General features: G+C 48.3%; 3 protein-coding genes across 11 annotated transcripts in view; 2 read left to right on the forward strand and 1 right to left on the reverse strand.

Moving 5' to 3' along the window:
* Positions 1-5,823: 5,823 nt before the first annotated feature.
* VPS37C (VPS37C subunit of ESCRT-I) lies at positions 5,824-35,433 on the reverse strand. 9 transcript variants are annotated; one of them, XM_042238251.1, is made up of 6 exons: positions 32,595-35,433; positions 16,064-16,211; positions 13,387-13,484; positions 9,895-10,066; positions 9,106-9,188; positions 5,824-8,132 (listed from the first exon to the last, which is right to left on the reverse strand). In XM_042238251.1, the coding sequence occupies exons 3-6, from the start codon at positions 13,477-13,479 to the stop codon at positions 7,425-7,427; spliced, it is 1,056 nt and encodes a 351-aa protein (XP_042094185.1). In that variant the 5' UTR covers positions 13,480-13,484; positions 16,064-16,211; positions 32,595-35,433; the 3' UTR covers positions 5,824-7,424. The 9 variants fall into 9 exon arrangements, with proteins under 9 accessions (XP_042094185.1, XP_060260268.1, XP_014958610.2 ...); XM_060404285.1 differs by lacking the exon at positions 16,064-16,211 and adding an exon at positions 30,573-32,294; XM_015103124.3 differs by lacking the exon at positions 16,064-16,211 and having other exon boundaries at positions 35,362-35,433.
* Positions 35,434-59,826: 24,393 nt separating this feature from the next.
* Positions 59,827-61,233, forward strand: LOC114110083 (pepsin A-like). The gene is made up of 3 exons (XM_060403860.1): positions 59,827-59,953; positions 60,051-60,165; positions 61,123-61,233. The coding sequence occupies exons 1-3, from the start codon at positions 59,835-59,837 to the stop codon at positions 61,231-61,233; spliced, it is 345 nt and encodes a 114-aa protein (XP_060259843.1). The 5' UTR covers positions 59,827-59,834.
* Positions 61,234-61,977: 744 nt separating this feature from the next.
* LOC101122563 (pregnancy-associated glycoprotein 2-like) overlaps positions 61,978-70,364 on the forward strand; it is a 9,219-nt gene continuing 832 nt past the window's right edge. Inside the window, exons 1-8 of the mRNA XM_027959744.3 lie at positions 61,978-62,098; positions 63,172-63,322; positions 64,151-64,268; positions 64,362-64,480; positions 66,074-66,273; positions 67,052-67,168; positions 68,713-68,857; positions 68,945-69,043. Of these exons, the coding sequence (XP_027815545.2) occupies positions 61,998-62,098; positions 63,172-63,322; positions 64,151-64,268; positions 64,362-64,480; positions 66,074-66,273; positions 67,052-67,168; positions 68,713-68,857; positions 68,945-69,043 (1,050 nt within the window). The 5' untranslated portion in view covers positions 61,978-61,997. The remainder of the gene's footprint in view (positions 62,099-63,171; positions 63,323-64,150; positions 64,269-64,361; positions 64,481-66,073; positions 66,274-67,051; positions 67,169-68,712; positions 68,858-68,944; positions 69,044-70,364) is intronic.

A 70,364-nucleotide genomic window follows, 5' to 3' on the forward strand; every position in this document is an offset into this window, starting at 1 on the left:
CACTAGGCTTCCCTGTCCTTCACTATCTCCCAGAGCTTGCTGAAACTCATGACCATTGGGTCGATGATGCCTTCCAACCATCTCATCCCCTGTAGTCCCTTCTCCTCCTGCCTTCAATTTTTCCCAGCATCAGGGTCTTTTCCAGTGAGTCGGCTCTTTGCATCAGGTGGCCAAAGTACTGGAGCTTCAGCTTCAGCATCAGTCCTTCCAATGAATATTCAGGGTTGATTTCCTTTAGGATATGACTGGTTTGATCTCCTTGAAGTCCAAGGGACTCTCAAGAGTCTTCTCCAGCAGCATAATTTGAAAGCATCAATTCTTCGGTGCTCAGCCTTCTTAATGATCCAGCTCTCACATCTGAACATGACTATTGGAAAAACCATAGCTTTGACTATGTGGGCCCAGAGAGGCTAGACATATTTAACCCTGCAGTGCCCAGGTTTTCTTAATGATGCACCAGAGGAGAATATCTGACCTGGAACTTAAGGGTCTGCTGAAGGGAGAGGCTGGCTCAGGTCTCATTGCCCCCTGGGTATCAGACAGTGACCTGAGAAGAGATTTGGGGGCTGGGGCCTTTTTCCACATGATTTGGCCCTGTGTCCACTGGGAGCAACAGATATCAATGGTCCAATTCACAAAAGCCAACTCTGGAAGAGCAAAAGGAAATTTCTAGAAGGACATGGCAGGGGTGAGGGGTGTGCTCACATAATGAGGGAGCTGGAGGGGCACGAGCATGCCAGAGAGCCAGGCCAGCCCCGTCCCCACCAACACCCTCCAGCCAGACCTCCCACCCGCCCCTTACTGAGGACTCCATCATGGGAGAGGCCAGGGTATGGCCCTACCCCGACCATGCCAGGAATCCAGAAACAGGGACACCCAGTCACCTGGGGGCTAGGAGTCACCCGGCAGACTCCTGTCCTGGGGACCCTCCTCAGAGGGAGGATCCTCCAAAGGGAACTGGGGTGCAAAGGGCCTGGGGCACCAAATGTCTCTTATCAGCCCCTTTTCTGAGCAAAAGCTCTTACATCTATAGCTTGGCCACCATTCAGTGGCCTCATAGCTATCTCGGCCTACTTTAAAAACACACTTCCCCCCCAAAAAACTGCCTTTGACCAGAAAGGGGGTCGGGTGATACATCTCCAGGAGGAACATTTGGTTAAGCAACAGAGTGGGAGCTACCCGAACCTCGGAGGTGCCTCTGTCCGCTCCCAGCCGTGGTGGGCAGACACAGCCCACAGGCTGCTGGTCAGTGCTGCTCCTGTGATGAGAAGCTCATGGGATCTCCCTCAGACTTGGAGGATGCTCCGCTGCGACCTGGGCCCACCCTGGGTCCACACTGCAGCCCCACTCCCTATCCTTCAGCCCTCTACGTAAGCCAGAGGGTGGCATCCCCCTGTGTAACCCCCCTACCCGGCCCACTCCCCTGAAGCATGTCATCCACCTGACTCTCATGGGCAACCAGATTCTCCTCATTCTCCTAGCACATTCTCCTCATGTTATGTCTAGGACACTGCTACTGCTACTGCTAAGTCACTTCAGTCGTGTCCGACTCTGTGTGACCCCATAGATGGCAGCCCACTAGGCTCCCCCGTCCCTGGGATGCTCCAGGCAAGAACACTGGAGTGGGTTGCCATTTCCTCCAATGCATGAAAGTGAAAAGTGAAAAGGAAGTTGCTCAGTCGTGTCCGACTCTTCGCGACCCCATAGACTGCAGCCTACCAGGCTCCTCCGTCCATGGGAATTTCCAGGCAAGAGTACTGGAGTGGGCTGCCATGACGCTGGGGACCCTATAAAAAAGCTCACTCTGATAACCAAGAACCAAGCCTAGCTCCAAACCTGTCATGCCTCTAGGGTCTGGGAGTGCTGAATGGGACTACCCTAAAAGGACATTTCAGATGGCCTCATGGCAGCTAACAGAGCTAAGCCTTCTTCTCACCGAGCGAGAAATCTGTGAGGCTCTGAACTTGACACTTAGGTTCTGGCCCCAAGCAGCCCACACACAGTGAGAGGCCCACTGCGGTCTGGCAGAGGACACCCAGTGATTTCATGTGGCGGATGCAGGGCGGGGGTGGACGCGGGGGGAGGGCCTGAGAGCCAGAGTGAAGAGCAGCGGGGGCAGCCAGCCCCAAGTGACCAGCCTCAGTCTCCATCAAGCCACTTAGAAAGTGGTGCTTGCTCTCTCTAGTCCCTGGGTGCCCCTGGCTACCACTTTGGGAGCAACCCAAAGCTCTGACTTGATTGTGCCTCCCACCACCCTGTGAGATGCTCAGCTTCCTACACAGCTCAGGGGTCTCCTAGCTCTCCCTGGTGCTCTGACATCCCCAGCCCCCAACACACTTGCAAGGCAAGGTCAGAGTTCGGGAGGGGCGAAGGGACCGTAACGCTCTGACCGGAGCGTATGTGGATTTGCAGCTTAGGTTCCCCAAGCTTTTCTCAGGACTGTGGTGTCTCGAGGAGGCCTGATGACTTCTGGAATCACAAAGGTATCTCAGCAGCCAGATCAGAGCTGGGTGCAAGTCTCATCCTGACGCCCCCAGGTGAGTGACTTGGTCACTGAACCACCCACCCTGCATTCTCCTCCCTCTGTTTAAACTTGGGGGCCAAAGGGCTGCTGAGAGGTGCCCATGAGATAATGCACAGCCAAGGTTAATACAAGGTGAGGCCCTATTGAGTACTCAAGACTGGTGATTCTCAGCATCTCTGGGCATCACTCACAGGCAGCCTGTCCTGATGAGGACACCTTGCAAGGAAGGAAAAGCAGAAGGGACGATTCAAGGGTCCCTCAGAAGCCTGGTCTCCTGACTCCACCAAAGCTGCTCTTCGGCTGAAAGGCAGAAGATGCCTTTCCAGGGCTCACGATGACCAGGCTGAGTTCAGGGGGAGCTGGAGAGGGAGGCAGGCTGGGTGGTGGCAGAAGACAGCTTGGCTCCACAGCCAGTTTAGCAGCCTGCTGCCCCTCGGTCTCCGTTTAGAAATGGAATGCGAAGACTCGGACCCCTCTGGAGATCCTGGACAGGCGGACAGGCTGACTGTCCCGGTCAGCCCAGCAGGTGGCAGTAATGGGGCCCCTCCTGGGCGCCGATGAGACTCGCGCGCCACCTAGTGGGCATCTGTGGCCTTGCACCGCCCAAGCTCTGCACCCAGAACACCGCAAGCGAGCCGGTTCCATCTGAAAATGTTTCAGATGGAAAGAAAGCCAGAGAGCAAAAGCTGGAAAGGGAAATACTGTAAAAGCCAAGCCCCCCGGGGGTGAAGGAATAGAGGCGACAATATGCAGAAAGATGGGGCTCTGTGAACGTGAATCAAACAGGCCTTTCAGCAGAGCATGACCCTGAAGGCTGTGGAAGAAATAGCAAAACAAAGAACACTGCCCAGTTCTACGCGGATTAAGTCATTAGCCAGTGCGCCCTGGAAGGCATTTAGGATGAAAAAGAGGATACGGTACTCCATACTTTGGAAAAACAGGCTGAGGATCTTTTCTTTTCAAATCATAGCTTTGTTTGTCCTTTCATTTTTGGCCGCACTGGGTCTTCGTTGTGGCACACGGGCTCTTCATCGCTGGTGCAGGCTTTCTCTGTTTCTGGCGAGTGGGGGCTCCTCTTTGGTTGCAGTATCCATGCTTTTCACTGCAGTGGCCTCTCTTGTGCAGCTCCGACTCCAGCGTGTGAGGGCTCGGTAGTTGCGGTAAGTGGGCTTAGTTGCCCTGAGGCATGTGGGATCTTAATTCCTGGACCGGGGATCTAACCTGTGTCCCCAGCATTGGCAGGCAGACTGTTAACCACTGGGCCACCAGGGAAGTCCCAGAAAAATTTTTAATGAACCCATCTTGCACCTTAGCTCAGTTGGTAAAGAATCTGCCTACAATGCAGAAGACCCCAGTGTGATTCCTGGGTCAGGAAGATTCTGCTGGAGAAGGGAAAGGCTACCCACTCCAGTATTCTTGGGCTTCCCTGGTGGCTCAGCTGGTAAAGAATCCCCCTGCAAGATGTCCATCAGCAGACGAATGGATAAGAAAGCTGTGGTACATATACACAATGGAATATTACTCAGCCATTAAAAAGAATACATTTGAATCAGTTCTAATGAGGTGGATGAAACTGAAGCCTATTATACAGAGTGAAGTAAGCCAGAAAGAAAAACACCAATACAGTATACTAACACATATATATGGAATTTAGAAAGATGGTAATGATAACCCTACATGTGAGACAGCAAAAGAGACACAGATGTATACAACAGTCTTTTGGACTCTGTGGGAGAAGGCGAGGGTGGGATGATTTGAGAGAATAGCATTGAAACATGTATATTATCATATGTGAAACAGATAGCCAGTCCGGGTTTGATGCATGAGACAGGGTGCTCAGGGCTGGTGCACTGGGATGACCCAGAGGGATGGGATGGGGAGGGAGGTGGGAGGGGGTTCAGGATGGGGAACATGTACACCCATGGCTGATTCATGTCAATGTATGACAAAACCACTATAATATTATAAAGTAACTAGCCTCCAATTAAAATAAATAAATTAAAAAAGAATCCCCCTGCAATGCAGGAGACCTGGGTTTGATCCCTGAGTTGGCAAGATCTCCTGGAGAAGGGAAAGACTACACCCACCTCAGTATTCTGGCCTGGAGAATTCCATGGACGGTACAGTCCATGAGGTTGCAAAAAGTCGGACACGACTGAGCGACTTTCACTTTCAGTTTTTGTGCGTAGAAAACACTAAAATCATTAACTGACCTATCTGATCATCACAACTAACAGTCACATTTTTTCTTTTTAACCAAGATATGTGCCTGACTGCCAAAACAGTTTCTATACTGGCTTCTCTGAGCTACTGAGAAGCTGTTTCCTGAGTAACAGTCCTACAGTAGGGTCCCTCAATAAAACAAACCCACAGCTCTTACACTGTGCATTTTTCTTTCAGTTGACAGTTTGGGTGACCACAAAGAGACCCACAGCAGACTTGTCTCCTTCACCTGATATTCTCCAAGGATCTGGAGCCCTGGTACCAACAAGGGCCCCTTGAGCCTGTCTGCCTTCTCACTAGTCCAGAATACTGGGTGACTCTCTCCTGAGCCTCAGAGCTCTCATCTTGTCTGACAATCCTGAGTTCAATTTGGTAGCAGATAAAAAGGTACCTGATTTCTCAGTTGAAAGATACAAAGAAAGGGCTCAGCTGAAAGATACTGAGAAAATTGTCCAGTTGAGAGACACTGAGGTTTGGACAGGGTCATTAGGTAGGCAGTTGGCCTGACATCTTTCACAAAATTGGCAGTTTAGTGGGGTTTGTCAGGACAAAAGTGAAGATACCATACAAGGCCTTTAAGCTCCAAAGATAAGGGACACAGCTCTCACCAGCTATTCATGATTTTCTCAGGCAACTGAGAAATGAAAAGAACTGGTGAAAGGTGAATCCTCACGATATCCAGCAGCCCTGCAGGGAAATCCACTTGTTACTTTTAAAAACTACCTAGTCCAGGGACCCTCACATGAAGACTGGCCATCCAGGGACCTGCATGCCCACAGTGGTTTTAGACTGCTAAAGGGAGAAACGGAGACGCATGAAAGAGCACAGCGGAGAACAACCGTAGGGTGACACCTAGAGGTGCTTGCTAGCACCTATTCCCTAGTCAAAATATATACACTGGCTTCTCCCCCTACCTCTCTGGAGCATCTTTTCAGAGGTACTGAGGGTTTGCTCCTCAGGCTATAACCTGCCGTAAGATCTCCAAGTAAAACTGAAATCCACAAGTCTTACGTTTTCCTTTCAGTTGACAAAATCCATGTCCCACACAGGCAGCCACTTCTCAAATTCACTGCAGCTTCATGGACAGAAGAGCCGTAACTCATCAAAGTTTATTATGGCAATTAATTATACAAACATACCAGCAATCGCTCATCCAGTACAGAAGTACTCGAACCAGTAGAGTCCATTAGTGATTTCTCTGTATAAATAACTTATGAGAAGCAAGCACGACTGGTCAGGGACCGACAGGGCTGACTGAGCATCTCATCGCACGCACCCACTGATGGCACGCAGGCCGGGCAGGGCGGGGCGGGAGGGGCAGGCACCAGAAAGTTGAGTTTCCTCTTTGGCCCCCAGCACCCCAGGCCCACCAGGTGCTGGGTACTAGGGTAATGGACAATTCAAGGCACATATGACTTCCTAACAGATAGCAGCTCCAGAGTCTGCCCTTGAGACCTGGTTCACATCTGGTAACCACCAAGGTAATGCTTCATTCATCACAACCCCCTTTGGTCTATTGTCATTTTTATTACTGAACTGCGTGCTGAAAGCCCCCAGCGTGGTGGGGCCTGTGTGTGGCTCAGAGTCATTGTCCCTGCCCTTTACATTCTGAAGATAAGAGAGATGCAAAGAAATGACTCCGACATAGGGATGGTGTTTTACAAAGCACCACAGGAGAAGTAACTGTTAGGGCATCTTTTGATGTCTGTCTTAGGAGGGCTTTAGGGGGTCATGAAGAGTTACAGGAGAGAGTCAAAGGAAGGGAGGGGGCTGCCGTGGATGAGATTCAAGGCACTAAAGGAGTGGACAGGATGGGGCTGAGCCACAGAAGTCAACCAGAAGCAGGGAGATCCAGACAGGGAGGTGGCTGGGGAGGCAACCCAGCCTTCTCCTAAATGAGCCCCTGATATGACCATGGTCTCCTGGACAAGAACTGCCAGCTCTCCTGCAGCCAGAGGGTCCAAGGCAGTCCCTGGATTCTCCAACCAGAGCCAGCAAGGTCTAGGATCCGCCTCTACGGTCCTCGGCCTGCTCCCTGCACGGGCACTGCTGCTGTTGTTCAAACGGCAGCACACAGGACAAGCTGACCTGACATCGACGTGAAAATCACTCATTGTTTTGCCTACCTCTGTTCTCTCCCCCTGATTCAACTCTGCCATGGAGCGTGTGATGGGCCATCCTTGAACGCACCAAGAGACACAGAGAGCTGCCTCTCTTGGAGTGGGCACCGTGGTTGCACTTGCTAAATCCCAGAGAAGAGGGAGGGAGTGAGCAGGGGCCAGCCAGACCCTCGCTGAGATAACTCCGCACTGGGTTCAGGCATCCGTGAGTCCGTGCAGTCACAAGGAGATGTCCACAGGCGCGGGCACCCATGGGGAGGACTGAACTCCCTGCCTGGTGAGCACCAGGAAAGCTATCGCCTGCCACGGAAGCCAGGTGCTCCCTTCCCCTGGGAGGCCCACAGGCCCTGGAACCGCCTGGTGTGGCCAAGCCAGTCACAGTGCCTGGTCAGCCTTTCCAGACCTGTGCACTCCCAGCTGGGTCCCCTCAGGCTCCTGGGTGACCCAAGTCCACGTGGAGCCAACTCCACTTAATTTAGCCTCGAATCTCAGCAAGGGGTGGGCTGAAGGCTGTGGTACAGGTGGGAGTAGGGAAGGGCCGAGGGCCAGGACTGTGCCTAATAGCCAGGCCAGGTGGGACCCTGAGGTGGGGGGAACCCATAGGGAGGAGCGGGCCCGGGGGGGTAGGGGGGCTGGAGGGGGCCTGAGGGCTGGGGCTGTGTGGGGTACGGAGGTTTTCCTCCTGTTGAGAGGTAGGGGGGCTGCTGAGGATAACCAGGACTGGGGGCCCGGCTCCCCACCATGGGGTACCCGGGTCCAGAGGCACCAGTGGGGGCCATGGGATAGCCCAGCCGGGGCGGTGTGCTCCTCTGCGGGGACCAGGAGTAGCCCGAAGGGGCCCTGGCTCCCGGCTGGGCTGCGGGGTATGGGGGCCCCAAAGGCCCACTGTAGGAAAAGGAGGGCTGGGGCACCACGGGGAAAGGGGCCGGCGGGAGCGCTCCATGGGCGGTGGGGCCCACGGACATGCCTGGAGAGGGGCTGTAGGGCAAAGGGTAAGGAGGGACCACTGAGGGCTGCGGCGGCGGCTGTGGCTGAGTGTCTTCGGCTGGCGGGGGCGTCGCCTGCGGGCCAGGGCGCAGTGGGGGGGGCGGGCGTGGAGGAGGGGCATCCCCGGCAGGCTCCAGGGAGGCCCTGGGCTTTCTCATCACATCCTGGAGCTTCTCCACGCGAACCCGGCGCAGATGGGACAGTGTTCTCATGGAGGAGAAATTCTCCAGGAACGTGTCCAGGGGCACCTCGCCCTCCAGGAACTTCTCAGCCATGGCCTGGAAGACACAAGCTCCAGTGGCATCAGGTCTGCCAGGATGGAGGCCACCTGAATACCGCTGGGTCAGAGGTCAGCTGCAGCCCTACCCCCACCCCAGCCAGGTGGGAGCTGCCTTCTTTGTCCTCCGCTTTGGGAATTTCTCTCTAGGGCTCTTCTCACTGGTGATATATTATTACACAAGCACATGTTTAATTTATCCTGTCTCCCCCACCAAGATGTCAGCTCCCGGAGGGTGGGGACCACCTGTCACGGCCACCGCTGTTCCCCACCCCGGCATCATGCCAGGCTCATGCCAGATGCTAAATTGGGTGTCGACTGACCAGATGAACACTGGCTCCCTGGTCACTAGAATAACCCAGCCCAGCCAGGGGCTGAGGGGCCTGGCAGAGGGCAGAGAGATGTGAGAGAGCCAGTCTGCCTACAGAGAGTGAAGATGGGCCCAGAGGGAAGCAAGAGAGAGCTGCCAGGAGAGGGGAGGGGTTGGTGGCCTGGCTTCAGCCCTCCAGGGTACCTGTTTACTGCCCTCCCCCACCCCCAGGCCTGCAGCTGCCCCACAGCTGTGCCATCCATCGTCCATTTCCACTTCAACTAGTGAGACTGGGTTCCTGTTCCCTGCATCCAAAAGGGCCTCCATGGGGACTACAGGAGGAGGGACCATTCACCTCTGCCATCTACTAGAGCCTGGGTCCTGCTCCCTGCAGATGTGGGTACTTAGGACAAGAGCTCCTGCTCCCGAGGAGCGGGACCCCTGGCTTCTCCCCTCTCCTGGAGCTGCCTGGTCTCTTCTGCTGCCCTCTGGCCTCTCTTCACTCTCTGTGTGCAGACCAGCTCTGGGTGGAAGGCGCTGCCAGGCCCCACAGCCCCTGGGTGGGCTGTGCTAGTGACCTTGGAGCCAGTGTTCACCCGGTCAGTGTTCATCTGCTCCAGGGGCCGACTCTGCAAGGAAGACCGGGTGTCAACAGCTGTCTCACCTCGGACTCTTCTTCAATCTTCATGCTTTCGATCTGCAGAAGGTCCAACAAGGTCCCTAGCTGCAGTGCTGAGGAGAACTTCTCTGGAAGGGAGGGCAGAGAGGTTGACATTTCAAAAGTGCCTCTTGATGCTGTGATAGAGGCCGAGGTTTCGGCAAGGGTCCTGGAGAGTCCTATGTGCCAGGGGCCCTGCCTCTGCCCTGGGGTCTCAGCAGAACTCCCTTCTGTCGGTTCCCTCTGGTCAGCTTCCTGAGCTGACAGGAGCTCAATGAACAGACACTGGCTCCCTGGCTCCCCGGCTCCCCGGCTCCCTATGCTGGCCGGGAAAGCAAGAGGCCTCAGGCTCTGCCCACCCAGCCTAATCTGCCCAGGGGGTTACTTCCTCTGTCTGAGCATCAAGTCCTCCACCTTGGGGACCAGACGCCCCTCACCTCCTCAGACGGCAGGCTGGGACACAGAAAGCCCAGACCAGGCTCTCCAGATTCAAATCCCAACTCCACCTCTATGTGGCTGCGGAGCCCTGGCCAAGCCCCCGCGTCTCTCTGAGCCTCACTCCTCTCATCTACGATGAGAACAATGACAGGACCTACCCTTAGATGGCTGCTAAAGCACTTAGCCAGGCTGGGGATGTAGTAACCTGCAGTAACTGCTGGCCCCTTCCTGTCCTGGGGAGGGAGAGGGAATCTGTTTTTCCAGGAGATTCCAGCAGCTTCCCTAGCCCCATGGGGAACAGGGACCCTGAGTGAAGAGAGGCATCCCTGGTGCACATTCCCAGGGCTGGTCACCTACCCAGCTTTGCCTTCTGCTCCTGGCACCGTTCCACCAGCTTCCGGAGCTCCTGGTACTTGTCTGAGAGGTTTGAGCGGCTGATCTCCAGTGGACCCTGGAACTCCAGGTTCTGTTCGGCCAGGCTGCGGTTGGTGGCCAGTGCCATTTCCCGCTCCAGCTGCAGATCCTGGACCTACAAGGCAAGACACCTGACCATGAGACCTGCCACTCAGCTCTTGGCAGGCTGGGCCAGGGGCTCCTGGGACCTGTTGCTTACTGAGGGGAAGCCAGGCAACACTCAGCTCCCAGTTAGAGTCAGACGGCATGTTAAGTGCATACTAAGTCGCTTCAGTCACGTCCCACTCTGTGACACTGTGGACTGTAGCTGGCCAGGCTCCTCTGTCCATGGGATTCTCCAGGCCAGAATACTGGAGTGGGTTGCCATTCCTTTCTCTAGGGGATGTTCCCAACCCAGGGATCGAACCTATGTCTCTTAAGTCTCCTGTATTGGCAGGTGGATTCTTTACCACTAGTGCCCCCTGGGAAGCCCAGAGTCAGATGGACCTGGGTTCAAACTCTGAGCAAAGCACTCTGACCCAGATGCCTCACGAAACCTTAACCCAACAGCCTCTGTGGCAGAGGCACGTGGGGAGCTGGCACTGAGGGACATGTGATGAGCTGGAGGAGCCTGCCATGGGCTGTGTGGAGCTCCAGGGAGGGGGCAGGGAGAGTCAGAGGCTTCCTAGGAAGGAAGGGACAAAAAGAATCACTTATCCCCAGGATTCAGAGGTAAGAGACCTCCTCTGAGGTGCACTAACGTAAGGCCAGAACACAGGCTGGACACACAAGGAGGCCCCCAAATAAAGTTAGTCTGAGGAATGGGAAAGCCAGGGCCAGCCTGAGACCTGATTCCAGATAGACCTGCCCTGTGTCCTGCAGAGAAGCTATGCAGATGAGCTCACAGTGGGCCCCCTGGAGAACTGGAGGGGAGTCCTCAGGTGAGCCCCTGCACAAGTCTGGCTGAGACCACGTCCCCAGGCTGAGTGGCGCTCTTCCCCTCAGCGAGGTCCTTCCTGGTCACCAGCCCGTGAGGCGGCAGCCTCAGAAACCCTTCCCAGACCCGCTCTGACCTGAAGCCCCATCCATTTATCAGGGAGAGGAGGGCGGAGAAACAGACCCATACCCCTGCGGGAGCGGGGAGTACACGCCAGCATGTCACCAGGGGCACCAGCGCCCCCCAGCTGGGCTCAGGGCGCAGCTCGGCAAGACCGGCTTCCACCAGGAACCACCGAGCAGCTTCTCCACCATGGTGCGCAGGTGGCGGGCCCCGCCTGACTGGCTCAACCCCGGGCAGATGCAGGAAGCCATGGGCGTCCTAGAGGAGGGGGCTTCAGAGGGTCTGGAGCCCTGTGCTCTGGGGTGGGCTGGGAGCCTGCCCTTCGAGCTCCAGGCTACCAGAAGTTGTGGGGCCTGGCCACGGCTTCCCAGGTCTGCCCCTCACCCGGCTGTCACAAACGCCCTCTGGAGCGGCTCAGCAAGGTCTCTGACTCAGGACACCTGCACTGTGGGGTTCCAATTGCATTTTCATCAGCCGTGAAACCTTTCCTTCTCTTATGTGGCAGACCCAGAGCGGTGCCTGAAGTACCCTGTTCAGCTGCCCCTTAAGGGGTCCCAGATCCCCAGTGGACGTGTCCTCTTTATATCACCACTGCCTTTTCCCTGGGTTTTAGCCAGTAAATCTATGCCGGACACTTTCCCCTAAACCTGGTCCTACCTGTTTCTGGCCCCTCTCCCCAGAGCCTCCCCCAAAATCTTTCTCCATCAGGAGTTCATAATGAAGCCCTTGACCCTCATTATAAGAGGTCAATAAGACAGTTCAAGCACCCCACCCAGAAGACCCCAGAACACACACAGTTCCACAGGGAGAGCGGTCCCCTGCTCTTTTCTCCAAGCAACGTCCACAGCCCAAACTCAGTGAGCTCCCGTTCCTCCTCGAATCCCACAGCGACGTTCACGTCTCACAGCCCACGGGAGGAACCCTGTCCACAGGGTCTCATGCGTCTACAGATCTCATTCTTCACTTCCTTGCGATCCCGTGACTGTTCTTACCTTCTGAGAATTCAAATCAATTAGACGGGCACAGCTGCATGTCACAAACTCAACTTGCCTTTTGCCTACGAGGTTGTTTCTGCTGACATTTTCCATGATTCTGTGCTTCGCCACACCTCCCATGGGCCTGCCCAGCTTGGAGGTCAATGAATGCTAATTATGTAATTTGGCCTGTTTCTACGAAGTTCTGTGCCCTTGAGAACAGGCCTTGGCGTTCCCGTCACACTGTGTTCATGGCAGACTGGAAAAGCACTTGGTGTTTAACATGTGAAGACGGGATGAAGGCCGGCATCGAGTTAGCTTGGAGCCAGGCCCTGGCTGAGCTCACAGCCTCTCTCTCTCTAGGAGGCAGCCTTGGAGTTTAACCAAGATCAGCCTCACTCTGGGTGGTAGGACACACCACATCGGGCCCAGGGCCTCCCCTCACACCCTGCCCTGCACCCCGTGCCCTCCAGCCCTGGCGAAGGCTGCTCTTGCAGGGAGAGGGGCAGTGAGGCAGCCGGAGCACCGGCAAGGAAGGAGCCAGGACCAGGTCTGGCTGCAGAGCCCCTCAAGCAGAGGGAAGAGGTCTGCAGAGGCAGAGGCAAGAGAAGTGATGGCTAGGCTTCCCTTTTCTGGGGTCAGACACTGTGAATATACAGAAGTGACAAACGGCACGGTTCATCAGTAAAGACAGAAGCACACGCCAAAGGCTGATCAATGACCTCGCCAAAACGTGCCCGTGTCTCCCGACCATTGGGGCAGGAGGCGGCGGCGTGCGGACTGCGGCCACTCGAGGTGTGGCCGGGGGCACAACCAGCTCTGCAGCCACATCTGGTCAACTGACCTCTTTGACCTTGCAGGGGAGTCACAGGGTCAAGGCGATGGGAAGAGCAGGGAGTGCCCTTTATAAAATGTAAGGCTCTGTACTTTCAGACGGTGGCTTATTCCCGTGAGGATGGTGACTAGGAGCTGTAGGTGATTAGGTGTCTGTTATGATTGAAAGGGATTAAACAGGAGATGAGCCTAATCCCAGTCCCAGAACGGCTCTCCTAGAGATGCAGGCCAAACAAGGTTGTAGGTGAAAGGCGGCTACACGACAGACCCAGTGCTTTTAGAAATGCCTCCAAACCCAGGCTGGAGCAACAGGGTAGGGGCTCCAGGGGCATGAGGGTCCCTGAAGACACCGGGAGCCAGAGTTGGCTGGGGGCCCTGGACTCTCTGGCTCTGCCCTTCCTCCCTCCCCAGAACTCCCAGAGGGCCCAGGAACCGGACTGAGACCCAGGGGCTCCTCTGGCTGGGCCTAAATCAGGGTGAAGGCCACAGAAAAGGGAAAGAGACCTGGCCCAAACTCCCAACAAGCCAGCATCCCTGAGGAGGGCCCAGTCCCATCCGCCATCTCTGCCCCATGACAGCCTCCCCTACCTCCGGGGAGTCCTGGGCCAGTCGGTCGATGGCCTCCGGGTTATTCTGCATCTCCTTCAGCTCCTCCAGGGTCTTGTCTTTTAGCGTTTCCATCTTTCCTGGGATCACAGAAGGACACTGAAGTGAGAAAGGGGCGGCTCAGGTGGAAGGGACGCCCGAGCCCATGTTCATCATCTGTTACAGACCAACTGGAGTTTCCGAGCAATGCTGCCAGTCCACAGGGAGGTCCAGGGAGGGCACAGCCTGGCTACCCTGCCCATCCTGTTCCCAGGGAGACCAAGAAGCTGCTCCTTCACCCCATGAACTGCAGGATATGCAGAGGAACCAGACAGCCAGAGGCAAAACCACGATTCCTGGAGGTGTTAGATGAAGCTCCCCAAGAAGCAGACAGGAAAGGCAGGAGGAGGGAGGTGGACAGCCAGGGACGGAGACTAAACTTGGCCCAAGGCTGCCTGCAAGCCCTGATGTCAGCACACACCCTAGGAGGTATCTATTTCTGTCTGAACAGAAATGTCTCGCTGGCTTTGGGCGCCTCCCTGCCTGTCATGTTTAGCACACCAGCCACCTGGGGTTTGCCACAAGCATTCTCTGCAGCTCCCCGTGCCACAAAACCAACCCTCATGTGCCACGAAAACAAACTGTCACATGCACGTCCTCATCAGGCAAGAACCAGAAATCACCAAACTGGCCCCTGCGGGGACCAGAAGGAAAGGAAATCGACCGACCCGGACAGGACGCCTGCTTCGATGGAAGAGCTGGTTTCCGCAGCCCTCCCCCCGTCACTCTGCCCAGGGGGATGTGGATCGATGACTGTATGACACGAGGTCACAGCCAGGCCCCAGGAGGACGGAGCTCCAGGGAGAAGAGGAAGCACACACTCAGGGCTCACTTCCCTTCTGCTGACAGCATTGTCTGTTCTCATCATTTTCAGACACGTGTTTTATAGCCTGGATTTTTCACTACAAAGGCTCTGACAGTTTTCCTAGGATCCCGATGCTACAGAAACCCGGAGTCCCCCATCGCCCCTCTGCACTATGGCTCGGTGGGAATGACTGGGCTGAGGGGGTGCCGCGGAGTCCAGGCCCAGGGTTACGGGGCCTGTGTGTCTAGAGGTGACCTCCAGGCTTGCTTCCTCATCTGGACTAGGAGGGGAAGGCATCTCCAGGGCAGCAGAGAGACAAAGGAGAAACCCATCAATGGAGACCACGTGACACCTCTGCCAGGAAGGCCCAGGTTCAGCCTTCGTGCTCCAGTGTAGCTATTAAAGGTGCCCCCCCATTCATGCTCTGAAGTGTCCTGGTTTAGATAACCGATTAAATGGTCACCTGACCGACAGACCTCTATAGGGCCACCCCCACTTTCTGTTACCTACTGAGGGCTGAATGTTGCCCCCAATCTCCATGACAAGGATGCCAAGCTTTGCTGAGCACCTGAACCCCCGGGGGGGACGCTCGCTGTGAACGCAGGAGCCACAGCTGCACCCTCAGAGCCCTGCATCGTAGGCCAGAGTGGGGCCGAGAAATCTCCCGGAGATGCGGACGCAACTGGTCCGAGGCCAGATTCTGAGAAAGACAAAGGCTCACTGCTGGTCGTGTGCAATGGAGGCCACTAGGGACTAGGCACTGTGGTGCGAGTTTTACAACGCACCACCTCTCCTGCTCCTGCGAGGTGGGGGCAACTGTCTCACTGGTGGGTGGGGATCAGAAAGGTTACAAGGGGCAGAGTCAGAATTCTGCACTCTGTCTACACCTCACTCTGAGACTCCCGACAAGCTTGGTCTAAAGGTAGACAGTAAGGGTCTGGGGAAGAAGCAGAACTGGGGAGGCCCCCCTTGTTGTTGTTTAGTCACTAAGTCGTGTCCGATTCTTTCGTGAGCCCATGCACTGCAGTCTGCCAGGTTCTTCTGTCCATGGGATTTCCCAGGGAAGAATACTGGAGTTGGTTACCATTTCTTTCTCTAGGGGATCTTCCTGACCCAGGGATTGAACCCACATCTCCCATGTCTCCTGCTTTGGCAGGCGGATTCCTTACCACTGAGCCACTAGGGAAGACCACTGGGGAGGCCTCCCCCACCCTGCACTTACTACTCTGCAAAGCCAGTGAGTGTGCCACGAGCGAGATGAACAAGGGGAATGGAGCAACATTCTGCAGACCTGGAATGTCAGGGGCCTGGGCTCTGTCAGACTGACCTCGTCTGAGTCCCAGTCCCTGCCACTTGCCACTGTGGGAAGTGGCTCAGTGAACTCACCCTTGGCCTCGGGTTCTTCGTCTGTAAAATGGGTCAGTGCAATGGTCAACACAGGCAAAGTGCTGGCTCAGTGTGAGGCCTGGCCTAAAACAAATGCTGACAGAAGGCTCCAATGCTGCCGAAGTTACTTATTGGTTACTAAAGCCTCCAGCATAGCCCAGACTTGCTGGGCCTCAGTGGCAGCTGGCCTGGCTCCACCCACCAGGGGAGGGACCTGCCACACGAGGGTGTCTGCTCCTTTCCAAAGTTAGGGCTGGGCACAGAGACACCCCCAGACTGAGGATGGGCGCTGCAGTGTGGGCAGGTGACTGGCTGCAGACAAACAGTGCAGTTTCCACAGTGCCACCCGAGAGGGCCCCAGCAGGTCCAGACACGCTCACCACGCACCCGCTCCCCGGGATGGGCCCCCACTCTCCCCCGACCACTTACCAAGGGAGGTGGCCCCAGCCAGGCATGGTGAGACCACATTCAAGGCGGCACAGCCTCAAGAGCTGATGGCACACTTTTCGGTCTCAGGACACCTGTCACTCCTAACACTATGGAGACCTCAAAGAGTTCTCATTTACGTGGATCTTAGCTATTGATAAATATCAAAATTAAAAGTGAGGGATTCTTAAAACACAAGAACACAAAAGCATACACACACTTGACGTCAGAAGGATGTTGTGTCGTGAACCCTCTGAAAACTTCCCTGTGTACTCAGTCAAGAAAAAGGAAAAAGGAAAATAATGCCCTAGGTTACAAAAACCACTCTGACCTCATGGACAGCCTGACAGGGTTCTCAGAGATCCCCCGGAACACACTTTGGGAACCAATGGCCTTAGATGTTAGGTGCATAAACTCAGGAGCCAGACTGCCTAGGTTTGAAGCTCATTTCTGCCACTTACTAGGTGTGTTATTTAATTTCGCTGTGCCCAGTTTCTCCAGCTGTGAAACAGCAGTGCCTGGCACACTGCAGCACTACGTAAGTCTTTGTTGTCACCAGGACGCCCATAACCTCATTACACAGTGAGTCTCGCTATTATCCAACCTCAGAGACGAGGCTCAGAGAGGTGTCCAGGGTCACCAGGCCCGGAGGGGGCAGTGCCGGAACCAGTCCAGGACTCTTCTCACCATCTGCAGCGGCTTTGCCGGGGGTCCCTGCTGAAAGCCAGAGTCCCAAGTTCCCTAGACCCAGAGCTTCAGCATCTCCACGATCCATTCATTCTTTGTTTCTTCCTCCCTTCCTTCCTTCCCTTCTTTCCAGTTTTACTGAGCTATAGCTCACATATAGCACTGTGTAAGTTTAAGGTGTAGAACAGAATGAGTTGACTCACATCATGAGATGATGACCATAATTTTAGGGAACATCCATCATTCCCTATAGGTAACAAAATTAAAGAAATAGGAAAAAACTTGTGTGTGTGTGATGAGAACTCTCAGGACTTTCCTTCTTAACGACTTTCAAATGTAACATATGGTGTTAATTACACTTACGTTGTCTCTATAAATTGCATTTTTATAAGTAAAATTTATAAACTGTTATATTTATCATGATCTCTTTATCATCCCTATCGATTATCTACCCTATAATGGAAGTTTGTACCTTTTGACGGTCTTTCTCCAATTCCCCTCCCCTACTCCCCACCCCCATCTCTAGTAACCATAACCCTGATCGCTTTTTCTATGAGTTTATTTGTGTTTGTTTGTTTTGAAGTGTGACTGACCTACAACCTTGTTAGTTCCTAGTATACAACACAGTGATTTGCTTCCATACATTTCAAAATGACCACCAGGACAAGTCTGGTTACGCTCAGTCGCCCTACAAAGATGTTAGTTATTGACTGTACTCCCCACCCTGTACACCTGACCCGCATGGCTCACTTATTTTGCAGCTGCAAGTTTGCACGTCTTGGTTCTCCCTCACCCCGCTGCACCCCTGCTTCTGTTTGTTCTCTGTATCTGTGACTCTGTTTCTGTTAGGCTATGCTTGTTCATTTGCTTTTTAGATTCTACATACAAGTGAAATCATAGAGCATCTGGCTTTGCCTGCCTTAACTTCCTTCACTTAGCATAAATGACTGATTTTAAGGACGTTTTCAGGGGGCTCTATCTCCCTGCGCTGTTTCTGCTGAGGGTCTACCAGGCCTCCACACGCACTGCCTTCCGGGTGCTGACGGCCTGGCTCATGCAGGCATGGAAGGGGCTCTGGCGTGTGAGAACAGGGCTCTTTCCCTCCGGGATTTAACTCTGGGTGTGCAGCCCCGTGACATCAAGCATCACCCAGTGAGGCCACTGCAGTGTCCAGACCAACCAGCAGAACGTGGATGTACGGTCTGGAGAAGACAGCCCCACTGCTGCGGCCTCCACAGGCGGATCCATACGACGGGGACACCCGTCATGCTGCCAGGCTTCAAGCAGGCCGGGAGAGTCACCCTGCATGCAGGCCGGGTATTGGGGGCTGGGGGGCTGAGGGGTTCCTGGGGGCTCATCATGAGCAAGAGGTGCTGACGCTGGACCTCCCCTGCAGCCCCCTGAGAGGCCTGGCTTCCCTGATGGGCTGCCCTTCACCAGCCACTTTCCCTCTGCTATCCTTCTCCCTGAAAGGGAAATGTTTTGATTAGAGGAAAGTCACTAACACAAAATCTTTCTAAAACTTTTAAGTTATTTCACAACATTCTCATCTCTTTGTCTACTGGGGCTGCCCAAAGGGTAGTACGGACGCCTCTGTGCATCAGCTGTGCACGTCCATCCTTTGTGAATCTGTAGTGTATGTGGGTGATTGTGGGTGAGTCTGTGACAGCAAAGCAGCCAAGTCTCCCCCCTGGGCTTGAAAGTCCAGGGTCACACAAAGGGGGCCTGATGTTGCTAAAACCTGTATGAGGCTGCTGCTTCCGCTAGGAAAAGGGACAGCAGCAAGCATGTAATTTGTTGTCAAAGTTTGGTAATAAGTCACTGCAGATATTGAGCAAGAAAGGAGACTTTCCTGTGTTAAATAAAGAAAAAAAAAATCCTACGAATAGAATTACAATGCTGTGCTGTGCTAAGTCACTTCAGTGATATTGGACTCTTTGTGACCCTATGGAGCGTAGTCCACCAGGCTCCTCTGTCCATGGGATTCTCTAGGCGAGAATACAGCAGCCATCTCCTCCTCCAGGGGATCTTCCCAACCCCAGGAATCGAACTCGCGCCTGTTCTGTCTCCTGCACTGGCAGGCAGGTTCTTTACACTAGCGCCACCTGGAAGCCCACGCTGCTGCTGCTGCTAAGTCGCTTCAGTCGTGTCCGACTCTGTGAGACCCCAGAGACGGCAGCCCACCAGGCTCCTCTGTCCCCAGGATTCTCCAGGCAAGAACACTGGAGTGGGTTGCCATTGCCTTCTCCAGTGCATGAAAGTGAAAAGTGAAAGTGAAGTCGCTCAATCGTGCCCAACTTAGTGACCCCATGGACTTCAGCTTACCAGGCTTCTCATACTGGGCATATACCCTGAGAAAACCGCAACTGAAAGAGACGTATGTACCCCAATGTTTGTTGCAGCACCATTTACAACAGCTAGGACATGCAAGCAACCTAGATAGCCACTGACAGATGGATGGATAAAGAAATTATGGTACAGATATAAAACAGAATATTACTCAGTCATATAAAAGAACACATTTGAGTCAGTCCTAGTGAGGTGGATGAACCTAGAGCATGTTACAGAGTGAAGTAAGCCAGAAAAACCAGTATCATATATTAATGGATATATATGAAATCTAGAAAGATGGAACCTACTAGCAGGGCAGCAATGGAGATGCAGACATAGAGAACAGATTTGTGGATACAGCGGAGGGAAGGAGAGGGTGGGATGAACTGAGAGAGAAGCATGAAAACAAATTACCACATGTAAAACAGCCAGTGGGAATTTGCTGTATAATGCAGGGAGCTCAAATCAGGTGGTCTGTGATGACCTAGAGGGATGGGATGGGGTCAGGTGGGAAATAGGAAGGAGGTTCAAGAGGGAGGGGTTATTCATCTTGGTGTATGAATGCCTATGGCTGATTCATGTTGATGTATGGCAGAAATCAACACAATATTGTAAAGCAATTACCCTCCAATTAAATTTTTTTTTAAATAAAAAGCATATAAAACTAAAAAGAAAAAAAAAAAACCCAAACAATGGTGGCCGATTTAGGGAAAAAAAGCAAGTGAGCACCCCAGGGGTCTGCCTCTGCCACTACACAGGGCCCCCCCGGAGTCGCCTCCCCCTCCAACCGCTGTCCAAACGAGGACCTTCCTCTGCTGTCTGAAGTCCCACACTTCGCTCTGTTTGATGGCTTTAAACTCCTGTGGCAAAACCCCTAACACATCTATCTAACTGGTGACCTGGACAATCACATGTCTTTTAGGCAGTGAGAACTCACTCCCAAAGTGGGCAAGGAATTGAAACATACAGCTCTCCTAATTAAACTGTCTTTCCCTGGATCAGGCCCCCTGGCTGGGGAAAAGGATTCCGTTCTGTGTGCGGAAGATGCTGGCATGTGCTCAACCTGGCATTCATCCACCCTCTTGTGATGACTCTCTGCCATTCCCTGATTGGGAAAGATTTGTTGTTGTTGCTATTGTTCAGTTGCTAAGTCGTGTCCGACTCTTTTCGACCCCATGGACTGCAGCATGCCAAGCTCCTCTGTCTTCTACTACCTCCTGGAGTTTGCTCAAATTCAAGTCCACTGAGTCGGTGATGCTATTCAACCATCTCAGCCTCTGCCATCGCCTTCTCCTTTTGCCTTCAATCCTTCCCAGCATATCAGGGTCTTTTCCTATGAGTCAGTTCTTCACATCAGGTGGAGTTTCAGCAACAGTCCTTCCAAAGAATACTCAGGATAGGGAAATGGCTACTCTCAAAGACAGGAGAAAGACCATCTCAGTCCCATGGTCATACAAAGCCTCTCTTGTGTCGATTCCCTTTCTTTGCAGACTTCAAAGCATGCATGTTTGAAATGCCTCAAGAACTTCAGGCATGAAACAGCTCCATTTCATGCAGGTCATGAGAATGAACCCTCGAGGTCAGCCTGCAATTCTGATGTTCTTGACACTACCAGAAGTAGATCTCTTTCATGTAGCAAGTTTTCAGGTGAAATGTACTTGGCCACAGTGGGATGCGGGCTACAGTGCTTTTCTTCTTAATCCACCTTCTCTGGTTTCTAACTCAACATCCCTCTCAATTCTATCATGCCCATTTCACAGGTGGTGAAACTGAGGTAGAATGGCATGTAACTTTGCTACCTGATGCACTGTAGCCCATCAGGCTTCTCTGTCCATGGAATTCTCCAGGCAAGAATACTGGAGTGGGTAGCCATTTCCTCCTTTAGGGTATCTTCCCAATCCAGGGATCAAACCTGGGTCTCCTGTACTGCAGGTGGATTCTTTACAGAATAAGCCACCAGGGAAGCCCTTTGGAGACAACAGAGGGGACGCCAGACCTAGAAGCCCTGACCTGGCTGGCTGCTCCTTGCACAAGGCTCTGCCCACCCAGTTGTCTCTGCTCACACTGCCCCACAAGGCACTGCTGGCCCGTGTAAGAGCCGCAGGTCCCCATCTCCTCTGGAAGAGGTCTGCTCAGGATCCCATGGTCAAATGTGTCCCACTCAATTTTCCTTCCTTGTCAAAGGGACCCTAATGGTTCCATGGCTCCCTTCTTCTGAAATCAAAGATCTTTGCAAACTCTCCCATTAATTTATATAAACTGTCTAGTAAGTAAAGTGAACTCAGGGCATGATTACCCCTATTTCAGAGATGAAAGCCAGGGACAAACAGGGTACTGCGCAAGGTCCTGAAAACGGCTATATTGCCCAAGTTCCTACAAACTATTACTGCAGGCCAGAGTCCCATCCTATCCTGGTATTCTGACTTCACAAATGACATACGGGAGAGATGAGGGTAGCGTTTAGCTATAACATTATCTGAGCTGCAGAGATTACAAGCCTAGGCAAGCCGCCGATCAACTTGGCCCTCCCCGGGCCCTGCCTCCCGGGTAGAGGTGGCTCACAAAGATGCCCGCTGACCTGAGGAGTGGGCAAGTTCCATCTTACAAGATTTACTGAGGCATCGCCCACCCCTGCAAGTTAATTTCTGATGCTTTTGCTTCAGAAGTCCACAGACACTGCCTGATCCCAAGACACCCACAGAGGCTGAGAGTAACAAGCGTTTCTCATAATTTGTAGAAGAGGTTGGGGATGGGGGTGGAGAACAGACAGTATTCTGCCCAGGCCCACAAAGCAGGTACCCCCAAAGTCAGTGTTCTGCCTCCAGATCATCCAAAGTGGCAGAGGAATCCAGACCAGTGCTTCTCAAAGTGGCCACAACCCAGGGAAGCCATCAAGTAGAGAATGGGGCAGGGGAAGGGTTACGGAGAAGCTCTTGGGGATACATAGTCCATATGCTTTTGCTTCTGGAGGCCTAACAACTCCAGCGACCTCACCCCTCGGCACTGTGGCCCTGAACTGGACCCCCTCCCACTTACCATGGTGCCCAGAAGGAGGCGGGGCACTTCTTGGGCAGTGCCTGCGGACTGCCCATGGGAGGGGCCAAGAGAGAAGAGGCAAGGTGAGGAGAGGCAAGCCCCTTGATGGCAAGGAGAGTTCTCATCGGCCAAGGTATCCCCAGGGCCCGGCAGAGGCTGCAGTGCAGGGAATGCTAAGAAAAACAGCCAGCAGCAGGGAGTTGGCTGGTGGGCAAGTCACACGGGACACAGGGTGATGAGGGCGGGGCTTCTTCTATCTTCAGCCTTCATTCATTTGTTCCTGCTTCACTGAATGAACATTTAAGGAACAGTTACTACAAGGCAAGGACAGAGCAGGGCTCCAGATGAAAGCAGGAAGGGTAAGTGGGAGCAGAGGGAGGGGAATAAATGTTTACTGACTTCTGATTACGAACCAGACACAGACTTACGTTAAAACTGATGCTCTCTAGCAACTCCGTTCAGTTTTTTAAAAAGAAACATTTCACCAGGAAGCATAGTGAACACAGGTGACAGTGGAGTGAGGAGTTGGTAGGGGGTCAGCTCTGAGGGATGGGGGTGCTAGGAGCCCAGGAGGCCTCCCTATAGAGGAGACTGGTGTTGGAACAGGAGTCAGAGGGTCAGGGGCAGGTGTCAGCAAGGCCGCCATGGGAGCCACTCACAGAGCATCCACAGGCACAGAGACAACAGCTCTGTGGGGGGCGCTACCTCCCATCCTTAGGAGATCAGACTGGGACTGAGGTAGAGGTCAGACTGGGACCGAGGTGGGAAAGGAACAGGGGCTGATCTGTGTCCCCTTCACCGAGAAGAGACAATGTATCACTGATTGCTCACTGAGAGAGAAACTTCCTCTTTTCTTTCCCTTTCCTTCCTTCTTTTTTCTCCTCTGAGCTTTCACCCCCACACAGCTCACAAACCCAGATGCTTACACAAGCCAGGCAGGTGTGTCAGAGACTGTGTCCCCCGAAAGCTCCATCCCAGCTCGGGCACCTCCTGGAGGGCGGGCCCAGCATGACCAGAGCTGCCTGGTCTCCAAGGGAGGCTAGAAACCCACACTCTGTGACGTCTCCCCGTTTTTACATTTCAGTAACCAGTTCAAAGTAGTAACGACCGCGGGGTGTGCTGTGGTTTGCCACCTGACATCAACACCGTACCCTCCATGAGAAATACGTGCGGGGAGGACAGAGTCCGCAGAAAGAAGGCATGTGTGAGGGGGTGAGGAGACGACACTTCTCAGGTGTCCTGGAGCCCAGCTTCTGCCTTGGTGTAGTGGCTGACTAAGCTGGAGCAGCTCCAGCCAGAGACAAGGAGGCGGTCCCCAGGTGCGACCCTGGCCGTGCCAAACCTCACAGCATGGGGCGGGGTCACGAGCTCTCCGGCCACTGATTCTGGTGCTTGCAGTCTTGCCCTCATCTTTCCACTACTCTCTATCTTAATGAAATCGAGCTCACGTACCTTGAACACGGGAAACACGATCGACTGGAAGATAATGAGGCCCCGAAGTGACTACACAACCCCTGGTGGACGGAGGCCAGAGTGCTGCCCTTGGTCACTACTCCCCGAGACGGTGGCTGCAGAATGTCCTGGTGGGACTCCTGCCAGGCCTCAGCTCAGGGCAGCCCTCCAGATCTGACCTCAAGCGGGAAAACAGCAAGGTATTGATGGCTTCCGTTCAGTGAGGACCTATCCTGGGACTGTTCAGCTCAACAACAAATACTTCCAACTGATATTAGATCCTGTGCAAGGATAAACTCGCTGGGCGGAGGAGAGGGTGGGGGACGGGGAGTTAAATCTGAAAGCACAACTCAGCATTTTCTAAGCAGGAGGGTGCTCAGATCAGAGTAAGGTGTGCAGCCCTAGAGATGGCTGGCGGTGCCCCTCACCCTGTGCTTCTGCATAAACAATTAGCAGGTCTCTTCCTGCTGGGTGCAGAACAGAAACAGAATCTGAGGACTGAGGTCCTAGGTTTGGGCTTTGGCTCCTCAGCTCCTTAGCTGTGTGATCTCAAACATGTCCCTTAACCTCAGTTTCCTCATCTGTAAGATGGGCAGCATGATGATAGTCCCACCTTGGGGGCTGCATGTGTACCTGGCATGAGCAAGCAGCCCTGAGTCCAGAATAAATATCAATTATTCTGCCTCCTAGGGGACAATCCGATGATTTGAGGTGACTCCTGACTCTCCAGGGTTCAATACTGAGTTAAGGAAATAACTGCTATTTCTGAACCATAACCCATAACTCTGACTGAGCCAGTGCTTCTGTTTTCCTGGCTCCACCAGGAGCTAAAGCACTGGCTCTGATTACTCCCCTCCTCACCCTTACCAGCCAACCTTTCCTTGCCAACTACTTCAAGCCTGAAATCACACTGCAAGGAGAGTTGTAAGCGCCTTGGCTTTTCTTGTCACTTTTTCACATCTCCCTAGGGCAGCACAAGAAGCTGTTACCAAGGCAACCTGCATAGTTCAATCTCTGCGTGTCATTTGAAAATGGCCCCATTTCTCCCCTTGTGACAAAAACACCTGTGGCTGCCTTAGAAACCTTTCTAAGCCTGCTGCTTAATGAGGAAATATGTTCTGACCTGATTAAGTTTTCTTTTCCCAGGACGATTTCAACTGTTAAATCAAGTAGGCAGACATTCGGTCACCTAACTTCCCACAGGACTTGACAAAAGCAAACCACCCATCATGCACTTCTCACTTGCCCCAAAACACCGTCGAACTGACCTGCTGTGACAATCTGAAAAGGTGGTATGTACCAGAGGTCTTCCAGAAGGAAGACTTCTTTTGTTTCCTTTTTTTCTAAGGAATTTCTGGAGTTGGGATTGGGGTCGGAGATCCCTCAATACTTCTCAGTGCTAAATAGTTAAAACAGTGTGAAAGGCAGTGGAAAGAGCTCAAGGCTTGAGAGTCCAATATTCTGGATTTAAATCCCAGGTTGACCTTTTACTGGGCTTTAGACAGTAAAGAATTTACCTGCAAGGCAGGAGACCCAGGTTTGATCCCTGGGTTGGGAAGATACTCTGGAGAAGACTGGAATGGCTACCTGCTCCAGTATTCTTGTCTGGAGAATTCCATGGACTGGTAGAGGAGCCTGGCAGGATACAGGGCGTGGGGTTGCAAAGACTGAGACGTGCTGAGCAACTAACACAACTTGACCTTTTACTAGTTATGTGACCTTGGGCAAATTATTCAGCCTTCTAATTCTGTTTCTTACTGGGAACACGGGAGTAACTCTGCCAACTTCATGGGGTGGTTATAAGAGTTTAGCAAGAAATAAACACGAAAACTTCTGGAGGTGCTAGGAAAACCACCAAGCCAGCGCTAGGTAGCATTAACTCATGCACTCTCACACTTTTGCAAAAGATGGGGAAACAGTGGAAACAGTGTCAGACTTTATTTTTGGGGGCTCCAAAATAACTGCAGATGGTGACTGCAGCCATGAAATTAAAAGACAGTTACTCCTTGGAAGGAAAGTTATGACCAACCTAGATAGCATATTCAAAAGCAGAGACATTACTTTGCCAACAAAGGTCCGTCTAGTCAAGGCTATGGTTTTTCCAGTGGTCACGTATGGATGTGAGAGTTGGACTGTGAAGAAGGCTGAGCGCCGAAGAATTGATGCTTTTGAACTGTGGTGTTGGAGAAGACTCTTGAGAATCCCTTGCACTGCAAGGAGATCCAACCAGTCCATTCTAAAGGAGATCCGTCCTGGGTGTTCTTTGGAGGGAATGATGCTAAAGCTGAAACTCCAGTACTTTGGCCACCTCATGCAAAGAGCTGACTCATTGTAGAAGACTTTAAGGCTGGGAGGGATTGGGGGCAGGAGGAAGAGGGGACGACAGAGGATGAGATGGCTGGATGGCAACACTGACTCAATGGACGTGAGTTTGAGTGAACTCTGGGAGTTGGTGATGGACAGGGAGGCCTGGCGTGCTGCAATTCATGGGGTTGCAAAGAGTTGGACATGACTGAGCGACTGAACTGAACTGAACTGAATTGTTGTAAAGTGCTGCCTGACAACCCTGCTAGGCTCCCAGCTAGGCCCATGTGGGAGAACTCTGAAAGAACAGGTTCCAGAAGGCAGCAAAGGATATGGCTTTCTGAAACAGACTCCAGACCAATCTGAACAAACGTCCACACACATTAGGGGACCCATACATCTATGGGGGATGTATGGTCTCTCAGGATAAGGCTTTTGGAGATCATTATCATCAGTACATTAATATTTACATGACTGGATGCTCCTCAGGTCCCTGAATAACTCCATCTGATTCCTCTTTCCCAAGAGACAGGTTCCAAGTGAGAAGACCCAGGGATGATGAGCCATTTACTGTGCCAAGTGCAGGAAGGCACCCTTATCACCCTTTTCCTCCCCAAACTCGATTCCCCTCTTGACCTGCACTTCCAGCAGCCTTCCATCCTCACTTCTGCCCTCCAGGCCAGTGCCTTCACCTCTGAGGTCCACCACCAGGCCTGATCTAGGCACTGTTCAAATGTCTTTCAGGTGCATCCATCGCTACCCTTCCACAAATTCCAAAATGGGACTTCCTACCTCCAAACTGCCAGGCACCTAAGGATTAATGTTTTTTAAACACTGCTTCTAACTCCATCCAACCTTCCCTGAAGCTCACCACCTAGTTGCTTTCCCCTTCCCTCTTCTGTTTATCTCCCCAACACCTTGGCTGGGAGGAGTCTAAGCATAGCCTGACATGCTGTCAGGACCTGCACCTCCATCCTCTTTCCCCATGTGCCTCCTGAGCCCACTCCTGATGTTTTCCAAAACTTTATCAACCCCCCAGCACTCAGGACACATCACAGAGGCCATGCTCTGGGCGAAGGGGTAAGGGAAGAGCCCCACTCTCCCAGCTCAGTCTTCCCATTGACATCACGGGGGTCCCCAAGGCACCTTCCAGGAAGGCAGTTGGAAAACCCCAGCCCTGACCCCTCACTCCTGTTGATCCCTACCATCCCCTCCACCACCTGCCTTATCCCCCGTCCTCCAGCTGGGATGCCTCACCTGCAGGGCACAGAGGGAGTGAGGGAGGGTGGGCTCTGCACAGTAAATGGTGCATGGTTCTCACAGAGCACATGGGAAAGCTGGAGTGGTCTTTGGGAGAAGCAGTAAGGAGGGGCAGAGGCAGCTTACTTCATCCCCCTAGACCTCCATCTCATCTGTAACACAGGAGTTTTACAAGGACAAATGAGCTGGTCCCAGGGAAAACTAACGCCCTGTTCACAGGCCAGGTTCAATAAAGGGTCATGATTCTTATTACCATGTCTGAGTTCCCACACTCAGCCCATTCTGATGTTTGTAACTCAAGCCCTTCTCACATGGACACTAAGGAGAGAAAACCTCAGATTCCTCCAGAGATCACACCAGTCAACAGAATGACAGAACTCAGATGGCTGGATGGAACTCAGATCAATAGCATTCAGCTTCAGTCAATACGATAGCCAGAAAAAAAAAAATAGGTCACCTAACAAGTAGTCCATTCTGGAAACTTCCTGACAGTAAAACACAGCCCAACCACTTAAGAGAAGACTCCCACTTATCTGCCCTGTGGCTCTGATGTGAAAATAAAAACATCCTAAGCTACTTCACATCAAACTTTCATTTCTTTTTATTCCATCCCAAATGCTGAGATGACTCAGAGAGGATCTCGCACTGTGGCTGGCAGTCCTCCACCCCACCCCACACTTTCTCATCTGCAGACCAGGCTGAGCAAACAGGTTCAGCCATCCCAAGGATCAAGATGAAGGTTAAGCCAAAGACACACTCAGGGCAAATAATAGGAATCTGTACAGGGTCATGCTAGTGTGTCTGTTTTACCTCCAAGATGAGGAGCCTCGCTCTCCAGGCTGACCTGGGGCCATCCTAGGCTGGTATAGAGTGAGGCCAGCTCCAGACCTTACCTCTGCCAGCCATGTCTGACCCTACAAATTTCTGGGTCCAGCAGATGCAGGTAGGTGTGTTGGGAGGGGGCAACAGTGTAGTCACAGAAAAAGAGAAATGAGGCCTGAGCCTCCTCAACTCTACTCATGACTCAGGCAGCAATCTACAGAGGCCATCACCACATAGGTGAGACGGGGCAGAGCTATATCAGCACCACAGTGAGCTCTAGACTCCTCTCCCTCCTAGTGCAGAATGTCCATAGGAGCCAGGGTCTCTGGCAGCTTCCCGGCTGGTTTTAGCAGACTCAGCCTCCTCCAGCACTTTTCCACATCCCACAGGAAAATCCAGAGAACACAGTCAACCAGGGCTGCTGAAAACTGGTTTTTAAAACACCCAGTGTTTGGTATCATGCTCAAAATCTTGTGCTCTTCAGCTTGGCATTCAAGGCCCTGCACCAGCAGAGCCTGAGCCTCCTCTTCCAGCTACATCTCCCTCCATGCCTCCATGGGCTGTGGACTCCACCTGACTCTCTTTTCTACCTATTCCCAGAACAAACTAAAAGCTTTCAATATTCTGGCAAATATTCCGCATCTAAAAAGATCAATAAGATGGGGACCCTGTCCTGTAGGAACCCCAAGGTTTGCCGCTCTGTCTTTGCTCTTACCATTCTGTCCACCTAGCCTGGAATTTCCTCCCTATACCTTCTCCAGCTTGAAAATGCCTGGTGATCCTTTATTGTCAGCTATCTTGGAAGTATTCCTTGCTCTTGTCCCAAAGACATCATCCTGCCCTCCCATGGTGCTCTTTATATGAAGTGAAGTGAAAGTATTAGTCACTCAGGTGTCCAACTCTTTGCAAGCTCATGGACTGTAGCCTTCCAGGCTCCTCTATCCATGGAATTCTCCAGGCAAGAATACTGGACTGGGTAGCCATTCCCTTCGCAAGGGGATCTTCTCAACCCAGGGACTGAACCCAGAGCTCCCACACTGCAGGTGGATTTTTTACTGAGCTACCAGGGATGCCCAACACACCACGCAGCAATTACTATGTAGAAATCAGCATGACTCTCCAGCAAGACTGGGAGATTCCCAAGGGCCCAGCATATGTCTCATTCATGTCTGCCTGCCTGCCTGCACCAAGGTCACATATACCAAGAAGAAAATATAATCCATAATGAGGGGAAAACCAATCAGTAGAAACAGATTCAAAAATATAGATAATGTAACTAGCACACAAGGACATTAAAATGGTTCCTATAACCATCTTCCATATATTCAAAATGCAAAAGGAGATTAAGCATGTAAAGCAGTGACAAAAAAATAAAAGACCCAAATCAAACTTCTAGAAATGGAAACTACGAATGTCTGATATAAAAACCATACCATACGGAAAAAATACCAGATTAGACACTACAGAAGAAGAGATCAATAAACTAGAAGAAACAGAAACTATGCAAAACCAACCACACACACACACATGCGCGCATACACACACACACACACACACACACACACACACAGACTGGGGAAAAAGTAAACTGAGCATCAGACAGCTGTGGAGCAACTTTAAGAATACTAAAATGCATGTGACTGTATTTTCCAAAAAGGGGAGAGAGAAGAGAACAGAGAAAATCCCTCAAGAATGACTAGTTGAAAAATTTCCAAATGTGATGAAAGCTTTAAACTGACAGATACAAAAACTCCATTAACTCAAGCACAAGAAATATGAAAACTACCCAAAAAGTGAAAGTCACTCAGTCATGTCCAATTCTTTGTGACCTCATGGACTAAACAGTCCATGAAATTCTCCAGGCCAGAATACTGGAGTGGGTAGCCTTTCCCTTCTCCAGGGGATCTTCTGAACCCAGGGATCAAACCCAGGTCTCCCACATTGCAGATGGATTCTTTACCAGCTGAGCCACAAGGAAAGCCCAAAACTAACCAAGGCACATAATAATTCAATCATTTAAAATTAGTCATAAAAGTGGCCAGAAGGAAAAAAGAGAGATATGAACAGATGAACTTCATAAAATAAAGACAGCAGATTACACATAGGAAACAATGCAAGCCAAAAGACACCAGAACCACATCAAAAATGCTGTGAAAAATATAATTGACTTAGTGATGTGTATGACAACAGTATAAAGGCCAGGAGGGAGGAAACGAGAATATATTATGGTAAGGTTTTTATACTACACGTAAAATAATATAAGATCACTTGCTTATAGACTATGACAAGTTATGACACATATCGTGAATCTTAAAGCAACTACGTTAAAAAAAACACCTAATAAACTGACAAAGGCAATAAAATGGAATTAAAAAAAAACTACTCGATCCCAAATTACTCAAGAAAAAAAGGGGAGATATAAGAAGAAAAAACATAGGACAGATTGAAAACGAACAGCAAGATGATAGAGTTAAAGCCAACCAGAGTTAACCCATCAGAGGTAAACCTGGCACAGAGTTGTACCCTGGGCCCCAGATGCCAGCAGATCCCCCATGGACAGCACTACGCAGTGAGAAGAGAATCAGCCAGGCCCCAGCACCCAGCATTCCATGTGCCTCACACTTAAGGCCTGTCCCTCAGGTGACTGACTGCACCCCACTGAGGAGACTCTGACATGACGTTCTCCAGATGGGTAGACTCACACTTCATCCTGGACTCAGAGCACACCTGTCAGAGGGAGCTGTATAGAAAACATCCCAGTTGACATGCTCAGGTTAAATTAAAATGCACGATCTGAAGCAAGATGGTGCAGTACAAAGACTTTGAGAGTTAAACTTAACTACAGTAATAATCACATTAAATGTAAATGGCCTAAATATCCCAATTAAAAGGCAGAAATTATAAGGCTGAATTTAAAAAATGCAAAACTCATCTATATGCTGCCTACAAGAAATTCACTTTAAATGTAAAGACACAAACAATTCAAAAGCAAAAGGATGTAAAGAGATACACCACACAAACACTAATTTTTAAAATACCTATCCATTTATTTAATTGTGGTAAAATATACATAACATTTTCCATGTAAAACATTTAATGTGTACAGTTTTGTAACATTAAATACATCACACTGTTGTATTTCACCACCATCTTCCTCCAGAATTTTTCCATTATCTCAGACTGAAACTTGTACTTCTTAAACATTAACTCCCATTCCTCCCTTTCCTGTGCCCTTGACAACCATCATTTTTCTTTCTGATTGTATGAATTTACTACTCCAGGTACCTTATACAAGAGGTTGTTGCTCAGTCACTAAGTCATGACAATCTCTTTGCAACCCCACGGACTGCAGTCCGCCAGACTCGTCTGTCTATGGGATCTCCCAGGCAAGGAATACTGGAGTGGGTTGACATTTCCTTTTCCAGGGGATCTTCCTGACCCAGGGTTGAACCGGAATCTTCTGCATTGTTAAGAGGATCATTTACCCTTTAGCGACTGACTTGTTTCACTTAGCATTATTGCTTCAACTCTCATCCATGTTGTCAAAACTTTCCTTCATTCTTAAAGCTGAATGCTATTCTGCTGTGTGCAGGTATCACATTCAGTCTACCCATTCATCTGGCAGTGGACACTTGGGTTGCTTCTACATTTTGGTTATTGTGAATGATGCTGCCAGAAACACTGGTGTACAGATACCTGCATCTGTTTACATTTCTTTAGGGTATATACTCAGAATTGGAATTGCAGATCACATGGTAATTCTATTTTTAATTTTTTGAGGAACTGCCATACTATTTTCCACAGCAGCTGTTCACTTTACACATTTCCACCAGCAATACAAGAAAGGGATCCATCTGAGCCACTGGGCTTCCCTGGTGGCTCAGATGGTAGAGTCTGCCTGTAATGCAGGAGACCCAGGTTCAATCCCTGGGTGGGAAGATCCCCCGGAGAAGGAAATGGCAACTCACTCCAATATTCTTGCCTGGAAAATTACATGGACGGAGGAGCCTGGCAGGCTACAGTCCATGGAGTTGCAAAGAGTCCGACAGGACTGAGCCACTAACACTTGCCAATACTTCAGATGGTTTTCTTTTTTAACAATTGTTATTCGAATGAGTGAGAAGTGGTAGCTCTTTGTCATTTGATTTGCATTTCCCTAATGACTAGTGATATTGAGTATCTTCATGTGCTTATTGGCCATTGGTATATCATCCTTGGAGAAATGTCTATTCAAGACCTTTGTCAAATTTAACCTGGTTGTTTTTTCATTGTTGAGCTGTAGAAGTTCTTCAAATATTCTGATATCAATCCATTAGCACTAATTGTTTTTAAGTTGGATTGCCTGTATTAATACAACACAAAGTAGATTTCAGAACAAAGAGTATCACCAGGGACTAAAAGGGTCATTTCATGATAAAGGAGATCAATTCATCAAAAGAGCCTAACACTCCTAAATGTTTATATGGAACAGTGAATTATAACAATTCAAATCATACAAACTACATCCTCCGTTTACAACAAAATTAACTTAGAAATCAATGTTCACTAGACGGAAGAAAAACAAAGTAATAGCATAATGCACTTCCTCTTTTACTACTTGTAATTCCTCCCATGAAGAAGCAGATAAATTAGCAAGACTTACATGTCTTCAGTGCTAGGCATATCTGACCTGGGTCATTTGTTTCATTTTCTTGATTCAGTCTTCCCTCTTCTCCCCACCCTAAACTCCAAGGACTGCACTTGTAAGCCACAGCTAAATCACAACAATCAAGCTGTTTGGTGTTTGCTCAAGCCTTTCACATAAACCAGTGAAAAGGAAGAGAAATGTAGTGCAGCAAACACCTGCTAAGTAAACCTCCTTTACAGTCCCTAAACCTCAGAGACTCTTGCCTTTACAGAGATCTCTCTGTCATGGGGCAAATATGCAGAAATAAACTAGAGCCTTCTGAAAACCCCAAACTCTAAGGAGAAACTAAACAATTTCCGGACAGAGATCCAATCAGATTAAAACAAGGTCTTTGCTGACCCGATTAGGTCAGTCTGGAAAAACCCTACCAGGACTGGACAACAGTGTCCAAGAGATGATTCATACAGCTGGTTACTCTGATGCCCTTTTCACAGCAGATTAGCAAATTACATAGCAATAAGCAAAAAGACAATAAGAACCCTTAGAAAAAAATTCACTTCCAAGCTCAACAAATCTACAAACTCCTTTTTTGTAGGGCAGTGCTTCCAAACTTGCCTTACAGTAAGAATCATCGAGTTCAAGTGTTAAAAATACAAATTCCTATGTCCTTCTGGGCTTCCCTGGTGGCTCAGTTGGTAAAGAATCCACCTGCAATACAGGAGACCTGGGTTTGATCCCTGGGTCGGAAAAATCCCCTGGAGGAGGGCATGGCAATCCACTCCATTATTCTTGCCTGGAGAATCTCTATAGACAGAGGAGCCTAGTGAGCTACAGTACATGGGATTGCAAAAAGCCGAACGTGACTGAGCGATTAAGCACAGAACAGCACATGCCATAGAGAACCTAAGCAAGAATATCTGGAGGTGGGGCTCGATATCTTTGACAAGCATTACAGATGCATCAGTTCAGTTCAGTAGCTCAGTCGTGTCGACTCTTTGTGACCCCATGAATCGCAGCACGCCAGGCCTCCCTGTCCATCACCAACTCCCGGAGTTCACTCAGACTCGCGTCCATCGAGTCAGTGATGCTATCCAGGCATCTCACCTTCTGTCGTCCCCTGCCCCCAATCCCTCCCAGCATCAAAGTCTTTTCCCATGAGTCAACTCTTCGCATGAGGTGGCTAAAGTACTGGAGTTTCAGCTTTAGCACCACTCCTTCCAAAGAAATCCCAGGGTTGATCTCCTTCAGAATGGACTGGTTGGATCTCCTTGCAGTCCAAGGGACTCTCAAGAGTCTTCTCCAACGCCACAGTTTAAAAGCATCAATTCTTCGGTGCTCAGCCTTCTTCACAGTCCAACTCTCACATCCATACATGACCACCAGCAAATATATTAGCTTGGAAATAAGACTCACGGGTTAAAACTCCCAACGTGGCCACTTACTGGCTGCAGCACTCTACCTAACATCTTTAGGTCTCCCTCACATCATCAGCAAAATAGGCTCACCACCTACCTTGAACTGTTTCCAAAATCCTTATATGTTCACAAAGCCCCTAGAACACTGTCAAAAGCACATGGCAGCAAGGTAAGAAATCAGAGCTATTGCTACCTTGAAATAAAACAAAAAAGCCATAGAAGCCGTCCAAATGAAATCTACTAAGAAAAATTTCAGTCTAATGGAAACTACAAAGGCATCAAGCCAGATTTCTGGCATGATCTAGGGGGAAAAGCTTTTCTAGGCACTATGACTGCCAAGAATGCTAACTCTCTCACTCCAGGGTCCAGAACTTCACCGCAAGTTCTCACTCCCATCCAGAACCAGAGTTCAGGCATGCGCAGGGTCACAGCTTTGGACAACAACCATAGACAGTCTTTCCTTCCCATGTCCCTCTGTCACCACCACCTGCAGCTCTAGGACCAACAGCAGTCAGAGACCTGACAGTCAAGTGGAAGCATCTTGGGTGCACCAGTAGGAGATGGGACTCCTGAGTTAAGAGGCAGGCAGCCAATGAAGAGGGTGGGAAAAGCCTCAGTCACAAACAGTATTACTAGGACACTGCGGAAGTCTGTGAAGTTTCCATAGTTAAGGGTGGACCTTCTCAGGGTGAGTGACCCAGATACCGGGCAGCTAAGAAAGCACTGACTTGCTGAAACCCTGAGGTGCAGAGTCAAACACACACCCACTCACCCACCCTTTTGGAACCCAGAACGAACCAGGCACACCTCGGAGATACACAAGCACCAATGAGCTTTGTACCCTGCCGGCCCAGAACTAGGGATTGGTCAGTGGTGCTGGGACAAGAATACAGGATAGGAACAGATCCAAGCTGCAAAGGTGGATCCTCACTGCCCTGGAGAAAGGGCACAACCCAAAGGGTTACAGACGAGAGCGTCATTTGGACTCCACTCTTGCCAGCCTGCCGCTGGCAAGTCACTGCACTCTTATACCTCTGTCCCCACCTGTACGATGGGCAACCTGGTTCTAATGTCACCAGAAGTGTGACCGGCAAGACGCTCAAGGACGGGGTGGAGGGTGAAAAGCGGACAGTGACGGGTGAAGCGGGCCTGGACACCGGACCTGGGCGGGGAGCTCGGGCACTGCCTCCGTCCCGCGGTCCCACTGCACGGGCAGGAGCGCCGGTCCCGGCGGGAGTCACGCGTCCCTCGCGCCCAATCACCAGCCTTTGCCAGGTGAAGTGGGCACGCCCGGGGACGCGCCGGGAGCGACGGCCAGCGCCGCCCCCATTCCCATCCTCGCCCCTCCCCGGGTCCGACTCACGTACCCCAAGCCGCCTCCGCAGCCGCCACAGCCGTCGGGGGGTTAAATCGCAGCCTAAGCCCACATTTCCGGAATCGACGAGGCCCGCCTCCTCCCGCCGGAAGTGACCCCTTCAACGTCCGGGCGCTGGGAGCCGAGTCCCACGTCACTCTTCCCGTAGGCGCGCCGCAGGCCTCTGAGTCACCATGATAGCGTACCCCCCCCCCCCCCCCGGCCCCCAGCACCCCCGGGAACACTCGCCGCCACCCGGGGGACCACACCCACGGGAGGGCCCACGAGAACCCTCCCGTGAGAGGGGAGCCTGGCCCCGCCCCCACAGGCCATTGCCCCGCCCCCAGGAGGGACACCGCCCATTGGCGGGCCCTGGGCGAGTGCGCCTGCGCAGGTATCCGCGGATTCTGTGACAGGAGAGAGATGATCTTTTCTTTTTCTTTTTTTCGCAAACAGTGCCTGACCTTCAGAGTGAGGCTCAAAGTGGCCCAAAGGAGACCCGAAGGGAAACGAATGGAATTCCAGCACCAACGGGACTCCCTCGACGGTCTGAGCTCAGACTTGGGAACCCCCACGCCAGGACTGAAGTGATCAGTGTCCTAAGTGTCCCCAAGCAAACAGCAGTGGCTGTCAAACTGGAACTGACTGGCTGGCTCCTCAAAACAACTGAGTAGCTTCCTGAAAAGGAACTGTTTCCCAAGACCCTCATTTGCTCATTTCAGTCGCTCGGTCGTGTCCCACTCTTTGCGACCCCATGGACTGAAGCACACCAGGCCTCGCTGTCCATCATCAAATTCCGGAGCTCACTCAAACTCATGTCCATCGAGTCAGTGATGCCATTCAACTATCTCATCGTCTGTCGTCCCCTTCTCCTGCAGTCAGCGTTGCCCAGCGTCAGGGGCTTTTCTAAGGAGTCAGTTCTTCTCATCAGGTGGCCAAAGTATTAGAGCTTCAGCTTCAGCATCAGTCCTTCCAATGAATAGTCAGGGTTGATTTCCTTTAGGATTGAGTGATTTGATCTCCTTGCTGTCCAGGGGACCCTCAAGAGTCTTCTCCAACACCACAGTCCAAAAGCATCAATTCTTTGGTGCTCAGCTTTCTTTATAGTCCAATTCTCACATCCTTACATGACTCCTGGAAAAAATCATAGCTTTGACTAGACGGGCCTTTGTCAGCAAAGCAATGTCTCTTCTATTTAATATGCTGTGTAGGTTTGTCAAAGCTTTTCTTCTAAGGAGAAAGCATCTTTTAATTTCATGGCTGCAGTCACCATATGCAGTGATTCTGGAGCCCAAGAAAATAAAGTCTTTAACTGTTTCCATTGTTTCCCTATTGTTTCCCCATTCACTTTCTCTAGATCTTGGTTTTTTGAATGTTGAATTTTAAGCCAGCTTTTTCATTCTCCTCTTTCGCTTTCATCAAGAGGCTCTTTAGTTCCTCTTCACTTTCTGCCATAAGGGCGGTGTCATCTGCATATCTGAGGTTATCAATGCTTCTCTTGGCAATCTTGATTCCAGCTTGTGCTTCATTCAGTCCAGCATTTCGCATGATGTGCTCTGCTTATGAGTTAAATAAGCAGGGTGACAATATACAGCCTTGACGTACTCCTTTCTCAATTTGGAACCAGTCTGTTGTTCCTTGTCCGGTTCTAACTGTTGCTTCTTGACATGTGCACAGGTTTCTCCGGAGGCAGGTAAGGTGGTCTGGTATTCGCATCTCTTTAAGAATTATCCACAGTTTGCTGTGACCTACGCTGTCAAAGGCTTTAACGTAGTCAATGAAGCAGAAGTAATTGTTTTTCTGGAAGTCTCTTGCTTTTTCGATGATCCAACAGAGGTTGGCAATTTGCTCTCTGACCTCTGCCAAGGTCCTAGGTTGCATTTAGTCCATTCTGTGTGGATAGTGCTTAAAAAATAACAGGCAACCTTAGACAATACATCCTAACTCGCCCAGAATCACTGGGCTGGTGCCCCATGAAGCAAGGCCCTGCTGCTAGTGCTGTCTTGTCTAGGCAGCTTGTACTCGACAAGCTGACCTGGAGGTGAAGTGGTTCCCTGTCTGCTTCTTAGCAGTGTCCAAAATTGCAGGTTTGTAAAAGTGGTGCCCCAGGATGAGAGCTTCTTAGACCAAGGAAATCTTCTGACCAAATTGAAAATCTTATTCGATGTTGAATTAAGACCTGGCAGTGCCAGGAACAGCAATACTTTTGGCCTCATTCGGTTATTTTTTCTTGTTACACCTTTCCTTTCAATGGATACTCTCAGATTTCTTTTTGAAATTCATGAGAGAGTGGATTTGATTGGCTAAGATAATCACTGTTGACTATTGAGCTGAGTTTATTCTTTCTTTGAAGAGTCCCTCATAGATTCCCTCATGGCTCAGATGGTAAAGAGCCTGCCTGCAATGCGGGAGGTGTGAGTTCCATCCTGGGTCCAGAAGATCCCTTGGAGAAGGAAATGGCAACCCACTCCAGTATGCTTGCCTGGGAAATCCCATGGGCAGAGGAGCCTGGCAGCTACATACAATCGATAGGATCACAAAGAGTCAGACATGACTGAGTAACTAGACTTTCACTTTCATGAAGAGTCCCTCATAGGCTGCCAGGGATGGAATCCGTGAGGAAGGCCATCTCAGCTACTGCCCCTTCTGGGACACAGGTTGCACTTTTGAGGGATGCTGTGGCTGGTTTTGAAAACGTTTCATTTTGAACATAATGTCAGCATGGCTCCCAATTGACAGCAGCTATCAGAAAACTGGGTTGAAACTGTTTCTGGAGGCAGGGAGGGTCAAGACAGTGAATCTTAACCTTTTGTTATAAACATTTTTGTGGTATAGTCTTTTATTTGGTATTTGTTTTAGAAAATACTACTGATGGCTTGAGTTTATATTCTTGCAATCCTTTCACTTACTGGTACAATGGTAGACATGAATATGGACGCAGTAGCCTGAGCTAGAGCAGTGAACTTGAACCATGAGGTAACCGTGAGACTAGAGGCCATGCCTGACCACTCAACAAAAGAGGGGGAGCCTGAGCCCTGACACCATGGAGCTCCATGCCCCATGACACTGCTGGATGCCCACATCTGGATTTTTATACCAAAGGAAGAAAACCGCCTTTGTAAGCCACTGTTGTTTTGGGTTTTCCTATCACTGACATTCTTTAGAATGTCATTCATATACTGCATTTTTGGAAACCCCTTTGGTACCCCCAAGACTGGGTAAGTGCCCGCCTTGTATGTTCTTCAGTCTCCTCACATCCCCTCCCCCCCCTTTTTTCCCTTTTTTAGTATTTGCCACATTTTCCTGTAATTGAATATTCACTTTCTCTAGATGGAAACTTCTCTAAGGTAGGAAGACACTATTCTCTACATCTTTTCACAGAGATCCTAGAAACTCCGGAAAGACTGACAGCACTATCCTGTGAATGTGACAGACACAATGATTCCACTGAGGGTGTTGAGAGGAAATGACATGGGCTGCTCTCTGAATCAGCTGGGTCACTGTGAAGTCATCTTAGGGTGGGGTGGGGTGAGTAATGCTGGCTGTGCTGAATAAGCAAAGATAGAGAATTAGGGCAAAGGAGGGAGGGGGCAAACTTGGCACAAAATTCAGGTCATCTGAAACAGATGGCATTAGAAAAGTCTGCTCTTCCTCGCTTGTTTCCTCTTATTTCCCATTTCTGGCTCTTTTTAACCTCCCCAGCCACTATGACCCTGGTCCTCTATCACTTGTACCCATGTCCCCATACACCAGTTCTCAAATATTTCTAATTTTTCTATTCAGACTGACCCTGAACAGGCAAAAAGTGAGAAAGAGAAAGCAAAGACAGTTCCTTGCTATCTTCTCTTGTTCATTCACTTCACATACATATAGTGAATACCTGTACTGTTAGACCAGTGGATGCAAAAGTGAACACACTATCCCCAGTTTCAAGGAAGTCATCTTCTTGGTTGAGATTTTAGAGGAAACAAGAGATCTCCCTATTCTAGCCATCTCAGTCTTTCAGATGACCTTGATCAGGAACAGAATACATATTAAAGTAGTCATCCTGTTTCTATCTGCTTCTCAATACTGAATCTCCTTAATACTGAATCTTGTTATGCTGGTGGACCCTGATACTGGGAAAGACTGAAGGCAGGAGGAGAGGGGGATGACAGAGGACAAGATGGTTGGATGGCGTCTCAATGGACATGAGTTTCAGCAAGCTCCAGGAGATGGTGAAGGACAGGGCAGCCTGGCATGCTGCAGTCCATGGGGTTGCAAAGAGTTGGTCATGACTGAGTGACTGAACAACAGCAAATGCTGGTGGACTGGATGAAGATATGATGTGAACAGAAGTAAGGAAGGTGAGACAGGCAGGTCAGAAAGTGAGGTAACACAGACAAGATACTTAAGAAGCTGAGATATTGACAAAGCTTGGAACCTGAATTGGAAAAGCCGTTTTCCAAAAGAAGTTTGACTGTGTGGTAGGTTTAATCCCCAATTCAGTGCTCAGGAGATTTCCAGTGAAGACTTTGTCTTTCCTTTTGGTCCCGTGAAATCTCAGGTCAGATCCATGTAGCTGTTTCTCATTCTTGCTCCTCCCTAGTGACTCCCACACTGTGCCTTGCGTTTCGGCCTGATCCATCTTTTTTTTGGGTGGATCTTTTGTGTCTCTTGAGGCAGGGAGTGATAGCTACCTACAAAATTGCCATTCTCAGGTTATCTTTAAAAACAGAATGCCTTCTGTTATATAGCCATGTGCCCAGTAGCCACAAGATTGCGTTTCCCACCCTCCTTTGCTCTTAGTCATGACTGGTGACTGTGATAGAAGCAGATCTGTAAGAAGGATTTCTTGGAAGACTGCCTTCAAAGAGCTGATTCAGCTGGGAAATGAGTCTCTTTCTTACCCCACCTTCTTCTTAACTGTTGTCTGGACTTCAGATATGATGGCTGGAACTCCTGCAGTTGTATTGACCCATCATGTGACCTTGGAGATGGAAACTAGGCAAGCTCTGGATGGCCCACATCCAGATTCCTTTTTGTGGGAGAAAAAAAATCAAATTTTATCTTCTTAAAGAGATTGATGTTTTAGGTTTTTGGTAATGTGCGTCCAGACTTAAACCTGACACTACTACGTGCTTAATATTGTAATGCTTTATTATTATTATTTATTAGTTGGATTTGATCAATAAGTTCAGTTCAGTTGCTCGGTCTTGTCTGACTCTTTGCAACCCCATGGACTGCAGCACATCAGGCTTCTCTGTCCATCACCAACTCCCGGAGCTTGCTTAAACTTATGTCCATCGAGTAGGTGATGCCATCCAACCATCTCATTCTCTGTCATACCCTTATCCTCCTGCCTTCAGTCTTTCCCAGAATCAGGGGCTTTTCCAATGAATCAGTTCTTCTCATCAGGTGGCCAAAGTATTGGAGCTTCAGCTTCAGCATCAGTCCTTCCAATGAATAGTCAGGACTGGTTTCCTTTAAGATTGACTAATTTGATCTCCTTGCAGTCCAAGGGACTCTCAAGAGTTTTCTCCAACACCACAGTTCAAAAGCATCAATTCTTTGGCGCTCAGCTTTCTTTATAGTCCAACTCACATCCATACACAACTTCTAGAAAAACCGTAGCTTTGACTAGACCTTTGTCAGCAAACTTAGGTCTCTGTTTTTTAATATGCTGTGTAGGTTTGTCATAGCTTTTCTTCTAAGGAGCAAGCATCTTCTAATTTCATGGCTGCAGTCACCATCTGTGGTGATTTTGGAGCGCAAAGAAATAAAGTCCCTCACTGTTTCCATTGTTTCCCCATTTTTGCCATGAAGTGATGGGACTGGGTGCCATGATCTTAGTGTTTTGAATGTTGAGTTTTAAGCCAACTTTTCGCTTTCTTCTTGCACTTTTATCAAGAGGCTCTTTAGTTCTTCTTCACTTTCTGCCATAAGGGTAGTGTCATCTGTATATCTGAGGTTATTGATATTACTCCTGCCAATCTTGATTCCAGTTTGTGCTTCATCCAGCCTGGCATTTCTCATGATGCCCTCTGCATATAAGTTAAATAAGCAAGCTGACAATGTACAGCCTTGATGTATTCCTTTCCTAATTTGGTCAATGAATTTATATTAAAATTATTTTCCTTTATGTTTTTTGTTAAATTTATTTATAAACTGCATGTATACCTAATCTTATATAAATGCAGAGTTGCAATTACAAGCATGCTTTCTAATAGATTTTGGACTTCTTTCTTTCTTTTCTTGGCTTGGTTTCCCCACTTATTAACATATGCCCTCCCATATAAATCCCTCTCATCTAAATCCAAATCTACAGGTCAAAACAGGCTGAGAGCAGGGTGGGGAGAACCAAAGAAAAACAAAGCACAGGGCCATGAATGAAGGGTGGTGGCCCTTGTTGCTCATCATGAATGTTCTGCAGTAGGATCACATTCCCAGCCCTTCTGCGTACTCACCACCCCCAGGTGAGCCATGACCATGGAAGTTACTTCAGCCAGTGGAGTTTGAGTAGAAGTGATATGTCACTTCCGAGTGGAGCCCTTTAAGAAACAGAGCCCAATTTGCCACACATTCCCTTCCCCTGCATCCAGAGGGAGCCTCCAACCACCTTCCTCCCTGAGAGTGTGATGAGCAGGGCTCCCTGTTCACAAAGTCAGGTGTGAGTGAGGAATAAACCTCAGTTATGTTGAGACTTTGAGGTTTGGGGTTTTATGTCTTCATAGTGTAACTCAGTTTCTCTTCACTTAAACAAGAGGGTATAACAGGCACTCCTAATGGTCTCCTTCTTCATTTGGTAACTAAACCCCTAGTCTAGGGCCACCCAGCTAAAAAGTTCATTTCCTAGCCTCTGTAACTTCATCGTAGCCAATGACAAATGAGTGGAAGTGAGTTTATAACTTTTGGTTGTGGCCTTTAATGAAAGGGGCATATCCTGCTTTCCCTTCTGTCCTTCTAGCTGGAATCAGTTCAGTTCAGTTCAGTCACTCAGTTGTGTCCGACTCTTTGTGACCCCATGAATCACAGCATGCAAGGCCTCCCTGCCCATCACCATCTCCCGGAGTTCACTCAAACTCACGTCCATCGAGTCAGTGATAGCATCCAGCCATCTCATCCTCTGTCGTCCCCTTCTCCTCCTGCCCCCAATCCCTCCCAGCATCAGAGTCTTTTCCAATGAGTCAACTCTTTGCATGAGGTGGGCAAAATACTGGAGTTTCAGCTTTAGGATCATTCCTTCCAAGGAACACCCAGGAACTTCCCAGGATCCTTGGAAGGAATGATGGACTGGTTGGATCTCCTTGCAGTCCAAGGGACCCTCAAGAGTCTTCTCCAACATCACAGTTCAGACGCATCAATTCTTCGGTGCTCAGCTTTCTTCACAGCCCAACTCTCACATCCATACATGACCACTAGAAAAACCATAGCCTTGACTAGATGGACCTTTGTTGGCAAAGTAATGTCTCTGCTTTTGAATATGCTATCTAGGTCATAACTTTTATTCCAAGGAGTAAGCGTCTTTTAATTTCATGGCTGCAATCACCATCTGCAGTGATTTTGGAGCCCCCCAAAATAAAGTCTGACACTGTTTCCACTGTTTCCCATCTATTTCCCATGAAGTGATGGGACCAGATGCCATGATCTTCATTTTCTGAATGTTGAGCTTTAAGCCAGCTTTTTCACTCTCCTCTTTCACTCTCATCAAGAGGCTTTTTAGTTCCTCTTCACTTTCTGCCATAAGGGTGGTGTCATCTGCATATCTGAGGTTATTGATATTTCTCCTGACAATCTTGATTCCAGCTTGAGCTGGAATGCAGATGTAATAACAGGAGCTGAAGGAGCCATGTTAGACCAGAGGTGAGTATCACATGTGGAAGATAGCAAAGCAGTAAGAAAAAACTGGGTCCCCGTCACTGTGGAGTGACCTGGACTATTATTGCATGAAAGAGAAATGAAAGTGTATTCTATTGAAGGCAGTGTTATTTAGGCTTTGATCACAGCAGTTGTGCCTGTAACCTAGCACTCATAATCTATTAACAAATCTGTGTTAACTTTGCTTTGACAATTAGAGTCTGATGCATAGAGACAAGATCTTCTCACATGGACTTACAAGTGAGTAAGGTTAAGATCCCTGCATTCTGGAACCTGTGATCTAGCATGGGCTTCAGAAACTTAAGCAAGGACAAAGCCACATAGCCCAGACAGCTTCAAGATGCTGTAGGAAGACTTGGAAGGGGAATCTATATCACTTGGGCTTTCAAGGGGGTTGCCTAAAGAAGGGGATCATCTTAGGTCATTTGTCCCAGAGTAGCCCATGATGCTAGGTTTCCTGTACAAGTGATTTATTTCAGAACTCTTCCTGAGAAACCAGTGAGGGCACAGGGGAAGCAGGACAGGAAAATGGATGAAACTGAGTCTTGTGTGATATCATGGATGTGATATCATGGATGTCTTGGAGAGGGGAGCTGTAGTCTGCTCCCACAGGCAGCTCTGGAACATAAGTTGTGTCTCTAACATACCCCAATCCAAGGCTTGGGAGCTGGGCTTTCACACTCCCACCAGCTCCTATCTCTCAGCCTTCAACTAATGACCCCCCAGTGTCTATGGGCTCTTGTATGAGATTCTCCAAAGTCAGAGGTGCCCACTAGAAGCCGAGGAACACCAAAGCCTGGGAAAAGGCAACTTCAGATAATGTTGAGTTGTTCTACACTTGCTCTGCAGGCTCCAGCATCACATCAGGAATCCCACGAGGGAAAAGAGCCCCTTCTAGTCCTTCGAAGAAACCTTATCTTTCTTAAATTTAATTTTTATTTTCTATTGGGGTATATGTGAGTTACAATATTATGTTAGTTTCAGGTATACAGCAAAGCGATTCAGTTATTTATATATATCCATTCTTTTTAAGATTCTTTTCTCATACAAGTTACTACAGAATATTGAGTAGACTAGACTTTCCTGTGCTATAGAGTAGCTCTTTTTAGATTTCATAGTTTATATATATTAGTGCTTTATATATATTACTTTATACATATATAAATATATATAATACATATAATAATATATAACCATATTATATAAATATATAAATATTATATATATTACTTTATACATATATATTATATAAAATATATATAATAATATAATAATATATAAACACATTATATAAATATTATATATATTACTTTATATATATTAGTCCCAAACTCTCAATTTATCCCTCACCCCTTCCACTTTTCCTCTTTGGTTGCCATAAATTTGTATTTGAAGACTATTTCTATTTTGAAGAAATCATTCCTGATGAACCAGGATGAACTACCAGCTGGAATGAGGGTGCACTTCACCCCAGTGGAAAGCATTACACCCTAGCATTTAAGTTCCCCCTAAACACCAAAGAATTGATGCTTTTGAACTGTGGTGTTGGAGAAGACTCTTGAGAGTCCCTTGGACTGCAAGGACATCCACCCAGTCCATTCTGAAGGAGATCAACCCTGGGATTTCTTTGGAGGGAATGATGCTGAAGCTGAAACTCCTGTACTTTGGCCACCTCACATGAAGAGTTGACTCATTGGAAAAGACTCTGATGCTGGGAGGGATTGGGGGCAGTAGGAGAAAGGGACGACCGAGGATGAGATGGCTGGATGGCATCACGGACTCGATGGACATGAGTCTGAGTGAACTCCGGGAGATGGTGATGAACAGGGAGGCCTGGCGTGCTGTGATTAATGGGGTTGCAAAGAGTCGGACATGACTGAGCGACTGAACTGAACTGAACTGAAAGCTTGCATACACTCACACACACAATTAAACGTTTTTTAACAGCATGATGTATGAACTGGTGTAATTATTAATAAAGTGCTCAGCCAAGACATTCGAGGCTTGGTGTCTAGTTTGGGTACCCTTTGGTGTCACACTGCAGCCTTCCCTATTTCCATCCCTATTGCCCTTGGCATTGGCTGTGATAAGGCTCCAGAAGGACAAACAAAATTCCCCAGCCACTCAGGCCAGACGGATGTAAGAAGGAAAAAAAAAACAGCTGTCTTCCAGACAGCAGTCCCAAAGCAGCCCCTAGAGCAGCTGCAGGTTAGACAGCCTCTACTCGCCTTGCTCAGGCCTGGAGGCCCACAGTGTAGCCCATACATCCCACAGCTGGACGCCTCTGCACAGCACTTACACAGCTCTCCAGAGGCTGACTCATGGCTCCAACCGCCGGAGTTCCAGTCCCTAGTTTGTCACTAAATTCCCTTGGTCTGCAGCGACTTTTCCTGATGGCTTGGCGTGTAGAGAATCTGCCCGGAATGCAGGAGACACAGAAGATGTGCGTTTGATCCCTGAGTCTGACGATCCCCGGGAGGAGGAAATGTCAACCCACTTCTGTATTCTTGCATGAAAAATCCCATGGACAGAGGCGCCTGGCAGGCTACAGTCCACGGGTTGGCAAAGAGTCAGACATACCTGAGCTACTCAGTACACGCGCACACATTTTTGCTGAAGTATTTTGAGGAAGAGATTACCGTTTCACAAGGTATAAACAACCACAGTGCTATTTTGTTCCAAACAAAAGTAACGTCTAGTATCCTGTGCATGTCCAATCCTCCAAAAAAAAAAAAAAAAAGCCTTTTCATGGTTTGTTGATTCAAATCAGAATCTAGAGAATGTACATGTACTACATTTGGTTGTTGTCTTTAAAGACTTTAAGTAAGAGTCTCCCCTCCTTTTATGTTATTTGTTTAAAATATTTGAGGAGGTGAGGTTATTTGCCTTATAGAATGTCCCAACTATTGGGTTTAGAGCAGGGGCCCACAACCCCCTGGCTGCAGACCAGTACCGGTCCTTCAGCCCTTGGTCTGTTAGGAACCAGGCCGCACAGCAGGAGGTGAGCAGCAGGCCAGTGAGTGAGGCTTCATCTGTATTTACAGCTGCTCCCATCGCTCTCTCATCACCCCCAGATGGGACAGTCTTGTTCCAGGAAAACAAGCTCAGGGCTCCCACTGATTTTGCATTATAGTGAGTTGTATAATTATTTCATTATATATCACAATGTAATAATAATAGAAATAAGACGCACAATAAATGTAATGCCCTTGAATCATCCCGAAACCATCCCCACATCTCCTCCTCCTCCTGCTGTCCCCCATGACCCCCTGCCCCAGCCCCAACCAGTCCTTGGAAAAATTGTCTTCCAGGAAACCAGACCCTGTTGCCAAAACGGTTAGGGACTGCTGGTTTAGAGGATTGCCTCTCTGTTCCTGTAACTGTGTATTTTCCCCCAAACAGGTATTTAGATCTAGTCATGAGTTGAAAATTTTTCATTGGAATATTTCATACATATTTCTTGTGGCACCACTTCAAGAGGCTCATAATTTCTAGTTGATCCACTTTGATAGATGCTGATGGGAAATAGATGGGGAAACAGTGGAAACAGTGTCAGATTTTATTTTTGGGGGGCTCCAAAATCAATGCAGATGGTGATTGCAGCCATGAAATTAAAAGACACTTACTCCTTGGAAGGAAAGTTATGACCAACCTAGATAGCATATTCAAAAGCAGAGACATTACTTTGCCAAGAAAGGTCTGTCTAGTTAAGGCTATGGTTTTTCCAGTAGTCATGTATGGATGTGAGAGTTGGACTGTGAAGAAAGCTGAGCGCTGAAGAATTGATGAATTTGAACTGTGATGTTGGAGAAGACTCTTGAGAGTCCCTTGGACTGCAAGGAGATCCAACCAGTCCATTCTGAAGGAGATCAGTGTTGGGTGTTCTTTTGAAGGAATGATGCTAAAGCTGAAACTCCAGTACTTTGGCCACCTCATGCGACGAGTTGACTCATTGGAAAAGACTCTGATGCTGGGAGGGTTGAGGGCACGAGGAGAAGGGGATGACAGAGGATGAGATGGCTGGATGGCATCACGGACTCGATGGACGTGAGTTTGAGTGAACTCCGGGAGATGGTGATGGACAGGGAGGCCTGGCGTGCTGCGATTCAGGGGGTCGCAAAGAGTTGGACACGACTGAGCAACTGAACTGAACTGAGATGTTTTGGGTCCTGATGTTGTCAAACTCATACATCCATTTATAAACTTCCCCTTTGACTTTTCTTCCTATGGTTTTATTGTCCATTGATGACCTTTGCCTAGATCTATTGTTTCGTGAGGATGTTGCAAAACAATGATTTGCTATTTCTACCACTCCTTCTGAATTTAATTCCTAGAATTCTTCAGTTAAGAAGAGTATTCCTTCGACTATGTGTAGTTACATGAAATATGCTTCACAGCAACAAAAATAGCATAAATATTGATGATTATTTCCCTTTCTCAGTGGTCAAAATAATGAGTTGGTACCACTGTGATCCACTGTGATCTGGCACAGTGACAAATTAGATGTTGTCTATTACCATTTGGAACTACTGGATTTTTATATATTTGATGTGATGCTAAAATTGTCCCACCTTTGATCTTTTTATATGGATTCGTAAACTTTGTCTGGCCTCTTCTGGTCTTTGAAGGTCCTCAACTTTCTGGTCCTTCAAGATTCCCAGGCTTATCTTGTGCATTTCTTGGTCCAGTCCTGAAATCAACCATTTCTTCAAAAATTTCTGCATGTTTTAGTGAGAAATGGTAGAGGCCACAAGCTATGCCTCAGGATAGTCACTGTTAGCACATTGCCATTGCTTCGGGGCTTTTTAGTGGTCAGCCCGAAGCACAGATATTCTGTAAAGATAAAAAAAGGAAAAGAATTAATGGGTACAAACTTATTTTTCCAAGTTTAAAGACTATAGGCTTTCACTTAAACATTTTTTTTGTTTATTTTATACTTAAATATCTTTTCTCTATCCACTGAAAGTCTTGCTTCAGAACAATATTAACATTAATTACTTATTTGCTCTAACCTGTAACATAAACATGATACTTTCAAAATAACAGTATCAACAGCCATAAGTCATTGGATATAGTCTCACATTTCTTTGGATTTTTGGATTTGTTTTGGAGGGAGGGCACTTTTCTTTGTTTCTCTTTGCCCTTAGAACACACTCTACTCTGAACACAGAGTCAAAATCCTGCATTTAAATTTGTAGCTGTGTCACCAGCTTGATACAATTAGGTTCATTTGTCTTAGTTTGTTCTCAGTTTTGACAGATATATTTATCTATTTTTGATGCTGTATGGTTGCAAAGTCAAACTATAAAACAAGAAAAAATCTCACTTCTGTCTCTGTCCTGCCTCCATAAATTATGATTTTTATGGTTTTGGTTTAGTTTTCCACTCTTTCTTATTGAAAATAGCCATGCATGTGTATGTAAAAGCAACAAACTATGGGTACTTTTCTGGCCCCTCTGTTTTAAAAACTAAGCAGTGTACCCTGAAGACCTCACCCACCCCACGCCTCTCTCCATCGACATTATAACCAGCTGTTGGGATACCCTGTGCCTTAATCCGCACTCCCTGGTGGATGGTCACTTCAGGTATGTTTCTGATCTTTTGCTTTTACAAACAATGTTGCAGTGAGTGGCTTGTGCATCTGGATTTTTGTATTCTTGTCACTGATTCTTTGGGATAATTTCCTAGTAGCAAAATTGCTGAGGTAAATGGTATTTGTGTGTGTCATTTGCTAGGTGCTGTCAAATTCCTTCTATAGCTATTGAATCACAAAAACTGAATTTTAACAATTTGTAAAAAATGAGGGTTAAGACAGATCGCCCCAACTATCACTGACCTGGTGACTAACACCCTCCTGTTGTTTTATGAAAGGGACAGGCTTGGATAGATACCAGGCAGGAACACCCAGGACCAGGGAGTCGGTGAAGGAGCCATAAAATTCCAGGTCCTTATTTTGGCTGAAATAACAGTTTTAACAGGTAGCCCTATTCATCTCAGGCTGAGATGGAGATTTGGTTGGTCTTTTTTGTCTTCTTTGATAGATAAGATGCTTCAAAATTAGTTCATTGTATATTTGGTTTGGCAGACAAAATGTTTCAAGGCATGACCCCACTATTGGGGAATTACATCAGCTGCTCAGCCAGTGGGCATTAATAAACTTGTTGGTTTATATGACCCTTGTAAATTTTTTTTCTACAAATGGAAGAAAAATTAACATGGTTAATATGCATTGAGCCTCTTATTTAGTCGATCAACATGAATTGAACCCCCTCTCCGTCTTGTCTCTACACCCACCTCTTTGTTGTTATTGTTGTTTAGTTCTAAGTCATATCTGTCTTTTTGAGACCCCATGGACTATAGTTGCCAGCTCCTCTCTCCATGGGAATTCCCAGGCAAGATTACTGGAGTGGGTTGCTGTTTTTTCCTCCAGGGGATCTTCCTGACCCAGGGATTGAACCCATGTCTCCTGCATTGGCAGGTGGATTCTTCACCACTGAACCACCAGGGAAATGACTCCCACACTAGTCTACACATAAACCCCCACACATTCTGCAGGCTGAATCAAGCACACAGTTGATGGAAGTTTAGCTTTCACTATGTTTTTTGAAAAAAGAAACTTAGTTGCTAACATTTAAAATCAGAGATTTTATGCAAATATTGAGATGCTGATTTCTCCTGAAAACTGGGCCAATCAGCCCACTTTCCAGCATGGCAGCCTCTGCTTGGAGCTGAGAGGCTGCCTTCAGTGGTAGGGCATGTGTTGCCCAGTGTCCATGAGGTCTGTCCAGCCCTTCCATTCATTTCTCTTGCCTCCTGGACCAGGAGTTTGTGAGAAGTGCCCTCCACAGCTAACTCCCTAAAAATAAGGACCACCTGTATCTTACTTGACTTCAGGGGTGGCGGCTGAGAGGAGCTACCCTGCATCCGATGTAAGGAGCAGAGGCTGCGCTTTGCTGGAGCAGCCATGAAGAGAGACCCCATGTCCAAGGTAAGTGAAACCCAAGTGAGACTGTAGGCACTGAAAGAGGGGATCAGAGGGCAGACCAACTGAAACTACAGTCACAGACAACTAGCCAATCTGATCACATGGGCCACAGCCTTGTTTAACTCAATGAAACTAAGCCATGCTGTATGGGGCCACCCAAGACGGATGGGTCATGGTGGAGAGGTCTGACAGAATGTGGTCCACTGGAGAAGGGAATGGCAAACCACTTCATTATTCTTGCCTTGAGAACCCCATGAACAGTATGAAAAGGCAAAAAGATAGGACACTGAAAGACGAACTCCCCAGATCAGTAGGTGCCCAGTATGCTACTGGAGACCAATGGAGAAATAACTCCAGAAAGAGTGAAGGGATGGAGCCAAAGCAAAGACAATACCCATTGTGAGTGGGACTGGTGATAGAAGCAAGGTTTGATGCTATAAAGTGCAATATTGCATAGGAACCTGGAATGTTCAGTTCAGTTCAGTTCAGTTCAGTCGCTCAGTCACATCCAACTCTTTGTGACCCCATGAACTGCAGCACGCCAGGCCTCCCTGTCCATCACCAACTCCCGGAGTTCACTCAGACTCACGTCCATCAAGTCCGTGATGCCATCCAGCCATCTCATCCTCTGTCATCCCCTTCTCCTCTTACCCCCAATGCCTCCCAGCATCAGACTCTTTTCCAATGAGTCAACTCCTTGCATGAGATGGCCAAAGTACTGGAGTTTCAGCTTTAGCATCATTCCTTCCAAAGAACACCCAGGGTTGATCTCCTTCAGAATGAACTGGTTGGATCTCCTTATAGTCCAAGGGACTCTCAAGAGTCTTCTCCAACACCACAGTTCAAAACCATCAATTCTTCAGTGCTCAGCCTTCTTCACAGTCCAACTCTCACATCCATACATGACCACAGGCAAAACCATAGCCTTGACTAGACGGACCTTAGTTGGCAAAGAAATGTCTCTGCTTTTGAATATGCTATCTAGGTTGGTCATAACTTTTCTTCCAAGGAGTAAGCGTCTTTTAATTTCATGGCTGCAATCACCATCTGCAGTGATTTTGGAGCCCAAAAAAATACACTCTGACATTTTCCACTGTTTCCCCATCGATTTCCCATGAAGTGATGGGACTGGATGCCATGATCTTCGTTTTCTGAATGTTGAGCTTTAAGCCAATGTTTTTCACTCTCCTCTTTCACTTTCATCAAGAGGCTTTTGAGTTCCTTTTCACTTTCTGCCATAAGGGTGGTGTCATCTGTATATCAGAGGTTATTGATATTTCTCCCAGCAATCTTGATTCCAGCTTGTGTTTCTTCCAGTACAGTGTTTCTCATGATGTATTCTACATATAAGTTAACTAAGCAGGGTGACAATATACAGCCCTGACATACTCTTTTTCCTATTTGGAACCAGTCTGTTGTTCCATGTCCAGTTCTGACTGTTGCTTCCTGATCTGCGTACAGATTTCTCAAGAAGTAGGTCAGGTGGTCTGGTATTCCCATCTCTTTCAGAATTTTCCACAGTTTATTGTGTTCCGCACAGTCAAAGGCTTTGGCATAGTCAATAAAGCAGAAATAGATGTTTCTCTGGAACTTTCTTGCTTTTTCCATGATCCAGTGGATGTTGGCAACTTGATCTCTGGTTCCTCTGCCTTTTCTAAAACCAGCTTGAACATCAGGAAGTTCACGGTTCACGTATTGCTGAAGCCTGGCTTGGAGAATTTTGAGCATTTCTTTACTTGCATGTGAGATGAGTGCAATTGTGCGGTAGTTTGAGCATTCTTTGGCATTGCCTTTCTTTTGGATTGGAATGAAAACTGATCTTTTCCAGTCCTGTGGCCACTGCTGAGTTTTCCAAATTTGCTGGCATATTGAGTGCAGTGCTTTCACAGCATCATCTTTCAGGATTTGAAACAGCTCAACTGGAATTCCATCACCTCCATTAGCTTTGTTCATAGTGATGCTTTCTAAGGCCCACTTGACTTCACATTCCAGGATGTCTGGCTCTAGGTGAGTGATCACACCATTATGATTATCTGGGTCGTGAAGATCTTTTTTGTATAGTTCTTCTGTGTATTCTTGCCACCTCTTCTTAATATCTTCTGCTTCTGTTAGGTCCATACCATTTCTGTCCTTTATCAAGCCCATCTTTTGATGAAATGTTCCCTTGGTATCTCTAATTTTCTTGAAGAGATCTCTAGTCTTTCCCATTCTGTACTTTTCCTCTATTTCGTTGCATTGATCACTGAAGAAGGCTTTCTTATCTCTTCTTGCTATTCTCTGGAACTCTGCATTCAGATGCTTATATCTTTCCTTTTCTCATTTGCTTTTCGCCTCTCTTCTTTTCACAGCCATTTGTAAGGCCTCCCCAGACAGCCATTTTGCTTTTTTGCATTTATTTTCCATGGGGATGATCTTGATCCCTGTTTCTGTACAATGTCATGAACCTCATTCCATAGTTCATCAGGTACTCTATCTATGAGATCTAGGCCCTTAAATCTATTTCTCATTTCCACAGTATAATCATAAGGGATTTGATTTAGGTCATACCTGAATGATCTAGCGGTTTTCCCCACTTTCTTCAATTTCAGTCTGAATTTGGTAATAAGGAGTTCATGATCTGAGCCACAGACACCTCCTGGTCTTGTTATTGTTAACTGTATAGAGCTTCTCCATCTTTGGCTGCAAAGAATATAATCAATCTGATTTTGGTGTTGACCATCTGGTGATGTCCATGTGTAGAGTCTTCTCTTGTGTTGTTGGAAGAAGGTGTTTGCTATGACCAGAGCTTTTTCTTGGCAAAACTCTATTAGCCTTTGCCCTGCTTCATTCTGCATTCCAAGGCCAAATTTGCCTGTTACTCAAGGTGTTTCTTGACTTCCTACTTTTGCATTCCAGTCCCCTATAATGAAAAGGGCATCTTTTGTGGGTGTTAGTTCTAAAAGTTCTTGTAGGTCTTCATAAAACCATTCAACTTCAGCTTCTTCAGCATTACTGGTTGGGCATACATGAATCAAGTCAAATTGGAAGTGGTCAAACAGGAGATGACAAGAGTTGAACATTGACATTCTAGGAATCTGTAAACTAAGATGGACTGGAATTGGTGAATTTAACTCAGATGACTATTATATCTACTACTGTGGGCAGGAATCCCTTAGAAGAAATGGAGTAGCCATCATAGTCAACAAAATGCAGTACTTGGATGCAATCTCAAAAATGACAGAATGATCTCTGTTTGTTTCCAAGGCAAACCATTCAATATCACAGTAATCCAACTCTATGCCCCAACCAGTAATGCTGAAGAAGCTGAAGTTGAACAGTTCTATGAAGACCTACAAGACCTTCTAGAACTAACAACCGAAAAAGATGTCCTTTTCATTATAGGGGACTGGAATGCAAAAGTAGGAAGTCAAGAAACACCTTGAGTAACAGGCAAATTTGGCCTTGGAATGCGGAATGAAGCAGGGCAAAGACTAATAGAGTTTTGCCAAGAGAATGCACTGGTCATAGCAAACACCTTCTTCCAACAACACAAGAGAAGACTCTACACATGGACATCACCAGATGGTCAACACCAAAATCAGATTGATTATATTATTTGCAGCCAAAGATGGAGAAGCTCTATACAGTCAGCAAAAACAAGACCGGGAGCTGACTGTGGCTCAGATCATGAACTCCTTATTGCCAAATTCAGACTGAAATTTAAGAAAGTGGAGAAAACCACTAGACCATTCAGGTATGACCTAAATCAAATCCCTTATGACTATACAGTGGAAGTGAGAAATAGATTTAAGGGACTAGATCTGATAGACAGAGTGCCTGGTCAACTATGGATGGAAGTTCATGCCATTGTACAGGAGACAGGAATCAAGACTATCCCCAAGAAAAAGAAATGCAAAAAAGCAAAATAGATGTCTGAGGAGGCCTTACAGATAGCTGTGAAAAGAAGGGAAGAGAAAAGCAAAGGAGAAAAGGAAAGATATATCCATTTGAATGCAGCATTCCAAAGAATAGCAAAGACAGATAAGAAAGCCTTCCTTAGTGATCAATGCAAAGAAATAGAGGGAAACAATAGAATGGGAAAGACCAGCGATCTCTTCAAGAAAATTAGAGGTACCAAGGGAAAATTTCATGCAAAGATGGTCTTGATAAAGGACAGAAATGGTATGGACCTAACAGAAGCAGAAGATATTAAGAAGAGGTGGCAAGAATACACAGAAGAACTATACAAAAAAGAACTTCACGACCAAGATAATCATGATGATGTGATCACTGACCTAGAGCCAGACATCCTTCACATCCAGAATGTGAAGTCAAGTGGGTCTTAGGAAGCATCACTATGAACAAAGCTAGTGGAGGTGATGGCATTCCAGTTGGGCTATTTCAAATCCTGAAAGATGATGCTGTGAAAGCACTGCACTCAATATGCCAGCAAATTTGGAAAACTCAGCAGTGGCCACAGGACTGGAAAAGGTCAGTTTTCATTCCAATCCCAAAGAAAGGCAGTGCCAAAGAATGCTCAAACTACCGCACAATTGCACTCATCTCACATGTTAGTAAAGAAATGCTCAAAATTCTCCAAGCCAGACTTCAGCAATACATGAACCATGAATTTCCAGATGTTCAAGCTGGTTTTAGAAAAAGCAGAGGAACCAGATATCAAATTGCCAACATCCACTGGATCATGGAAAAAGCAAGAAAGTTCCAGAAAAACATCTATTTCTGCTTTATTGACTATGCCAAAGCCTTTGACTGTGCGGAACACAATAAACTGTGGAAAATTCTGAAAGAGATGGGAATACAGACCACCTGACCTGCCTCTTGAGAAACATGTATGCAGGTCAGGAAGCAACAGTCAGAACTGGACATGGAACAACAGACTGGTTCCAAATAGGAAAAGGAATATGTCAAGGCTGTATATTGTCACCCTGCTTATTTAACTTCTATGCAGAGTACATCATGAGAAACGCTGGGCTGGAGGAACACAAGCTAGAATCAAGATTGCCAGGAGAAATATCAATAACCTCTGATATGCAGATGACACCACCCTTATGGCAGAAAGTGAAGAGGAACTAAAAAGCCTCTTGATGAAAGTGAAAGAGTGAAAAACATTGGCTTAAAGCTCAACATTCAGAAAACGAAGATCATGGCATCTGGTCTCATCACTTCATTGGAAACAGATCGGGAAACAGTGGAAACATTGGCTGACTTTATTTTTCTGGTCTCCAAAATCACTGCAGATGGTGATTGCAGCCAAGAAATTAAAAGACGTTTACTCCCTGGAAGGAAAGTTATGAGCAACCTAGACAACATTTGAAAAGCAGAGACATTACTTTGCCAACAAAGGTCTGTCTTATCAAGTCTATGTTTTTTTCCAGTGGTCATGTATGGATGTGAGAGTTGGACTCTAAAGAAAGCTGAGTGGCGAAGACCTGATGCTTTCGAACTGTGGTGTTGGAGAAGACTCTTGAGAGTCCCTTGGACTGCAAGGAGATCCAACCAGTCCATCCTAAAGGAGATCTGTCCTGGGTGTTCATTAGAAGGACTGATGTTGAAGCTGAAACTCCAATACCTTGGCCACCTGATGCAAAGAGGTAACTCATTGGAAAAAGACCTTGATGCTGGGAAAGATTGAGGGAAAGGGGACGATGGAGGATGAGATGGTTGGATGACATCACCTACTCGATGGACATGGGTTTGGGTGGGCTCTGGGAATTGGTGATGGACAGGGAGGCGTGGCGTGCTGTGGTTCATGGGGTCGCAAAGAGTCCGACATGACTGAACAAGTGAACTGAACTGAACTGAACCCAGACTCCAGCACACAGGTTTCTCTTTGTATGTTTGTTGGCTGATATAAAATATCTTGTGTATGCCTGGGTCATATTTCTTACAATACTGAAACTCTGTAACTGTAATACTGTTTTAGTCTAGAAAACTAGCATGCAGAAACTAGCATCAAAGGTGCCCCTGATCTATGCCATCTGTCCCAATACCTGAAGTCACTCATATGTCACTGGGCTGCCCCTAAAGTCTTCACTTTGCCATTTGAACACTTTTTCTTCTAGCAATCTCTTCACCAACTAAGAGAGCCATGCACATCTTGTGAAGTTGCTTGGAAGGCCCTGCACATCTTGTGACCTCATGAGGTCATGAATGTCTAGCATGGCCCCCAGCTTTTACTTTTATCATGTTAATAGCAGTGTTTTTTCTCCAAGTTGGAAAGAACCTCCCCACCCTTAGATGGTCTGTGCACTTCAGTTTGTTTTTTGAGCCAACCCCCAAGGAAGAGATCAGAGAAGGCAATGGCACCCCACTCCAGTACTCTTGCCTGGAGACTCCCATGGCTGGAGGAGCCTGGTAGGCTGCAGTCCATGGGGTCGCGAAGAGTCGGACACGACTGAGCGACTCCGCTTTCACTTTTCACTTTCATGCATTGGAGAAGGAAATGGCAACCCACTCCAGTGTTCTTGCCTGGAGAATCCCAGGGACGATGGAGCCTGGTGAGGTTGCACAGAGTCGGACACTACTGAAGCGACTTAGCAGCAGCAAGTAAGAGACTACAATCTCTGTAAAATTCTCTTTATTCTGAGAATTTTCTAAATCCACTCCCCAGAGACACTGATGGAGGTAAACATTTAATCAAGAGGTATGTATTTCTTATCAGATCTTACCAGATCTTACCAGATTAGTGGCCTCAAGGGGACAATTGGGGCAGATAAGAGCATATATATCTGGGAGCTCTTGTCACCACAGCAAGCTCTGTTCTGTGAGTACTTGAACCCAGGAAAAAAGCATGAAGTGGCTTGGACTCCTTGTCTAGTAGCCCTCTGTGCATAGTCATGTAAGTACAGGGACTGTAAGTGGCATCATCTGTCTTTCTGGGATTTTTCTTGTTCTCTCTTCTTCCATCTGTGAGGGTTAGAAGAGAAGGTAATCATTCCCTGACAGGCTTAAACTTCAACTTTCACTTATTGATAAGTACCTTGCCATGGGTACCTTGGGGCCCAAAGTTTTGGAATAGGCTTGCAGGGTTGCACATCTCTAGGGGTGCCAATCACATCATGACCTAAATGAAAATGACACTCCTTGGAATTGTTCAGTGCACAACTTGTGCAACTGTTGGTGTAGTCCTGTTGCATTTCTCCTGCATTTGCTTCTGGATCTTCTCTCAGCTCTCTTTCCGCTTCTGCGTGTATGGGTCTGTGTCTTCAGCACTGTATCACTGTCTTTTATCTCTCTATCTCTTTGGCTATCTCCGTGCATGCAAAAGTCTCCCAGTTTTTTTTTTCTTTTTCAATTTGGACTCTCTCTTGCTTCTCTAGCCTCTTAATTTCCCCAGTTTATTCCCTGTCTCCTGGCATCCTCTCTCACCCTCTCTTCTGCTTGAGCCCAGAAGAAAGATCAGTAGCACTATTTCTCTGTTCTTTTAGCTCTAACAAGCAGTGTGACTTCAGCCAAGTCTCCAACTCCCTGCATTTCAAATTCCTCCCCTGTTTAAAGAGGATGATGAATTCCTTCTACCTCCCTCCCCGAGCTTCCTTGAGAAGGATACAGTGGGATGACCACAGCAATGGTAATGGCTGCCATTGCTGAGACTTCCTATATATCAGGTGCAGTATATCCATCATCTTCCTTAATACCCAAGACATTCTATATGAGGGATACTGATCATTACATTCCACCTTTTTACTGACAGGAAGATGGAGACTCCAAATGGTCTTATGGCTTATCCAAGATTACACAACAGAACCAGTATTCAGGCCTAGGTCTTTGCTATGGTCTTTGCACAGCATTCTAATAATAAGATGACCCTCATTAAAATGCTTAAAAAAATATGCAGTGCCATAACAATGCCAGCTATGGCAGTCCTCAGTTCAGTTCAGTTCAGTTGCTCAGTCATGTCCAACTCTTTGCAACTCCATGAATCGCAGCATGCCAGGCCTCTCTGTCCATCACCAACTCCCGGAGTTCACTCAGACTCACATCCATTGAGTCTGTGATGCCATCTAGCCATCTCATCCTCAGTCGTCCCTTCTCCTCCTGCCCCCAATCCCTCCCAGCATCAGAGTCTTTTCCAATGAGTCAACTCTTCACGTGAGGTGGCCAAAGTACTGGAGTGTCAGCTTTAGCATCATTCCTTCCAAAGAAATCCCAGGGTTGATCTCCTTCAGAATGGACTGGTTGGATCTCCTTATAGTCCAAGGAACTCTCAAGAGTCTTCTCCAACACCACAGTTCAAAAGCATCAACTCTTCGGCACTCAGCCTTCTTCACAGTCCAACTCTCACATCCATACATGACCACAGGCAAAACCATAGCCTTGACTAGACGGACCTTAGTCGGCAAAGTAATGTCTCTGCTTTTGACTATACTATCTAGGTTGGTCATAACTTTTCTTCCAAAGGAGTAAGCGTCTTAATTTCATGGCTGCAGTCACCATCTGCAGTGATTTTGGAGCCCCCCAAAATAAAGTCTGAAACTGTTTCTACTGTTTCCCCATCTATTTCCCATGAAGTGATGGGACTGGATGCCATGATCTTCGTCTTCTGAATGTTGAGATTTAAGCCAACTTTTCGCTCTCCTCTTTCACTTTCATCAAGAGGCTTTTTAGCTCCTCTTCACTTTCTGCCATGGCAGTCCTGCTATAACACATATGGCTGATTGCTGCCCTTTCATTGCTTCCTTTACCGCATGCTTGTGGAAAGAATCCCTCTAACGAAGATGAAGACTACGCAAGTAACCCTCGGGGGGAAAAGAAAAAACTCGGTGAAAAATTTCCCGGAGGAAGAAGCTTACAGCCTGTCTAAGAATTTTGCTCATGACCCAAGTGCAACTTTTCATCCCCTGAGAAACTAGATGTGTGTGTTGGGAGGATGGTGCTCCACAGCGCACCCTGGTGCTCTGGCTTTGCACTGGAGTTCATTTGGAGGTGCCAGGTGGGATGTGGCGGCTGGGGAACAGGGACCCCATTCTCAGAGGAGAAGGCAGTCTTATCCTCAACTCTTGGTCTGTGGTGACTGGGCCCAGCAATGACCAGGTGGCAGATAAACATCCTTTTCTGTGCCAAAGATGTCATTAGTTTGAGGGAGATTGTTCTTTCTGAACTAAGTGAGCCACTCAGTTACAGATGAAGGGTGAGCCATATCTCATCAAAAGATAAAGTATGAATCCCTAGGCAGAGCAAGTTCAGTCTCAGCAGATCCAAGAGTGATACTGGTAAAAAGTTACAGAGTCCCTATGGCATGTGAGACGCCCCTCCACCAAATCTAATAGTGTGGTTATTGCCAAAGGTCTAGCCTCTTCTTCAAGAATGCACAGGCCATCCTGAGAGATGGGGAGAGGGTAAATACATGTCTAAATAAAGGGCCACTTGAGTGCTGTCGACCAGACATGGTCTGAGATTAGAGTCAGTAGCCTGGGGTGACCTAGGAGAGGGAGGGACTCACATTGGACATAGAGGGGAGACTGTAGAGCTTCTCAAACGAAGACACCAGTCTGAGTAGAGGCTGTGAGGTTGGGCGATTGGAAAGTGATTTCAGGAGACCTGGGAAATCCAGCAGGAGGCCGTACTGGAGGAATTGGGGATGGAAAGGGGGTGGACAGGCATCCAGGTCTGCACTAACCATTCCTTCCCGGCCCCTGTAGTTCATGTACATCGGCACCATTGCCATTGGAACGCCCCCTCAGGAGTTCACGGTCATATTTGACACCGGCTCCTCTGACCTGTGGGTGCCCTCCATCCACTGCCACAGTCCGAGCTGCTATGAGTACCCACTCCCCATCCCCCGCATCCTGTGCTTGCCCTCCCCCCCTGCTCTCCCTCTTTGGCACCTGAAGCACAATCATCTCTTTGTCTGCAATGACACACAATCTCTTCAACCCTCACAAGTCCACCACCTTCAAGCTCCTGGACAACCGCATCGACCTCATCTATGCCTCCGGGAGTATAGAAGGAGTCCTTGGCCAAGACGTCATTCAGGTAATGTGGAAACCAGAAGCTGCTGGCCCTGCGAGCAACTGCTGCTTACAGAACAGGTGCAGATTTGTAGCTATTTCAGCTACAAATCCGAAAGTGGAGACTTGGCCAGCTAAAATATAATTTTGACATTGTAACACAGACAATAGTTCTTGCAAAATGCTTACTTCCTTCTCCAATTTTGATTTCTCTTCAATGAATCTTAATTTGGCTTCATGAACCTTATGGGACCAGCACCACTTATTCTTGCCCTTTCTCAACTGGAATGACCTACAAAAGCTCAGTAACTTCTAAAGTTTTGGCCAGCTTTAATTTAGAGTCCCAATTCTCACACAATCCAATGGATATGCCTCATTCAGTAGCTAATAAGAAGTAAGGCAAATCTTCTCGTCCAGAAATAAAAGCTTGATTAAAGAGTGGCATTTTTCATGAATTGGCTCATAGGGGCAAATGATGTTTTGCTGAAAGTTTTATTTCATTTTAGGTTCAAAGAATCTGATAACACAATCAACAACTCCTTACAAAGAATTTCAATTTCTAAAAATAATTATTTGACTTAATTTCAATACACAGTTCTTAAATAAAAGAAATATAATCAACAGAAAGAAGTAACAGCTTGTACATCACCAACTTGGGCTGACAACTTGTCCAGAATTGAAGAGCCCTGGAAAGTACCAGAAGGCAATCTGGAATCCCAATTGGGAAAGAGTCCTAGGTGGTCCTTGGACATCACGAGTAGGACTACAGATTGCAATTTTGGGGCCCTCTGCTTATAATCCCAGGCTGCAAACTGATATCATCATCAATTTCCCTGTAAAAGTGCAGCTCTAGTTTGACTTTAATTTTTTATACTGCTTTTTCTTTCACCTTGTGAATTCCAAGATTTTCTAGACCATGGGGGCTAGCCAGGCCTCAAAGGGCTCAGGATATTCCAAGACTCATTCCCTCTTCTTATCTAAGGTGCTAGTTGACATCGCTGATAACAGTTGGTGTGCTTGGAGCAGGCATGTAGTCCAGGCCGAGTCCAGGAAGAGTCAGAATTTGATCAGAGGCCTGCTCTCCTACTTCTGAAGCCTGAAGAATACTGCCTCAATTTTCATTTCCCTAATAGTATTATAGCTTCCCAAGTGGCTCTAGTGGTAAAGAACTCCTGCCAGTGCAGGAGCCACGGGTTTGATCCCTGGGTCGGTAAGGTCCTCTGGAGTAGATAATGGCAACCCACTCCAGTGTTCTTGCCTGGAGAATCCCATGGACGGAGGAGTCTGGCAGGCTATGGTCCATGGGATCTCAAAGAGTCAGACACAAAGAGCATCACATTTCTTCCAGTATTGAAACTGCCTAGGACTTCGAAGCAGTTTGGTGTCAATGGTGTCTCTGATCTGTGCCATCTGTCCCACTGCCTAAAGCCGCTCATATGTCACCACACTGTGTGTGTTGTGCAAGTCATTTCAGTTGTGGCCGACTCTGCCATTTGACCTCTTTTCCTCCTAGCAGTCTCCTCTCCAACTGAGGACAGCAATGCACATCTCATGCAGTGGCCAGGAAGACCCCACGAGATCACAAATGTCTAACATGGCCCTTAACATTTACCTTTATCACTTTATTAACAGTGTTTTACCTACAAGTTGTTTGGTTTTTCACCCAAGAATGAAGGAAGAGATTACAGTGGAACTTTCTATATTATGAGAGTTTTCCAAGTCCACTCCTCACAGACACCAGTGGAGGCAAAGATTTTATCTAGAGGTTCATATTTCTCATCAGACTCAAAGTGGCTTAAAGGAGAACATTAGAGCAGGTTAGAGCATATACAGCTAGGTAATCTTCACCGCCAGCGCATGCTCAGAACTCAGTCTGTCCTGAGCACTTCAGTTGAGGACAGAAGCATGAAGTGGCTTGGACTCCTCGGGCTGGTAGCTCTCTCAGAGTGCATGGTCATGTAAGTGCGGGACTATAAGTGACATCATCCCTTTTTTTTTTTTTTTCATTCTCTTCCTCTTACTCTTCCGCCTGTCAGGGTTAGAAGGGAATGTAATCACTCCCTGACAGTCTAAAGTCAACTCTCACTTGTTGATAAGTACTTTGCCACAGACTCTGTGAGGCCCTAGGCTCTCCAGGCAAGCCTGTAGGATCGCACAGCTCTTGGGGTCCAGCCACATCGTGTCCTGTGTAAAACTGAATTCCTTGAAGCTGTTCAGTGCACAACCTGTGCAACTGTATGTGTAGTCTGAAGAAAGAACATTTCTGCTGTATGTGGTTCTAGGTCTCCTCTCTGGTCTCTCTTCATTTCTGTGTGAATGTGTCTGTGTCTTCAACTCTCTCTCTCTATTTTATCTATCTCTTTGGATGTCTCTGTGCATGCAGAACTCTTAGATTTTTTTCCTTTTTAAAAACATTCTTCTTGGCTTCTCTTAACCTCCTTACTTTATTCCCCATCTCCTGGCCTCCTCTCTTCTGCTTGAGCCCAGAAGAAAGATCAGTAGTACTATTTCTGTGCTCTTTTAGCGCTAACAAGTAGTGTGACCTCAGCCAAGTCTCCAACTCCCTGCATTTCAAATTCGTCCCCTGTTTAAAGAGGATGATGAATCCCTTCTACCTCCCTCCCCGAGCTTCCTTGAGAAGGGTACAGTGGGATGACCACAGCAATGGTAATGGCTGCCATTGCTGAGACTTCCTGTATATCAGGTGCATTACATCCATCATCTCGCTTAATATCCAAGCCATTCTATGTGGGTGGTGGTGGTGGGGATTTTTTTTTTATTGCACCTTTTTACCAACGGGGAAATTGAGACTTCAAATGGTCATACGCCTTACCCAAGATTATGCAACAGAACCTATGTTCAGACCTAGGTCTTTGCCATGGTCATTGCACAGCATCCTCATAATAAGGTGACACTCATAAAAATGCTTGGAAGATACACAGTGCCATTCCAACATCAGGTATGACAGTCTCTATAACAGACAGCTGATGGCGGCCCCTCTTTGTTTTCTTTTCCTCATGGCTGGTGAAAGAATCCCTATTACGCAAATGAAGAGCATGCGAGAAATCCTAAGGGAAAGAAATTTGCTGACAAATTTCTCTGAGGAACGCCCTTACAGCCTGTCCCAGAATGCCGCTAATGACCAAAACATAATTTATCATCCCCTGAGGAACTACCATGATGTGAGTGTGTTGGAAGGATGGTGCTCCACAGCGCCCCCTGGTGCTCTGGCTTTGCACTGGGGTTCAAGTGGAGATGCCAGTGGGGTTGTTGGGGCTGGGGCTCCTGCAGGAGGCAGAAACACGGGGGAACAGGGACCCATTCCCAGAGGAGAAGGCAGTCTCATCCTCAACTCTTGGTCTGTGGTGACTGGGCCCAGCAATGACCAGGGGGCAGATAAACATGCATTTCTGTGCCAAAGGTGTATCATTAGTTTGAGGGAGATTGTTCTTTCTGAACTAAGTGAGCCACTCAGTTACAGATGAAGGGTAAACCATGCCGATCAAAAGATAAAGACAGCTGGAAATCAAGTATGAATCCCCAGGCAGAGCAAGTTCAGTCTCAGCAGATCCAAGAGTGGTACTGGTAAAAAGTTACAGAGTCCCTATGGCATGTGAGGCCCTCCCCCCAAATCTAATAGTGTGGTTCTTGCCAAAGGTCTAGTCTCTTCTTCAAGAATGCACAAGCCATCCTGAGAGATGGGGAGAGGGTAAATACGTGTCTAAATAAGGGGCCACCTGAGTGCTATTGATCAGACACGGTCTGAGATTATATCAGTAGCCTGGGGTGTCCTAGGACAGGAGGGGCTCACGCTGGACATAGAGGTGAGACTGGAGAGCTTTTCAAATGAAGACACCAGTCCGAGTAGAGGCTGTGAGGTTGGGCGATTGGAAAGTGATTTCAGGAGACCTGGGAAATCCAGCAGGAGGCCGTACTGGAGGAATTGGGGATGGAAAGGGGGTGGACAGGCATCCAGGTCTGCACTAACCATTCCTTCCCGGCCCCTGTAGTTCATGTACATCGGCACCATTGCCATTGGAACGCCCCCTCAGGAGTTCACGGTCATATTTGACACCGGCTCCTCTGACCTGTGGGTGCCCTCCATCCACTGCCACAGTCCGAGCTGCTGTGAGTACCCCCTCCCCATCCCCCGCATCCTGTGCTTGCCTTCCCACTCTGCTCTCCATCTTTGGCACCTGAAGCACAATCATCTCTTTGCAGTGACACACAATCTCTTCAACCCTCACAAGTCCACCACCTTCAAGCTCCTGGACAACCGCATCGACCTCATCTATGCCTCCGGGAGTATAGAAGGAGTCCTTGGCCAAGACGTCATTCAGGTAATGTGGAAACCAGAAGCTGCTGGCCCTGGGAGCAATTGCTGCCCACAAAACAGATGCAGGACCAGCTGGAGGTGTTTATCCTTCCGAACGTCCCCTAATGGCTGTAGGTCTGCCTGGAAGGACCCTATCCTTGGGGAGACAACGCCCCTGCCTACACAGAAACTCTTCCTGGCTAACCCAGAGAGTGGCTTGGGGTGTGGATTTGCAGCTTTGCCTGTGAAGAGCCGAAGGTTCATTATGGTGTAAGCTGAGAGAGATGGGGGAAAAACACCCACTTTTATATTCTCAGACTGTAGTAGGAAGTTTCGTGGTAATAACTTGTTCAAAGTGAAAGTGTTAATGAAAGTCCCATACTCTGGTCACCTGCTGCAAAGAGCCAACTTATTGGAAAAGACCCTGATGCTGGGAAAGATTGAGGGCAAGAGAAGGGGGTGACAGAGAATAAGAGATTGGATGGCACCTCTGACTTAATGGACATGAGTTTGAGCAAACTCTGGGCAATAGTGAAGGACATGGAAGCCTTGTGTGCTGCAGTTCCTGGGGTCGCAAACAGTCAGACACGACTTAGCCACTGAACAATAAGAAACTTGTTTAATCCGAAAACAAACCCACACAGCAGGTAGTATAATTAACTCATGATATAGATGAAGGAACTGAGGTGCAGAGAACAAAGTCCTTGCCAAGGTCACACATGCGCTAAGCAGGTGAACTGGGCTGGCTAGTCAGGACTCAGGCAGGTGTGAGGTATTTGGGGAGAGGATAAAACTGCTTGGGATTCTGGGGGCAGCCCAGGGCTTCAGGTATCCAGACAGGAAAAGCAGGAGGCCACAGATGTGAGAGGGACCTGATAAATGGGTTCTCACTCTCGAGGGTCTTTGAGAGTCTAATAAAAACTATAGCGTGCCTTCCACAAAATGTCTGAGTATTCCACACTCCCTGATCCTGCCACACACGTGTGCACGTATATCCCCAAAAGTTAGTTTCCCAGGCAGAATTTTCATAAGAACCCTGCCAGTGACATTGTATAATGGGCTTCTGTCTTCTGGGCAGATGCAGAATCCACAATGCACTGCAATGAATTCAGTCTGTTTCTGTCCTCAGATCATAGTAATATTGAAGAGAAGACTACCCTGCTTTCTACTCATTTTGTCCACAAGGGGGAACTCTTCAATCCTGTCCTGAGTCTTGGTTGCCTGACCTGTACAGAAGGCATGAGACCAATCTGATTCACTCAGATGGTGTTTGCGGGAGAAGCAGGTGTTGTTAAAATCCATAGCCCCACACAAATGGAACCCAAATTCCTCTCCCAGCTTGATCTAACTGTTTGAGGCCAATGCAGGGCAGAGCCAGGCCTCAGGTCCTTTATGCGGGAACACTTTCCTCTCCTGGGCTTCCCTTATGACTCAGCTGGTTAAGAATCTGCCTGCAATGTGGGAGACCTGGGTTCAATCCCTGGGTTGGGAAGATCCCCTAGAGAAGGGAAAGGCTACCCACTCCAGGATTCTGGCCTGGAGAATTCCATGGACCATATAGTCCTTGGGGTCACAAAGAGACACGACTGAGCATCAAAGTTACTCTCTGCTCCCACAGATTGGGAACCTTCTCCACTTCAACCAGACCTTTACCCTGAGCCAGAAGCTATCCAAAGATTTTTTTCAAAATGTACCTTTTGATGGCGTCCTGGGCCTGGGCTTCCCCAGCCTCGCCATCCAAGGAACCACCCCACTCTTTGACAACCTGAAGAACCTTGGACTTATTCCTTACCCTCTTTTTGCCTTCTACTTGAGCAGGTAAGTCTGAGATGACAAACACCCTCTCCAAATCAGCTGAAACATGCTTTTACTTGCATGAAAAATTATAGACCACTTGAGGGCAGTGGCTTGGTTTAGGGGGTAGGGGGAAGAGGGAGAGCAATGGAAGGTGTCAGGGTACAGGTTGGAGGAAGGGCATCCGGATTTGCTGTGGATTTGATATGGAAAGAAGGAGAGGAATGGTGGGAATATTTCCTTTCTCACTAACATTGCACCAGGAGCCCAGGACCAGCTACACAGTTTGCTGGAGCCAATTGAAAATGGAAATGCATGACCCCTTGTTCAACAAGTGTTAGGAATTTCAAGAGAGGGTAATAGCGCTTGGGGCTTGCTGAGTGTGGGGCCTCATGGTCAGTGTAGGTCATAGGCCAGTGATGCCAACCCTGGGTGACGCTGAACCCATGCCGTTAGTGCCTTTGGGCCTGGAAGTTTTGAAAAATGAAAGGCAAGGCAAGGGGGATGCCAGACTCCTCTAGCACGGAGTCCTCTGAGGGGATCTCTGAGCACTCAGGTTGTGGGAGGGGACCAGGCCTTTTTTAGAAGGTTGAGTGGTCAGAGCCAGGCCAGGCTTCAAACTTCTGTGGCTCTGATTAGATGGTGACAGACCTGGGTCAGGTACTCAACCCCTCAGTTCCTCAGTCTCCGCATCTGTACAATGGGGACCATGGTAGTGTCTCTGATGGTGGAGAAGCACAGCCCTCAGACAGTGCTGGCGTTACTCTCCTCCAAAGAGCCCCTCTCTCATTTCTCTCAACAGCCGGAGGGAGAATGGCAGTGTGCTTATGTTTGGTGGGGTGGACCACTCCTACCATACAGGAAAGCTCAACTGGGTACCAGTGTCCCGAACCCACTACTGGCAGATAACCATTGGCCGGTAAGCCTCACCCTCCTAGGGCCAGTCCAGCAGTGTTTCCACACGTGTGCACTGACACGTGTAGACACACACAGATTTAACACAGACAGTCTCACACACAGACATGTCCACCCACAAAGACAAACAGAAACACCCTCACAGGCACACATATAAGCATACACACACGTGGCCAGACACAAGCACAGAGACACACAGGCACACACACACAAAAAGACACACACACACCACCCAAGGGACCATAACACCCTAGGCCTTCTGACCGGCCCTCTGGCCAGGGTCCTGAAAGGGTCCAGAGAGGCCTGTGCAGCTTGGGAAAGGCTGGACCCACTGCACTGTGAGGCAGGCAGCATGGTTAGAGGACCTGGCTGTGTGGTGAAAAGAGGATCAGGAAGAATTTCACCAGCCTGAACAGGGTTGTGTTCAGATGACCAACTGCCCGGGGTTGCCTAGGATTGAGAAGGTTCTTAGAGCACAGAACTGCTAGTTTAAAAATAGGGAAAGACTAAGAGAGTTGAAAATAAAATAAAATAAAAATAGGGAAAGTCCTGGACAAACAAGGAAAACTTGTCTCCATAGAGAGAAGCTACCTAGCAGTGGAGAGAGGTTGGCTGCAGTCTTGAGACCTGAGGGCATCTCTTGCAAAGAGACACTCCCTCTATTTGTAGGTACCTACCTACTTTCTGGGGTACATAGCGGGGCAGGGCTTGTTTCAGAGAGAATCAGGGAGCTGGGATCCAGGAGAGGCCTGAGAACAAGGGGCAGTAATTGATGGCATTCTGTGTGATACTCTCAGACAAAAGCTTTCCTGTCCTTTGGAGCCCTCTGGGTTAGTTTGAGCATCCCCTGGCTGGGGCCCTCAGTGTCTGAGCCAGATGAGGGGCTGGTGCTGGGAGACAACCTCTCCCAAGGCAGCTTGTGTCCCGCCCCCCCTCCACTCCAAGAATCTGGGGCCCCAGGGAACCTCCATCTTCACGGTGTGGGTTGACCCGTCCTTGATTGGTCAGACACCAGATATAAGTCTCTGAGTGTTCTTCATTCACTCACTCAACAAATGTACACTTGCATCGCCTGTGTGCTGGGCACTTGGGGGAGGCACTGAGGATGCAGCTTGCCCTCACATCTCATGAGGCAGATGCACGTGAAACAAGGCACACACACAGTGAATTACCACGTTGGTGCCTGCTAGACACGAGGAAGAGTCTACAGAGACGGAGCAAGACAGGAGCCTGATCTAGTCTGGGGTGAAGACTTCCCTGACAAAGTGACAGTTAATCAGGAACCTGGAAGATGCGGATAAATTAGCTAGACAAAGGGGTTGGGGCTCTTCTAGGAAGGGCAACCAACAGGTGCCAAGGCCCTGAGGCCTGAAAGAGACAGGAGCATTCAAGAACTGAAAGCAAGTCAAAGTAGGGGGCATGACCAGAGCAAAGGAAAACAGCAAAGGGCAAGAGCTGAAGGGCTGTTCAGGAGACGGTCAGGGAGGGGCAGTCGTGGGGGAGACTTCAGAGTGACCGTGGTGTCCGCTTTGTCCCACTTTCTCTCAGCATCTCCATGAATGGGGAGGTAATTGCTTGTACACGCGGCTGCCAGGCTATTATGGATACTGGGACTACATCCCTGCTTGGCCCAAGAAGACACATCGCCAAAATCCAGACGCTCATCCGCGTCAGGCCCTTTGGAAGTCTGCAGGTGAAGGGTCGTGCCACACGGTCGCTCCCAGGCTCCCCAAACAACAAGGATCAGCTGAGCTGACCTCTCTCCCTCTTTCTCTAACAGCACACAGTTCCATGTAACATCACCAGCACCCTGCCTCCTCTCATCTTCACCATCAAGGGCATCGACTACCCAGTGCCCGCTCAAGCCTACATTTATGAGGTGAGGGGCCAATCCTGAGGGCTAGTTCTCAAATCTGGGACTTGCAGGAACCCTTGGGCTGCTGGTGGGAAGAGGGCGCCCTCTGCAGGCCAAGTCAAACCATTGCAGATGCTGCTGTGCCCCTGTGGCTGGGCCAGTGCCTCCCACAAAACCAACCACTTGAGAGAGAAGGGCAGTCTGGGACATCCATCCTCCTGAAATAAATGTGGAGACACCACTCCGTGCTGGACTGGTGGGAGTCACAAGGAGAGGGGAACACGAAAGGCCTCAGTTTCAGTTCAACCAGAGACCTCAGATGCGTGAACACGGAAAGTCAGCTCTAGCAATCCCTGAAATATACCAAGTGACAAGAAGGATGGCTGGGGACAGTCCCAGTGTGCTGTGCCACCATAGGGGTTAAGAGTTTCCCTTCCAATCTTGAAAGTGTCCAGGTTGGGATGATATTTTACATGGTAACCCTATTCCTTAGGTGCAACTTCCCCTTGCTAAGCCCAGCATCCCCTTGGTGAGTTGGGGTACTGACCCCTCTGTGGGGAGGTGGGTTATTAAGACGAATAAAGGCTACACAGTGACTGCTCAGCCCCAGCACAGGGTGGAGGCTTCATGTCATCTCCCTGTGGGAGTTCAGAGCAGGCTGATGGGCTCAAAGAAGGCTTTGAGGAAGAAAGAAAGCTTCAGTAATTCTAAACCCTCAGCCTCATGGAGGAATGACGAAGCCTGCTTGGGTTGAGGCAAATCTATACCCAATTCCATGCAAATGGCACCCCTGGGGCCTGGGCAAAGGGGCACCGGGGACAGATTAGGGGTGATGAGGACTACAGACTCGGGGAGCATCATGGTAAGTCACCCAACCCAGCCTGGAGTGGCCAGAGAGGGTGAGGGTGTGTCCAAGAAGACTTCGAGGGCCTGAGTGAAGTCTTAAAGACAAGGGTTGTGAGGATCAAGGAGAAAAAGGCATTCTCTGCCGAGAAAAGAGTGAGCTGAGGTCAGAAGGAAAGGAACAGCAGAGTGTGAGGGAACTTTGGGCCATTCTTCCTTTTTTAAAAAATTCATTGAAGTATTGTTCATCTAAAATGTGTTAGATTCTGCTGTACAGCAAAGTGGCGGTTACACATATACATGTATGTATTTTTCATATTTTTTCCATTATAGTTTATCATGGGATATTGAATATAGTTCCCTGTGCTATACAGCAGGACCCGATTGTTTATCCATCCCCCCCATATTAGTTTGCATTTGATAATCCCAGATGCCCAATTTTCCCCTCCCTCACCCCCAGGCTTCATAGAAACCACAGGTCTTGGCCTTTCTTGTTCTTGGG

This window comes from Ovis aries, chromosome 21 (genome assembly GCF_016772045.2).
Source record: "Ovis aries strain OAR_USU_Benz2616 breed Rambouillet chromosome 21, ARS-UI_Ramb_v3.0, whole genome shotgun sequence".
In the NCBI taxonomy this organism is placed as follows: Eukaryota; Metazoa; Chordata; class Mammalia; order Artiodactyla; family Bovidae; genus Ovis; species Ovis aries.

Excerpts from the sequence above, each read along its gene's own strand:
- VPS37C (XM_027959303.2), bottom strand. The coding sequence starts at position 12,105 with ATGGGAGGTGTGGCGAAGCACAGAATCATGGAAAATGTCAGCAGAAAC. Across the intron at positions 10,067-11,982 it reads TTGATTTGAATTCTCAGAAG|GTCCAGGATCTGCAGCTGGA; the intron begins GTAAGAACAGTC and ends CTTGCCTTGTAG. Across the intron at positions 8,133-9,105 it reads AGATTGAAGAAGAGTCCGAG|GCCATGGCTGAGAAGTTCCT; the intron begins GTGAGACAGCTG and ends TGTGTCTTCCAG.
- LOC114110083 (XM_060403860.1), top strand. The coding sequence starts at position 59,835 with ATGTACATCGGCACCATTGCCATTGGAACGCCCCCTCAGGAGTTCACG. Across the intron at positions 59,954-60,050 it reads CACAGTCCGAGCTGCTATGA|ACACAATCTCTTCAACCCTC; the intron begins GTACCCACTCCC and ends GTCTGCAATGAC. Across the intron at positions 60,166-61,122 it reads TTGGCCAAGACGTCATTCAG|GTGCTAGTTGACATCGCTGA; the intron begins GTAATGTGGAAA and ends TTCTTATCTAAG.